The sequence below is a fragment of the Mixophyes fleayi genome, chromosome 6, assembly GCF_038048845.1.
Source record: "Mixophyes fleayi isolate aMixFle1 chromosome 6, aMixFle1.hap1, whole genome shotgun sequence".
NCBI classification, from domain to species: Eukaryota; Metazoa; Chordata; class Amphibia; order Anura; family Limnodynastidae; genus Mixophyes; species Mixophyes fleayi.
The window spans coordinates 185,593,865-185,665,953 of record NC_134407.1 but is presented as its reverse complement, the minus strand read 5'-3'; the positions used below and the strand labels follow the sequence as shown (position 1 = coordinate 185,665,953).

Below are 72,089 nucleotides of genomic sequence, written 5' to 3'. Positions count from 1 at the left end.
AGAGTAGTCAGGGAAGCCGGGTTCAATCTTAATAGCAAACACTGGAGCAACGGAAGAGAGGTCAGGAGTAGCCAAGTCATACACGGGGAATAACATAAATACAGGAACACTGGAGCAGGGTGACCCAATACTCTGGCACTAGGATGGTACCAGAGACTGCTTTAAATAGTGCCTGGAATCAATCAATGATGTTGGCGGCGTGACATCAGTGGGCGCCAGAGTTCCTGAAAGCGTCCTGTTGCCTAGCAAGGAGACACGCATGTACAGGAGAGCCGGTAGAGATGCTGAAAGTATTGCGTCTGCTTGCCAGGCGGCCATCCTGAAACAGCAGAAATCTGATGTTTCGGGACGGCGGCTGACAGCATACTCTCATCTCCTTCCAATCTGTTGTTTGAAAAACTCTTTGAGTAAACGAGGAGCGTGCAAATCTTGTTTGTCCAGCCAGGACCTATCCTCATGCCCGAAACCCTTCCAGTGGACTAAGAATTGTTGATGACCATGAAGAGTGCGAGAATACAGTATCTGGCTAACCTCATACTCCTCAGCCGTAGAAGACTAGATGGGTGCAAAACATGAAGGGGACTGGAAAATTCATTGAGCACCAATGGTCTTAGCAAGGAAATGTGGAAGGTATTGTGGCACCTAAGAGAAGGGGTTAACTCCAATTTGTAGCTAACAGGGTTAACAACCTGTAAAATAGTATAAGGTCCAATAAAATGTGGTGCCAGCTTCATAGAAGGTACCTTAAGCTTTAAATTTCTGGTGGATAACCACACCTGATCTCGGACAAAGAGAACTGGTATAGGTCTTCGTTGGCGATCTGCAAAGGTCTTAAAACGTTGAGAAGCTTCCAGTAACTTAGTTTTCGTACAAGACCAAATGTGAGAAAATGTTTGAAGGAGAGAGTCTGCAGCAGGAACAAAAGATCAGAGATAATTTCCTTAGGACATCTGTGGATTCTAAAGATCGCTTTGATAAAGATAAGAGATAATTGACTCGCAGAGGGCAGATCACATAATGGGACAAAATTAGCCATCTTAGAAAATCTGTCAATGACGACCCAAATGGTGTCGAACCCAGCGTTGGAAGGAAGATCTGTGATGAAATCCATCGAGATGCTCTCCCAAGGAGAGTTAGGAATAGGCAGGGGGTGAAGCAGACAGGCAGGAACTTTTCTAAAACTCTTATGTTGAGCACAGATGGTACGAGCAGATAAAAATTTGCGAATGTCCGAATGAATAGTGGGCCACCAGAAACGACAGAACAACAACATGGAGGTATTCTTTATACCAGAATGACCAGAAATGCAGGAAGAATGAGCCCAGGGTAAAGCTTTAGATCTCAAATATGGTTCCAGGAAAGTTCGTCCAGGAGAAGGAGTACTGACCTTGGCTCTGGTAAGTGTTACAATACTGTAAGGGTCAATGATGGGTTGGGGTTCCAAAGGCATCCAAAGGTCGGAGTTATCAAAGGAACGGAATAATGCATCTGTTCGACTGTTCTTGGATCCAGGACAGAAAGTAAGAACCAGATTAAATCAGGAAAAGAAGGATGCCCAACGAGCTTGTCGAGGATTGAGACAGCAGGATTCATGAATAAATACAAGTGTCCTATGATCGGTGAAGACAGTAACACGATATAGAGCACCTTCCAATAGATGAAGCCATTCCTCAAGCGTGTATTTAATGGGCAAAAGTTGTGACCGGTTCAATAGTTGCTTTCACTTGGAAGAAACCTTCTAGAGAAAAATCCACATTGAGTGTGAATGCCAGTGTAAAATTTCTGAAAAAGTACCACACAGATAACAATGGAAGAGGCATCCACTTCAACTAAAAAGGGTCGTTTCTGATCTGGTTGAGCCAGCACAGAAGTGGAGGAGAAGTCTTTCTTTAATGTAAGAAAAGCCGTCACCACATCCAAAGACCAGACTCTAGGGTTGGCAGACTTCTGGGTTAAAGCTGTGATGGGTACAATGATGGTGGAGAACCCCTGAATAAATTGTTGGTAGTAGTTGGAAAAGCTGATAAATCTTTAGTTGGCCTCAAGGCCCTGGGTCTGAGGCCAATCCATAATAGCAGACACCTTAGCAGGGTCCATCTTTAGCCCTTGACCAGATAAGATAAAACCAAGGAATGGAACTTGAGGCACTTAAAAAATACATTTTTCTAATTTACAATAGAGTCAGTGTTTCTGTAATCTGGAACATATTTGACATGTGAGCGATGAGTGAGGAGATCTTGCGAAAATACCAAAATATCGTCAAGATTGACAACTACTGAGGCGTACAGTAGATCTTTGAAAATTTTATTTACAAATGATTGAAAGACTGCTGAGGTGTTACAGAGGCCAAAAGGCATCACAAGATATTCAAAATGCCCATCCATAGTGTTAAAGGTGATATTCCATTCGTCTCCTTTCCGTACTCGAATAAGGTTGTAAGCTCCACGAAGTTCAAGTTTGGTAAAAATCTGGGAACCACTAAACCGGTCAAACTGGTCGGAGATCAGAGGTAAAGGATAGTGGTTCTTAATGGTTATGTGGTTTAGTGGACGGTTGTTATTGCAGGGAATCAGTGACCCATCTTCCTTGTTTGCAAAGACAAACCCAGCACCGGCCGGGGAGGAGGATTTCTTGATGAACCCACGTTTTAGATTTTCAATAATGTATTGAGACATGGCTTGAGTCTCCAGTAAGGAAAGTGGGTAGACATGTCCCTTAGGAATCTGTTTGTCAGGATCCAAATCGATAGGACAGTCCCAAGGATGATGTGGAGGTAGCCTCAGTTTTACTGAAGACATCCTGGAAAGACAAATATGCAGGAGGAAAAACGGACTCCGGAGAGATAGAATGACAAATAACCTGGGTAGCTGGAGGAGAAGCCAGAAGAAGACATGTCAAAGCACACTCGTGACCCCAAGAGGTAACCTGGGCACAACCCCAGTCGAACTGAGAAGAATGTATCAGGAGCCATGGCAGCCCTAATATAAGAGGACTAATAGATTTGGGTAGCACCAGAAACTGGATCAACTCTCAATGTAATGCTCCTACTGTCAGCCTAACAGGTGAAGTAACATAGGAGATGGAACCATTGCTGACACGATTACCATCTGCCATGAGAGCAAGGGGCCGAGGCAATAATTGCAAGGATATATGGAGCTGTGGGGCGAGAGCAGCCAAAATGAATTTTCCAGAGGAGCCTGAATTCACAAAAGCCGTGGTTGGATGAGGTCCTTTAGGAGAGTCCAGTACAACAGCCATGAGAAACACAGAATTACCCGTGGAATAGAAAGTAGGTACAGAATCTCCTAGGGCGGCCTCCCTTTTACAGTCTAGGAGGAGGAGTTTCCAGTTTCTTGGGACAGACATTCGGTAAATGACCAGAATCACCACAATAGAGACAGAGGGCTAGATTTACTAAGCTGCGGATTTGGAAAAGAGGAGATGTTGCCTATAGCAACCAATCAGATCCTAGCTTTCATTTATTTAATGCATTCTACAAAATGACAGCTAGAATCTGATTGGTTGCTATAGGCAACATCTCCACTTTTTCAAACACGCAGTTTAGTAAATATACCTCAGAGACGGTGCTTGAATCATTTCTCACATTCCTCTGGAGACAATCGAGAACGTCCAATTTGCTTCGGTTTGGAACGGAGGTGCCAAATGAGGAACAAAATGTAGGGACGAAGATCATTCCTGAGTGCATTCTTATTATCGCTAGTCAATCCTGACGCCTTAAAATATGAGAGTGTCCAAATCAGAAGGCAGTTCTCTTGAAACTAGCTCATCCTTGATTTGATCCGTTAGCTCTTGCCAGAAGGTCGCTACCACAGCATCATTGTTCCATTTTAATTCTGATGCCAGTGTACGGAATTGCACTACGTACTGGCCGACCGTGAGATTACCTTTGCGAAGGCTTAGTATACCAGAAGCCGCGGAAGACACTCGACCAGGCTCGTCAAACTTTCATCAGAAGGATTCAATGAAGGATGCGGAGCTTCCAAGAAGAGGATCATTTCATTCCCAAATAAGAGAGGCCCAGGCAAGAGCTTGACCACTAAGGAGAGAAATTATGGATGCCAATTTGGTCCACACAGAGGGAAAAACAGCTGGATTGCACTCAAATTGTATGGTGCATTGATTCAAGAAGCCTCTGCATCTTTTTGGGTCTCCATCAAACTTATCTGGAGGTGGATTATGCAGCAAGAAAAAGGAAGTGGAGACAGTGGATACACTAGAAGGTGTGAAAGTAGTAGTGACCACTACAGAAGTGACTGCCAGAGAGCTTTGTAAAGCATCTAATCGGGCGATGACTCCTTGGACATGTCGTACACTGGGAATAGCAGAAATACAGGAACGCTGAGCAGGGTGAACTAATACTCGGGCATCAGCATGGTGCCAGAGACTGCTACAAACAGTGCCAGGAACCAATCAGCGATGCCGGCGGCAAGACGTCCGCGGACGCTGCTGGAGTTCCTGATAGCGTCTTGTTGCCTAGAAACGGGACACACATACTCGGGAGATGCCTGAACCAGGGTCGGACTGGCCCAGCGGGCTACCGGTAAAATCACCGGTAGGCCCGGATACCTTACGGCCACACCCCCTTTTCAAAGTGGGCGGAGCTGCCCCTGGGGACCCGTTGTCCGCACTAGGCAGCCCGCTGTCCTCCCCGGCGTCACCGCTACTTCAAATGCGATCCCAGCTGCGATCGCATTTGAAAGATGACTGGCTGTCACTGACAGCCAGTCATCTTTCATAAGCGATCCCAGCTGCGATCATGTGACCCGCCCACTCCCCCTGTCAGCTGATTGCCTGAAGCATCAGAAGGAGAGAGGCTGCCTGGAGCATCAAGGAGCAGAGAGGCTGCTAAAATCAACTTATGGTAAGTAGCTTCCAGCCACTTGTATGTTTGTTTGTATGTATGTATGTATGTATGTATGTATGTCTCTGTCTGTCTGTCTATATATGTGTGTGTGTGTGTATATATATATATATATATATATATATATATATATATATATATATATACATATACATACACACATTATTAATGTTTTTACACAATAATTTTGTATTGCTATTTGTTTATAATAACAATAACTGATAGTGATTAAAAGGAAATACTTTGTTAATTAAAGTTGAACTGGTGATTCACAGGCATTATTTGTTGCAACTCTGGCAAAAAAAAAAACACGATTAACCACCCCCTATCGTAGGTAACCAGCACTTTTAAATGTAAAATGTAAAGATTGAGATTTAAACACACTCAGAAACTGTCATATAATAAACCTGTGCCTTGGGCTAACAAATCTGCTGTAATAGAAGGTTCAGCTTTGAAATAAACATCTAGAAATGCAAATAGAGAATATGCAATATGTTTCACTTGTAAATTTACAAAAACCTTACATGAATCTGCACATTGAGATTTTTTATAGTAAATAATATATATATATATATATATATATATATGAATTGGGCGGCACTATTGCAGGAATAATTTGAATTGGGGACACTATAGCGTGGCATTTGTGAATTTTTGGTACTACTGTGTGGCATAACATGGCACTCCTGTGTGGCATAATATTGTTTGGGGGCACTCCTGTGTGGCATAGGGGGGCTGACTATACTAAACTATAGGGAGGAGGGCTGCACAGAAAACACTATAGGGAGGGGGTGATGGGACCTTTAATTTAATGCTGAGGTGTTTTGGGTCTATAATTGAATGTGGGGCTGAGTGTGTGGAGGAGTGCTATCTTTAAATGTGAATATTATTTAATGCTGGGAATGGTTGTGGGAAATGGATGTATTAAATGTAAATGCTATTAATTTATTGCAGGCGCTGTTTGGAGGGAGGGTATCAGGGTTATTTATTAAATGGGAATACTATTTTATGTTGGGGCTGGAGGAAGGCCTATGTATTAATTGTGGGTCCTATTTATTTAATGCCGGGGCTGGTTGCAATTTTCTAAATGTACCCATTATTTTTTCCAAATAGGGCCCTCAACATTCCAGGATCCAGAGAAGCCGCAACTAAAGAAACCAGCAGTCACAGGTGGAAAAAGTCACAAGAACAGGTAGGACAGTCTGTCAAATGATCTGAGTCTAGTGCAGGCTTGGCTAACCTGTGGTACTCCAGGTGTTGTGAAACCCAGCATACCCTTCCAGCAATAAGCTGCTATATATTGGCAAAGCTTGTAGTTTCACAACACCTGGAGTGCCACAGGTTAGCCAATCCTGGTCTAGTGGGACAATCCTGATTTTTGGTGACTGTTCTGCCCAATCTAAGGGGCAGGTCAAGACTGTGTATTCTTTATACACACACTAAATTCTTTATATACTGCACTAAGGTGCTAGCTGTCCTTCGTGGACTGACCACTCCCCCTCTAGTGTCTGGTCCTGCCTCTATGATCACTGACCACACCCCCTTTTGTGGGCCCCTAGTGTTGCATTCCCCGGTGGGCCTTTCATCCCCCAGTCCGACACTGGCCTGAACTATTGCCTCTACTTGCCTGGCAACCAGATGCAGCAGGAGAAATGACAGGCGGCCGTCCCGAAATAGTAGAGGGGCGGCACCTGACAAAATGTTGGGATTTATGAAATTGTAGCTACACAAGTCAGTATGCAGGAGCTACATAGCTATACACCAATCCACATGTTTACATGTGCATGCTGCTATAGTTAATGATTTTCACTCATTGTTGTCTAGCAAGGGCTCGATTCAACTTCCTTTCCACTCAAAGTTCATTTTCACAGTATCACGGAACAGTGTGCAAATTAAGATCACATGGGGCCTTTGTTAATTTATATTTTCACTTAATCTTTGCCATAATGTCTTTCCTTTCTCTCATAGTCACAATGCACTCAACATTAATCGACAAGACAAGTAAATTCACAGTGACTTGTACAGTAGTAGTGTAGGAGTTACAGCATTAAGAACAGTAGGCAAAATATTATGCTGTATAGTGAAGTACATTATGAAATAAAAAAAGGCGTTTTTAAACAGATTCTGTAACCATTATTAACCTTTAGATGTGTTCCAAAGAACATACTTAGAAAAAACAAAAAAATCTTTCCCAAGATTATTTTTGGGGGGATTACAACAATGGATGGGATGAGGGTTGGGCACTGCATAAGGGGCTTAAGTGGGTAAACAATTATATTCACATCAGGGGGCAGCTCAAACCTATAATGCGCGTTTTTGCTTTTTGGTTTTTTTAAACGTAGAAATATGGGGTATAAGCATATTTCTGAAGATACGTCTGTTGATGAATACGGGTCTTGGTCCGCTCTGCTCTAACAGACAAGACACTGCAGGACACGTCCAATGCATAGGAATATAATGTGACAAGAAAATTAAATTAATGGCACCTGTTAATAATATAATTATGGGCAAGTTCTTTATTTAGCGTTGCAGAATTAGTGGTGCTATCTAATATCCACGGGGGGGGGGGGGGGGGTGTGGAATGGGTAGGATATCACTGTACAAGATTTGTGCACCTCACTTAAATCATCCACCACTTGTGGCTGCAGTTGTTTAAAAGGAAGATTAGTGTCTGGGGGGGCGGGGCCTACAGTTGTTTTACGGCTTAGTTATCAGGGGGCTGGAGCGGTGGTCCGTAATGCTTCTGGGTGGGGCAAAGGATTTACAGACTCCCATATTACTAATGGATCAATGTGAATAATGAAGTAAGCATAACAAATGAATTAATATTGAAGTTAAATAAGTACAATTTAAAATTGCTGCATGTATGAAAGTACCATACTGTAAATCATAAGAGTTCTAGAATTCATTTTGTTAGCTTAGCCTTTACAGGTGTTTGCAAACATGTACTGCAGACATATAAGAAATAATCAGTTTCCCGCTAGTTACTGGGAAACCAATACCATGGGGAGCGGGGTGCAGAAAAGCCCCCCCCCCCCTCAAAACTATTAGAACCTTGCAGAAGAGTGCCCGGGGTTTCATGTAGAATATTAGGACTCCTGGTGTGGTAACCCCAGTATAGTTGTTAGGGGTTCACAAAGCCAAAATAGTAATAAATCAAAATGTAGATAAACTTTTATTGAAATAAAATCTCTCCAAACTCTGGTTCACCAATTTATCAATGAAAAACACAAAACTTAATATGAGTTCCAAGGGGATCTAATTTTTTTTTTTTTATCCAATGAGGATAAAAATATAATCCAAGAGAATTCTTCTTCTAAGCCATAGGAATGTTCTTACTTTATAATCCATGAAACAAAACTTCCCATAATCCATGGGGGAAAAAAATAGATGCTGCACACTGTTCTACTCAGAGACCCACTGCAGGATGACAGTGAATTGAGAAGAATGGGACTCCCTGTACTATGTAGCCCCTCAGCCAATCACAAGCAGAATTCTGCACTAGCCGAGATTTGATTGGCTGGCCGGGAGCAGACTCCAAGAGGCTCCCTGCTTTTCAAACACTCCAATAGCGATAAATTAAATCTTTACTGATCTGAAAAAAAACAATACATGCGCAATGCTGGAGAGCTCCATTCATGTCAATGGCCCATCCATTTCAATGGCCTATTGGAATTTCTACATTTGTCCATGGAAAAATCTGAATCAAGTACACTTGCTAAATGAAATATGCCACAACCAAAATAAAAACATACTTGCCTACTTGTTGGACTTTCCCCCAGGATCTCCCAAGGTCCAAGTGGCAAATGTGTCATTCGCATCATCGCCCACCATTGCAATGTGAAGTGGAGGCGGGGCCTGTTGATGCAATTCATGTCATGAAGGCCATGCCCACTTTACAAAAAGAGAAGTGGAATGCGGGATGGTGGTTTACTCTCCCAGGAAATTAGGCAAAAAACATGTCACATGGCTGTTTTTGATCCAAAGATCTTCGTTCCCCTCTTCCTCCTTTGCTCTACATCTGGCTACCTCCAAAATTCACCAGGAAGCAATACTTACACTCTGATTGGTTGCTATAGGCAACATCTACACCTTTTTCAAACTTGCAGTTTAATAAATATAGCCCTTAGTCTTCCTTCAATTTCAGAAATCTTTCTCTTAAAAAAGGAACCTACATACAGGAGGGCACATAAATGTCATCTAGCCACTGTTAAATAAGCATTCTAGCATTACAGCACATCGGTGATTGTGGTTTGTTCAGTCCAGCAGGAGGCCTGAGACATCTGCTGCAAGGAAGTCTCTTTAAACAAACATAACTTCCTGCTGAGTCTGCTTCTGAGGCATAAACCATCATGTTTACCTCAAAGAAAGCAGGTTTTCAGAGATAAACCTGTATATCTTCCCTTGAGTCAGTCGTTAGTCAGTCACTAACAAAAGGACAACACCTGCTACCTTATACCAATATCAACCCCATACATGTCTGCTCTCCTGAAATTTCCAGAAGGCTCCCGAATTTCGGGGAGTCCTCCCGTATTCGCGGAAGACTAGGCAACCTCCCGGACACGTTAACAGTACAGGGCGGGGCATTACACTGGTCACATGACAGGATTTAAAAGTTGCCAAGTATGATCAAACAGGCATTTCCATCACATATTGAAGAAAATCCACCATAGACTATGAAATGCACTTGTGATTTACCAAAGGTGACATTTTTTTTCAGCTTGGCTGATCTGTGTTTGCATTCATCTGTCAATCAGGTTACACCGATTACACTTTCCATACATATAAAATTTAGTTTGCACATCAAGTGCACTTATGAGGCAACATACTTTGTATTTATTTTAATTTTCTAATCTGATTGACTGTTGGTTGAGAACACAGATTCGCCAATCTGGTGTAAAAGATAGCCCTATGGTAAAGTTAGTTATTGGTGGACAATGTCTACCTATAGAGGTTTTTCACTATTAAATCAGATGGTACATCAAGGTTCTGATGCACAGTGACAACCCATGAAAATATTTTTCTCTGACAATTTTATACAACATTTACTTACAGTGAAAATATTTTACTGAAACATTATCATGCTATAAAGAAAGCAAAGAAAGCAATAGTAAAATCATACTTGCCAACTCTCCGGGAATGTCCGGGAGACTCCTGAAATTCGGGCCAGTCTCACGGACTCCCGGGAGAGCTGGCAAATCTCTCGCATCCCGCACCTGGCACCCCAAAATGACGCGATTCGTGGAGAATCGCGTCATTTTGGCCCGACCCTGCGACAAACTGGCATTTCCGTCGTGGGGGGCCGGGCCAATATGATGCTATTGACCCCGCCCCACCCCTCCTCCTCCCGCCCTCCAGACACGCCCCTCGGAAAAAGAAAGTAGAAAGTAGGTAAGTATGAGTAAAATAAACTGTAACTACAGTTTCAGTGTAAGGCCAGAGACATTTTTTACTGACCTTTTTTCTTGCTGTCAGATAAAAATGTAGCTTCTTTTTCTAGCACTAAAACCTTCCAATGTCTAGAACCCCTGCCGCTCCAGAGATACTCAATCTTATTGCAGCTATCTAATGGCTCATTCTTTTGCCACCAATGATAATGGAAAATGTAAACTCTCGTGACTTTCTGCAACCAATTAACCGGCGCTTTGATACAAGATGAAATTTGTTGAAAAAAATAAAACAAAATTCTTCTGCCACTGAATTAGCCAGTAGCCACAGGGAGGATCAGTACCTCCAGAATGGCACAGATATCTGGCACTGGAGTCTGACATCTTGGGGTAAGGGATTTACTAGTTAAACTAATATATGGGTAGACATCTCCGTTAACAACATACAGTAACATATACTGTCTGATCACATATTATGAAATTCCTTGATGACTTGTGTCACCTATAAGTGAAGAGCAACAGGTAAATTACAGAAGTAAAGAACCATTTAAAAGAAATATACCTCTCCAACTACTGCAGACTGTATATACCCCGCTGTAGTGCAATGAACAACCTTTAGGGTAGAAGATTTGTTACCATAGAAACATGTCAGCTTGACCCCATTCGTTCAGCTTGCTGTAGGATAGGCCAGAGGATTTGAAAGCAGAAAACAATTATTTCATTAAATATACATTTAACAACCATCTTTACTGTTTCTGTGTAATTCGTGACACTTTGGCATCTATATCATGAATGTGCTCAAATTTATAGTAGCATATAAAGAACTTTGTTGAGCTTTCAAATACATTTATCTGATTTTATGTCAAAAGTATGATTAGAAGAGACATTTGTTTGCTATATAGCTTGTGTAAGAGTTTCAAGGCATTCCTGGTATTGTGATCCCGAGTGACAGGGAAATATATGGTACAATACTGAGCTCTCTGTGACGGAATGAGGTCACAAGGTCTCAAAGAGAGAAAGAGGGGAGAAAAAGAGAGAAGGAGGAGAGAAAGAGAGAGAGAGAGAGAGGCGGAGAGAGAGGGAGAGAGAGGCGGAGAGAGAGGGAGAGAGAGAGAGAATTGTAAATATTATTGGCAAATAGATAATTGGCAAATGGAGGAAGCTTATCATAGTTACACATTATGAATCATGATGTCACCTGTTACATAACGGTTGCATTATTTAAAAAGGGTAAAAAAAACAACAACAAAAAAGATGTAAATGTTCAGTGACGTCTCATATCGAGCAGCAAAACATATGATTCACTAGTTGCTTTGATCAGCGAGCTGGGTGGTGGTGTTTGGCGTTGGCATTTAGTCTCAACTACTCTTCCTCTATGAGTCATGAACACAGCTTTGGAGCTGGGCTGAATTTCCGGATTCTGTATAGTAATTTATAATGTGTACATATGACAAGTCTACTAATATTGTTAATTGATCACGGTTTGCTTCCTCTCAGAGCTGCGAGCAAAAATCAGCGTTGAAATTACCGTACTGACAGTAATAATGCGCACTATTACCGTAGTAATGGTAATAGTGCCTGGGCCGCGTTACTCGTGGTCAATTGAATTCCCCCCTTAGAATATATTTTCAACTGCAATTTCATTTTGATAAGTTTATTAGGCAGCATACTCTCAGCTTTTGTTGCTTTTGTGATGAAAATACTGTTTGTCCACTTCATCGCTTTCTCAGATTTGGATACCAGGCACTGATCCAATTGTCCTCTTACATGCTTCAGTTGGAGCAGATGTTCCTGTGTAGGTGACTGTTTACTTATTTATTGCTGAAGCCCCACACTGGTCTGTGAGAAGCATCGCAGGAAGATTCACTGAAAAAAATGCTCTACCCAATGTTACTTATAAGGTTTGTCCATTTCTGAACAACCCCTCCTCACAAAGCATGACCCCTTCGTATAGCAAAATGATCTGATACCGAGTGACTAAGTCTGTCCATAGTGTAATAGTCATAGTATAGGGCTATGGACAGTCTGTAATGCATTATTTTCCTAGCAGCATTACACAAAGACTGTACATGACCAGTAACAAGATTCATAACATGTGGCAGATTCAGTCCAAATTCTGCTGGTGAATTGAAATCTGAGTACGACCTATTCCACAACCTCTGGAGCTGTCCAGTAGTAAAATCACCATTGTGGATAGAAGTTTTGCTATCATAGGTTCTATTACCACCTAGCAGTGGTAGGTTCTGTGGTTCATAGTGTTCTTAGGAGGGTATTCAATTGTCAGCGAGGTTTTTTTTTGACCGCGTTAAGTCATTTTAACTCTGTTTTTTATCATTTTCGAGCGGCATAACTTTACCCGCGATTCAATTCCATTTTTAATGCTCAGTTTTTTTCATGAAACTGTCCTCTCGCGGTCCAGTAGAAGGTCTATTGAAAGAATAGGGTATGCGAGAGGCAGCCGCGTTAAAAGCTATTCAATTGTATTTTAACGCGATGCGTTAAACAGGCAAATATGCTGTTTTATCTCGCACCTCTTTGAAGTGTGTTAAAAATAAAAAACCTGTAATAATGTGAATAAAAAGTTAAAACTTATGTTTATCACTAAAGCCTAACATGTAAAAGTTGATTTTCTTGTGGAAAAAATAATGAAATAAAATAAACATAAAAGAATAAAATCACTAATTAATTATATTTATGTATGTTTTTGGTACAAATATGAATGTAGTAATGTGTTTTGACATGGTATAGATGATTCTATGGTAAAAAATAGTTCAATTAAAAAATATGCTAAAAAAAAGTACTGTAATGTAGATATGCAATTATTTAAAAACATTTGTCTTTCTCTCTTGTGCAGGACAGATTCATGTAGACAGATGGCGCCACCTACAGTTCAAAGCTCCTCAAAGTTACATTTTCACCAGTGTAACCTTGTTATAAAAGCAATTGCAAGACCAAATATTTCAAGTGACAAGTACAAATGATAGACATATGTTCAACATGAATCATTTCATGAATGTGCTTTGCACATTTTCTGCACTTATTTTTTTAACTGAAATCGTAAGTAATTAAAAATAAGTGAGTAATTAACTGCCTAATTAAATCTTTGATTTCTCCTGCTCTCTCTTACTATAATTGTGTGACTTACATTTAAAACTACATTCCAATTGCAGCTACCCTAAAAGAGGGATGGACATGCAAAACATCAATTTTTTAGCTTTACAGAGTTCAATTTTGGGTATTAGAAGAAATTAAGTCTATGGGGTATATTTAGTAAACTGCGGATTTGGAAAAGTGAATATGTTGCCTAGAGCAACCAATCAGACTCTAGTTATCAGTTATTTAGTACATGCTACAAATGACAGCTAGAATCTGATTGGTTGCTATATGCAACATATCCACTTTTTCAATCCAGCAGTTTAGTAGTGAATATATTCCTATGTATTAAATGGACAATTTCTACAAAGTGCACAGCTACTGTGGAAAATACATTTTTGGTGTACATGTAGGATTTATATCATTATGACTTTGGGACACATTCATCATTATCATCATCATTTATTTATTGTCTGACCTTCTCTATGAAATTAATAAATTCTATCTGTTTTAGACAACACATTGTCTTGCCCTCAAGACAACTGACTGGGAAAATTGTCTGTCCCAAAAATTTTGTGCCATCTTTGTCTTTCTTACTTTATATATGACTGTATCTGAGACAATTCTTTTGACTCAAGTCATTTGGCACCAGAGCAATGAACACTTCAGGTGTTCTGAGCAGAAAAACTGGAAAACAAATAGAGAATCACAAGGCACAACTGAGGTCCAGGATCGTATAAAGGATCTGAACTGGGCCCATTTAAATAACAGACACATTGTAAATAATAGCTATATAATAATGGTGATTTGGTGGAGATAAAGGATTATATACCTTCTGGACCTCAATTCACCAACAAAAATGCTTGCAAATGACGTAACACATGGGGCTAGATTTACTAAGCTGCGGGTTTGAAAAAGTGGGGATGTTGCCTATAGCAACCAATCAGATTCTAGCTGTCATTTTGTAGAATGTACTAAATAAATGAAAGCTAGAATCTGATTGGTTGCTATAGGCAACATCCCCACTTTTTCAAACCCGCAGCTTAGTAAATCTAGCCCATGGTCTCTTACCCCAGTGTTGTAATAAAGAACATATCTTGATACTAGAAGCAATTCCTATAAACATCGTGACCAATTTTAAACAATTTGCCATTGTAAGTAAGAAATGGGTGGAACCCATGTTTGCATGTTCTTAACTATCCATTCGTGGGCAGCACGGTGACTTAGTGGTTAGCACTGCTGCCTTACAGCACTGGGGTCATGAGTTCGATTCCCAACCATGGCCTTATCTGTGTGGAGGTAATTTAGACTGTAAGCTCAATGGGGCAGGGACTGATGTGAATGAGTTCTCTGTACAGAGCTGCGGAATTAGTGGCGCTATATAAATAAATGATGATGATGATGTGATCAAGCCCTCTCTCAGAATTGGAGGCATTCTGCCCTCCACCACCATCTCATCATACAGCTCTAGTAGGTCCGGGCCAATGAGGCATTTGGTCGATAACACAGATAGAGGATAACAGAGAGGATCTTAACATGGCTTTTCCATCAGATAAACACTCCTGTGATTGTACCTAGCAATGCTATTAAAAAATATTTAGGAAGGACCACCATTCTAAGCACCACCATCATTATGTGAAAATGTGCCAATCTAGCAAACATTCAAAAGTAGTAAATCCTTTTGAAAAGCCATCTCGGGTACCCTTTTATTAATCTGGGGTACAGCAGATTTCCACTATAACGGGAAAAAAATTGTTCCTCTTACTAAAGCCAACATAAACACTGAAATGATCCCACCATCTTTAGGAAACCAGGTTTGTTTATTTCAATGGGAGTCCTATGAACACTGTGGTAGCGGAACAATACTCTAATTTTATGCTTGGGCTCTGACGTGGCCCAATCTAATTAGGTGTGAAGCTAAAAATACCTAATAGCAGAATATTCTTCTTTATCGTATTATTTTCCAAATGCTTTTCAGACCAGGGACACTTATATTTTGGTCTGTCATGGGTTTAATGTTAGAAAACTATGTGTACCCTACATGACTGGTTCTCAAACCCAGTCCTCAACAGCAGTGCATATCTGACATTTGGGATAATCACTGGTTCAGGTGTTTCTGTGAGGTGACCCACAGAACCTGCACTTACAATGAGGCCTGGGTAAAGGAATGAGCAGCACTCCCTTATATATTTATCTATGACAGCCGTTTGACAAATGTGTAACTTTGTCCCACTTCGGTGGCCGTAGTTTACCTGTCAACCCCGGAAGAAAGAACCAGTCTGTCACTTGGCATTCTGGGTATTGTAGTTTATTTTCCACCGCTATCCTGGCTCAGTATCTGCCGCAGAACTACAAGCGCCATGTTTTCCCGTGAGCCTCCGCGCTGCCCGGCCAGCCTGCGCTCGGAACATGGCGGCGCCTTTGGTGCTAGCGGTGTTGGTGGCAGTTACAGTCAGGGCTATCCTGTTCCGCTCCAGTCTTGCTGCCTTCATCTCTGAGCGGGTAGAGGTCGTGTCTCCGCTAAACTCATGGAAGAGAGGTGAGGAGGGCGGCCATGTCTGATTGTAGCCTGGAGACAGGGGGACAGGAGGAGGCTAGGAGTGGTGGGCTCTGGGTATAACATAAGACGTGAGGGTTGTGTCACTGTAGAACGTTCTATTAGCACTTTATATGGAACGTTCATTCTAAATCAGGTGGAGAACTCACCCAGAGCAGCCAATCACACGTTTACTTTCATTTTATATTCTCTTTAAAAATAAAAATGACAAGGTGCATTAAACATGTTCATTTTACTTTGAATTTCCTCTGCATTTTCCTCACTGTCAAGTGGATTTGTCTAGGTGTATATTAAGTTTCTGTACAATAAACTGCACCAGCCTTGATAAATGTACCCTTATGAGTTAATGTCTTTGGTCTGATGGCCTTAGCGGCTAATGTTAAATATGTACCTGGCACCTGTAGGTTTGATTTGCAGGCATATAACAGGCGGTGGGTGTTTAGTCCATGGAGCAGTGTTGAGCAACCTGGTACATTTCAACAGTTGCATATAACTTTCAAAAGGGCTATAAATTACCCTTAATCTCAGTAATAAATTAAACCAATAGATTTAAGCAAAGAAAGAAACACATTATGTCCAACAGAATAGATTGCACATTTTATTCCAAAACACCCTTTGGATTTCCCCAAATGTCCCTCAAACCCTCCATATGCCCTTTGAAGTCTTGTTTTACACAATGTAAAACACCCCTCAGCACCTGCTTCCCCCTTAATTTTTAAATTTTAATTTCCCTGTCACTCAGACTCCATATAAAGCACTCCTCATGCCTCCTATTCACTTCACCCGCTACAAATCTAATGCCTAGTAACTTCCTGCCATAAACTTCCTTACTTTGATTAAATGACGTAAGCAGGAATTGTACACCTCTTATCCGCAATGTAAGGAGAGAGACCACCTGGTCCTCCTCCTTTCATCTCAAATATATTAATGGAGATTTTCCTTGGCAATAATAAAATGGCAAGTTCACACTGCGGGGTTAGCTACACCTACTCGGCTTGTTTCAGCCAAACCCCTCACTTGCGGAGAGTAGAGTGTGGCGTGATACCATTAGACCTATTAGTGGATCCAGTGAATTGATCGTGGGAAGTACATGTTCATTTTTTTTATTTTAGCTCATTGATCTCCATCCAAAACTGGAGTTTGAGTTTTAGGTGATGTTATCCTTTAAGGAAATGTCATTAGAAAATAATCAGTTTAATATTATTTTTATTATTTATTTATTTGTTTTTTTTATATCAGTTTACAACACAGTACAAAATGCCATTTTAGCAAGGCTTTCAATGCAATGCATTTCAAGTCACTTTTGTTAAAGAAATATACTTATTGAGAGGCTAGTGTTGTAACGGAGGAGGGAGGCGGCTCTGTATTTTACAAAAAACATATTACTTTGTTTTTCCAGACTACATTAGAGTCTGTTATGACAAATAATGTCTTATGCAATGGCAGTATCAAGCAATTTTAATTTTATTTGTTTTTCATTGACTGTTTTTTTTTTTTGGACATTTACATCTGTTCATTTTTCTGCTTTTCTTCTCTATTTTCATGTCATTAAACACCACGCAAGTGAATTTGTTCAGATGTATATTCAGTTTCTGTCATGTTTCTCTTGCAGTCGTGGAAGGAATGTCACTTTTGGACCTTGGGGTTTCACCCTACTCAGGAGATGTTTTTCACGAAGTGAGTAACCATGAAATAATCTCTAAAACACACTCCTACAATAATTTTCTACTTTTCTTAATTTTCAACGGATTGCTTTGCTGCTGTGCAGATGAGGTCCAAACCTTACGTTCTCAATATACAACAATGGGTTTTATATGGGGCTTTAACAAACGCTCAATGCACAGAAAAGATTTTTGCCAAGAATATTGATTACATCAATCCAATAGTACCTGCTATTATCGCTTCTAATAGATCCAGTTTGTACTGGATTTATTGGTAATAAAAATAGACCATGTGATGCAGAACAATGAAAATACATCTGGTTGTAGGATGTTTTACTCCTGTTGTCTTGAAGATGTTAAGATGTTTAGCTCCTTCCAGAAATGTGACCAATGTGACGTATCTTGATTATAAATTCCATATATTTTGCGTTTGGTGATACATTTTTATTTGGATTAGCAGTTGTGTTGACTTCAAGCTTTTGAGAGTTGTACTGAGGATAATGATTTATTGAAATAAGAACAGTATCACAAAATACTGTATTGCTAAGCATTGTACATTAATACAAGTAAACTTAGAGGGTTATAACACATTTTCACTATATATTTTGGAAAATTAAAGAACTCCACCCAGTTTCACTAAGTTAAGATACAAAACAGATTTTAACTTACCCGGTTGGCCCTGTGTGACCTATCTAACCAGGTTCCCAATTCCTTCAACAGTATAGTGATGCTCTGTTGCTCACTTGTTTCAAATAGGCAGTAGAGTTGTCATTGCCCCTCCCCTGTGATCCTCCCATTCACATGCATTAGGAAGTTCAAAATGACAGAGAATGGGTATTGACAACACCACTGCCTGGCTGCAACAGGCAAATTGTAGTGGTACTGAAATGTTGAGGATTTTATGAACCCCAGTGTATTTGTTGAGTTGTGAATTCCACCGAAAACTAAATATTTTCGTTTGGGTGATGTTCTCATTTAAATTTTGTGTCGTAAAGACATAACACACATAATTATAATTGTACTTAAATATCTCTTATTTCCTTTCCTGCAGACCCCACTTATTATATACCTCTTCCACTTCCTGGTAGACTACGCAGAGATAGTATTTATGGTAAGTAAATTTTACAATTAAACTCTGTAGAGTTCTATGTAACTGACATAGAGAGGTGTGTCACAAATCAGTCATAGAACGCTGAAAGTCAATATACCTTATGTAATAAAATAGTAAAGTGTGCACAAATGCCCTGTAACCCACAGCAGCCAATCAGATAGTGTTTTTGTTTTTAGTACAGCTTTGAAAATGAAAGAAAACGTTGTTTTGTTTCTTTTTCGATTAAAAGGGAAGGGCGGATGACTCTACAATCGTATTGTACATACTTGTCAATATAAAGCCTCAGGTGGACAAAATTATGTAAAATGATGGAGTAAGTCAAATCTAAAGTCAGCGGGATCATTTAAGGAGCCAGGAAAGGTGTCCTTACATTGATTACAATAGAAAGCAAAATGAAGTGCCAGATGTAAATTTATACTATTGGCTACCTGGCTCCAGTGATTTTTCCTAGTGTTCCTAGTGATTTTTCCTAGTGTTAACATCACATTTTGCCTTTACAAAAAAACTAATTCTAATGTTCTATACTATGGGTGGTATTATAGTGTTACTTAACAAGATATTGCAAGTGTGTGTTTGAGTTTTGTCACTTATTGCTTTAAAATATTTTTCTGCCTTAGATTACAGATGCACTTACAGCTGTGGCACTTTATTTGGCAGTTCAGGAATATAACAAAATGTCGGTAAGAGATTTTATTTTGTACATCTATATTTTTCTTTTGCATGGAACGTATCGGCTGAAGCTATTATGGTATATAGCGTAACATGTTTGTTCTAGTTATGGCAGTGATGACTGCTGTCTTTACTATTTCCCATTTGACCACTTTAGTTAGTTACTTCTTGAATGAAGAATTTGGGCATCTATTCTTTATATTGTAATCCTACTGCTAAAGCAAAGCGTAGAACTAAAATATATGCCATGTTGTGGACATAGTCTTGGCCATAGACCTACTCCTTCACCAAACACACACATCCTCTAAATCAGGGGTGGGCAAACCTGTCCTCAAGGGCCATATCCAGTTCATGTTTTTAGGATTTCTTTAATCATGTACAGCTGAGTTAATCCATTTGGCTGGGTCAGTAATTATCCCACCTGTTTCTACAGACAGAAATCCTAAAAACATGAACTGGATATGGCCCTTGAGGACAGGTTTGCCCACCCCTGCTCTAAATGCTCACATATATCCCTCCACACCTATGGGAATCCTGACCACCTTTCTATCAACGCTACCTCCTTTCACCTCTAACTCCATTCTGTCCGCTTAGCGAGTGCTACCATTGCCTTCTACCCCCTTCCAATCTCCTTATGTCCATAATTACTGTACCACAGATTGACTGTCTTGTTTGAATGCCTCCTTATGAGAAGCTCAGACAGCCACTTCTGGTTTAAGATGTGGATTATTTGCCGAGAACTCCAATCTTAGGCAAGATTCTAAGAAAGACCTTAGCAGTCCTATTAAACATCATCGCTATTTGCAGAATTATGTATTCACATTTTACCATTATTTCACATGTTTATTAGAAGACTGGCTCTGATGCCTGATGTGCAAACCTTCATTCAGGGGGTGCTTCATGTGCAGCCTCTGTATGTTCCTACAGTAACGCCTTGGGATTTATACTTGGTGTTGAATGCTTTGCAACATTCCCTTTTTGAACCCTTGGACATGGTGGATTTGAAATCTCTGACGTGGCAGACTGACTTCTTTTTGGCTATCTTTTCTGCTAGAAGAGTTTCTGAGCTTACAGCATAATCCTGCAAGTCTCCTCTTCTTGTCTTTTATGAGGATAGGGTGGTTCTTCGAATCAAGCCTGATTTCCTCCCTAAAGTGATGTCCTGATTCTACATGAATCAGGACATTGTCATCCCTGCCCTGACCAAATGTCGGTGTTCGGAGGACGAAGTCTCCCTTTGTTCTCTGGATGTGATCTTAGCTTTGCATATGTATGTGCATAGGGACTGAGGATCTTTTGGTCCTCTATCATGCACACAAGAGAGGTTGGCCAGCCTCTAAGGTGACTATTGCTCAGTTGATTACAACTGTAATCTGTGAGTTTTACAGTGAAGCTGAGCAGCCTGTTCCAGATAATCTTAAGGCTCACTCCATGAGATTGGCGAGTGCTTCCTGCATGGTGCCTCGACTGAGCAGCTGTGCCGGACGGCCACCTGGTCCCCCGTTTTCTCGGTTTTACCGTTTTCATGTGATTACATCAGGGGGTGCAAGTTTTGGGAGAAAGGTGCTTTGCGTTGTTTCTTCTGAGCGTTCCCATCCGTGATGGTGGCTTAGGGATGTCCCCCAATTGGACGTGGGAGAAAATAGGATTTTTATACTTACGTAAAATCTGTTTCTCTTAGTCCATTGGGGGACACAGAGCGCCCACATTTAGCGCTCTGGTGTCTCCTTTTGTGTGACGTGCTGTGTTTTTTGTTGTTATATTCCTCTGTTTCTGTTGTTTTCGCTCTATTGTCTCCATTTCTGTGGGGCTTGGTTAAACATAAGCTGAAGCCAAACAGGAAGGGGGTATAGAGGGAAGGAGCTAGGGCTAGTTGGCAAAGTTCTTAAAATTCCCAATGCCTATTCCCCTACTCTATACCCCAATGTCCCCGGTGTCCCCCAAGTTACTAAGAGAAAGAGATGTTGCGTAAGTTTAAAAATCCTATTTTATCTATAATTGTTTTTTGTTGTTTAGGCTTTATTCTGAATGGTTTCAAAATGCTCTATATATATATATATATATATATATATATATATATATATATATATATATATATATATATATATATATATATTAATGTTTCTTTTGGGTGAACACTTAAATTTCATTATTAGATTGTAAGATAATGTGGGCAGGGCCATCTTTACCTCCTGTTTCCTGTTGTTATATGTTGTTATTTGTATGCTAATCCCCTCAATGTACAGCACTGTGTAATATGTTGGTGCTTTATCAATAGCCAATTATAATAACCAAGACATACATTACTTTCTGCACTCAGTTTTTTGCTCTCTGGTATACAATAGCTGAATATACTAATGACATTGGCATGTTTTTAGTTCATATATATTGTTGCAGAGAGTTAATCAGACCAGCCAATCAAATCCTGGTGAGTCAACTCTCTGGGTTTCAATTGGCTGTGTTTAGTGCTACATTTCTGTGTTAAACTATTTCATTTTGTTGCATGCAGTATCATTGATGTGCTATAGATTTATTTGAGCAACAAGCTGATTTTCTTTGTTTTTGTTTTTCAACAGTTTAAGAAGCAGAAACTATATTTGGAACTGAATAAGTATTCACCAGAATCTCAGGAACTTTTGAGAGTACCAACTGAAATGTACTATATCCCTCTGAAGGTTGCACTCTTGTAAGTGTGTTCACGGTATCTAGTACCTCAGTTGTTTTAGAAGTGTGGTTATTACAGCAAATCCCTCCTAAAGAAAAGGTTCTGTTCACTAATATTTCTGTTTATGCTAGAGCCTGTTAACCTGTCAATAATATGAGGTACACAGATTCTACAAAATGATAGCTAGAATCTGATTGGTTGCTATAGGCAACATCTCCACTTTTCAAACCCGCCGGAAAACTCTCAGCTTGATACATTTACCCCTAGGTGTCTAATATTAAAATAAGGGGTATATTGCATAGGTATAATTAATTTTGTGAAAGTAGCTATGGCACCCATAAATGTAAGATATTTACTTGACTATGGCACCAACAAACAAAAAACTTTATCACAAAAAGGAAAAAAAATCTCTAGAATTTGCTCTGGTAGAATAAAATAAAAAAGCTGTTTCTAGCAAAGCCTGTGCAGTGCAAACAATTGTAAACTGTGACAGCTGAACTCTTCTGGGCTACCTAGATAGCTGCTTTCTACAGTTAAAATGCTTTAAAAGAACATTTTCTTCTATGTATAAGGGATGTTAAATCCGTAAGTTTTGTAGCTGTATATATTAGTGTGTTATATGGTAGAATAATGACCGTTTGGTCTCTTGAATACCTGTGATGTGTTTTAGTGCCTTATTGTAAGACACAGCAGAATGCAACAGGGAGTAGTTCATGAAGCTATTAGTGACCAGATACTATGCTCATTAATATTAAAATGAAATGTTCTTTACAGCTACCTGTTGAACCCTTACACCGTCCTATCTTGTGTGGCCAAGTCTACCTGCGCCATCAATAATGCAATCATTGCTTTATTCATCTTGGCTACAGTGAAAGGTGAGTCCCATTTCTATGGATAAGGAATCCCTGCTGCTCACCTCCTCACAGTGGCGGCAGACATCTGGTGGGCGGAGCCAGTAGTTCAGAGAATGTTCATGAGAATGCAGCCTGCTCGTTTATAGGCATTCTGTAACCTCATTGAGCATGAGACACAACATACCTCCTGCCTCAGTGATGTCATTACTTACATTTCAACTTATAGGCTGAATGTTGATTAAGTCCACAATATGGCCACCGCCACTGTGTATGTGGGTGAAGGGTACACTTTAACACGGCTTAGCGGCCCTCAGACTTCGGGATCTGCTGGACATCCATCCATTCGTGCGTGGTCTGCTGCTCCCTCCTTCATGTTTGCAATGTTATAACAGCACCTGCTTATTAACACTATTTACTATTTTTTTTTTCTCTTTAGGTAGTCCAATTCTAAGTGCCGTGTTCTTATCATTAGCCACCTACCAGTCTCTGTACCCAATCACTTTATTCGCTCCAGCACTCCTATATCTGCTACAGGTACCTAATTATAGCAATTAACTCACAGTAACATGCAGACAGTAGCTGGTACTAACGTTTGTCTTCTTTTTCAGAGGGAGTTTATTCCTGTAAAGATGTCAAATACCAGCTTCTGGCTTTTCACCTGTCAGTATTCATCCCTTTACCTGGGCTGCATCACTATCTTGATCTGCCATTCCTTCTTCTTGCTGACCTCGTGGGATTTCATCTACTCCATTTATGGCTTCATGTGAGACCCTTTATTATTTGTCTAAACACCAATGAGAAAAGTCAAAAGTAATTGGTTCGCCCTATAACAGGTGTGGATAACAAAATGGCCAATTTATAATATTCTCTACATTATAAGTATGATAATGGATCTTTCTGGACTGTGAATTTAGTAGACGGTTCTATATGTGGATCCAGCCATTGTATGGACTTGTTTGTGAATGTTCTCTCTTGTTTTCTACATTCTAGATTGTCGGTCCCGGACTTGACCCCAAACATCGGTTTGTTCTGGTACTTCTTTGCAGAGATGTTTGAACACTTCAGCCTGTTCTTTGTCTGCGTCTTTCAGGTCAACGTGTTTTTCTACACTGTGCCACTGACCATCAAGTTAAAGTAATTTATGGATAGGGACATGAAACTTTTTTTTTTTTATGAACTGCTAAATTGTTTATCCAATTGAATGTTTGCTTTCTGCACAAAAAAATGACTGGTTGCTATGAGTTACCACAACTATTGTGCATATGTTTTCATGATATGCACCAACGTTTGTTTTGTCCTATGTTGCATGATTTGCCTAAAATATAAACTTTATGAACTCTTGAATTACGTTTTTCACACATATTTACTTGTACTTTCAGAGACCATCCAATGTTCCTGATCTTCATACAGCTTGCAATTATCTGCATCTTCAAGTCGTACCCCACATTGGGGGATGTTGGTCTCTACATGGCTCTCCTTCCCATGTGGGCCCACCTGTCTAGGTGTAAGTCAGTCTCTAAAAGTGGAGTTGCTTAAAAACTACCCTGAATATTGTGGGTATTTTTTGTTGCTTAAGACATTTTATAAGAAAAGTTGACACAAAACCAACTCATATTTTGTATTGAGCAAAGGTTAGGCTGCTTAAGAAATAAAATATTTATTGTTTTATAAATGGAGTAAGATAATATGTTTAAAAACAAGACAACAAATAAAAAATAAAAAATTGTATTAAGGATCTAATCTTTAGAACAGCTAATCTTCTGCACAAGTGTGTGTATATCTTGTTAAAATGTAATCCAGTCACATTAGATTTGATCTCTAGAGCCTCCTGACTGCTAATGACTGTGTTGGATGAACAATTATGCACCCTCACTGAGATACACTTGTTCAACCTGGCAATCTAACTAGTAAATCATATTATGTGTGGTCAGATTAGTTACAGATCTAGTCATTGGGGGATTAGGCCAATGACTACATCTCCACAAATTTTTAAAATGACTTCAGTTTTATTACAAAAAAGACAGTTGTCAGCGCTTATCATTAACTCTGCATTTCTGTGTGTATCTAGCAAAATGAAAACATGAGGTATTGGTTCATATTTTGATCAAAACATTTAAGCCTGCATTCCAACGTCAAGGGCACCTCATTATATGCAGGTCCTACACTGACCTATATGCTTTAAGCACCATTAACATGTAGTTAAAATCAGATGCACTCACCTCCCAGGTATAGGGGTTTACATCTAGCAAAGGCTGGCTTGTGAGCCACACTCATATGTGCCTTAAATAGGCTTGATGGACAGCTGCTATGACAATAAGGCAATATTTTGAAACAAAACCAGATAAAAAACAAGCCTGCGCTTGGTATATCCCACATTATATATGGGATACACCGATCGCTGGCTTTTTTTTTTTCCTCTGGTTCTGTTTTATTAGACGATTATTTTTGTTGAAACCGTTATTAAGTCTTGTATTAAGTGTTAACATACAGCATTTTCACAGTAACACCCTGTTAGAACTTTGAGCTAATTAATTTTCAAACTTATTGAAAATGTCTACATTACTCAGTTAATAGAATTAACCCCAATGAAGTTCTAGAAGGGTTTTTTTTTCCCTTGGGATGCAGCTTCTGTGCAGAAGAGACCGTAAATATAACTGCATGTTACACTATTACTTGACATCTGATCTATCGTTGCACATTTGACATTTTCGCTCCAGCCACGTACTGATAGGAGGTCCGTGAACTAGTTTTATTTGCCACTGTCTGTGCTGACTTCTGCATAGCAGTTGTAGTGCAACAAAACCACTGGAAGTACAAAGCTCCCTGCTGGTCTTTCACGGAATTGCAGAAGGGGGTCAGTACTACTATATATTGTCTACAGACCTAAGTATTCTAGCTGTTGTAATAAACCAATTTCTATTAGTGATAAAGGCAATAGAACATTCAGTGATGGAAAGGAACATGAATTTAAAACCCATGTGTGTATTGTGGAATCTGAATATAGATCTGCTGGTCACTGGATGTATGTAGGCGTAGAAATTGGATTCATTGAAGCATCGTTAAAGATGGCTTGTTCAATAACAATGCATGTAGCACTAACGTTCTGTGAGCCATAACAGGCAAATAAGTTAATTAGAGACCAAACACAAACCAGCGCTGGGACTTAAAACCAAACCCAGTAAATAATCCACGTTGGCTGATAATCAATTTATTAAAATAAAAACATATAAAATCACATGGATATCAATTGAGATACATACATATATCAGTGCACTGATATCCAATCCCTAACTTGCATGCATGGACTAAGTGAGTGAAAGGCAGTCTATATTGGCTCCAATTAATAAAGGTTGATTCACATGGATAGATCCGATAATGTTGATAGATGGATAGTGTAAAATTATCGGCTATATAGACATCCAAAATAGTGCCATAGATTGTAACAATAGGCTATGCCTAATAGTGTCACTCTAGATTGTATTACCAATGAAATATTTGTGGTTCTCAGATCGGTACACACTTGTATCATTAGCCTGGAAACTAAGCACACATGCTCTTTTAACTGGGCTAGGAAAGCTCTGGATATTAGCCATCAACATGCATCATAATAAAATAATCCGTTACTTTCCTGAGGTCGAAAATGTTATTCCTCAGCAGCCTCCGATAAATGTCATAGTTTCCAGTCACGGTATCCGCAAGTGAAAGACATAAACTCCTGTGTGTATAACCGAACTCCGTGTAAGTGTGCACTGAATTAAACTCAGAACACCTTCGGTCCATTCATAGCTTACAGCTTGCAGCTCCAGGATGTCAAGCTGGAATGGTGTGTGGACGTATCCGCGATCTGCCGTCCATGCAGTGGGATCGGTAAGTGCTGCAGTTTACCCTTACGCGTTTCTTCACCAAAGTGATTTCATCAGAGGGAGAGCGATTTTAGATTCAGGTGGATAATGGTCTCTTTATAGTCTGTCTCATAGATCCGGCATTTATGAGACAGACTATAAAGAGACCATTATCATTGGTAATACAATCTAGAGTGACACTATTAGGCATAGCCTATTGTTACAATCTATGGCACTTTTTTGGATGTCTATATAGCCGATAATTTTACACTATCCATCTATCAACATTATCGGATCTATCCATGTGAATCAACCTTTATTAATTGGAACCAATATAGACTGCCTTTCACTCACTTAGTCCATGCATGCAAGTTAGGGATTGGATATCAGTGCACTGATATATGTATGTATCTCAATTGATATCCATGTGATTTTATATGTTTTTATTTTAATAAATTGATTATCAGCCAACGTGGATTATTTACTGGGTTTGGTTTTAAGTCCCAGCGCTGGTTTGTGTTTGGTCTATATTTAGTATTAAACCCACGGGTTTTTTCCAAGCAGCGGGACTTACTACTATTACCCGTTTTTTTTAAAATATATATTTCAATATTGATTGAGACTAGTGTTTCAGCGCCGAATCTGTTTTGTTTGTCGGTTAAATAAGTTAATTAGCTTCCATTTTTCCAACTTGGACAAGACTTTTGATATCTAATATCACCCTAGTTGCTTTTTTGGCTTATATGTGATTTAGAATATTTTTTTATGTAAATTCTCTTTAAGTTTTTAAAGCAGTTTCAAAAATAAAATACTTAAGCATATAAACGGAGAACAAAACCACCAAAATGGATGCATTATGTCGTAGTAAAACAACCAGACACATATATTAAAAGGAGAGAGAGAGAGGGATGGTGCCATCTGGACACCTAAGGGGGCGATTAGAATATTTGCAGCCTTGGTCTCTTGTGTGTTCAGAAAAAAATAAACATGTAGAATGCTATGAAATAGACTGTATAGACTATGTTGCCTAATGCAATATCTACCAGTATAATTGCTTTGTCTTTTTAAATAATCTCACTGTGTTTTTGTCCTTCCTACAGTCTTGCGTAACATCTTCATAGTCTCCTGCATGCTGGTAGTGTGTTCTCTTCTCTTCCCAGTCCTTTGGCACTTGTGGATATATGCTGGCAGTGCCAACTCAAACTTCTATTATGCCATCACACTCTCATTTAATGTGGGACAGGTGAGTCTCATTTGAACTCTGATCATTACATGAAACCATAGTATACTGTTGTAAGAGATTGTCAGGACAGTGTGTGTTACGAACGCCTTCAGCAAAATTTGTAAATTTCAACCAAAAACAATTGGCCCAAAATAAGGTAAGACCTTTGATATGGCTAGACCACACCCAAACCACCTATTGGGCTAGAAAGGTAAACGAAAAGGATTAATATGTGTGTTGGGTGAATGTGACAAAGTTATTAATAATGCATAACAACCACCTTTCAAATACTACTTTAAGCTCTATATTAGCATCTTGTTAGATAGGCTTATATAGTGGACACTATATGATGAGGATAATGTTTGATAAATTCTCATATTGGTTAGTGGATCATTATTTAGACATGTTTTTGTTTTATTTTTTTTTTCCCCTTCAGATTCTGCTGGTGTCTGATTATTTTTATGCCTACCTGCGGAGGGAGTACCACCTCCACCATGGCCTCTACCTAACCAAGAAGGATGGAACCGAAGCCACTTTGATTTTGAAATAAATCCATGATGGGTACCAGAAGGCTTGTTCATGGTGAAGGGACATGGTATGATGGGGGCAGGCCCTCCTCTGTATCTGAGAGACGATAGGTTCCACCTCAAGCCTGTCCCTTCACACATTCTAAAGAACAGGCAAGAGGATGATGTATTACTATATATATATTTTTTTTTTAAAGTACCATGATTTTAGAAAGTTTAAGCGGCATGGAAGATTTACTGTTTCCTTCAGACAGACATGCTGCAATTTAAATCTCTGCTAAGCATGAAGAATTGATGAAAAAAAAGAGATGTTGTTATAGGAGAAGATCTGGCAGTCAACAGTCAAGGTGACAAACTTGTCCACTGTGTTTAGGCCAAAGCTTTTCCACTTATGCGTAAAGTTAGTCCTGGCAACTAACCGTGTTTGGCGATGGGAAGAGAGGCCGCATGCTTGGATAGAATAAAGGTGAACATCTGTTGCTGTAGCCTGAGAGTCCTCCTTCTGCAGTGATTTATCTCCAGAACCGACGCCAACCTCGCTCTTTAAATTTTATAATCGCAAGGAGAGCTGTGCTGTTTCTTATTTGATAATCACCATAAAGATAAATGACTATTGTGTGTGTAAAACTGGCATTCTGTAACATGACATTAATATCATTCTACTCACCGTGTGTAATATTCTAGAGTAGGCACATTGGAGATATGGATCTCGGCTGTGGTTGAAATGACTGAATTGGCATGTTGGAGATTATTGTTCTTTAATAACTGGAAAAATATGGTTTGCCTATCCTGCTACTAGAACAATATACACTGGAATATTTACACAACAGTATTGGTGAGTGTGCTAACAAAATACATTAACATGCACTGGGTTGTTTATCCACAGAGAACACTGTTATCTGCCCTTGTCTCTGCACTATAAATCTTGATTGGTTAATGGTACTCTTAACCCTGTAGCTTCCACAATGGTCAGCAGCAAGTCATCAATCCTTTTATAACTCCTTCCCATCCTATCACAGTCAGTTGGTTAGTAACAGATTAATCTTTCACTGAGAGTTATTTAATAACAATGCTCAAAGGTGCAAATCTGCACAAATTCTAGCATCCAGTCACCTATTTTCTTTCATTGTCTAGCTTGCACTAGATAATAAAGGCAAACTGGGTTGATATGATTTAGTCCAGTTTTTGCACCTTTGAGCAATATTAGCAAATAATCCTAACAGTGGAATCTGGAAAACATGCTCTGTTCGGGTAGTGTTATAAGAGCATTTGCCTGCCATTGGTTCCTAAACCATGGAAACTTATTTTAATTTACTGGGCCACAAATGCTTAGGCTCATGTAACATTGTTTCTGAACATAACACTGATAACTCTTGTCCAATAAAATAAATTGTTTGTTATGCGTTTTTTTGTTAGAAATATGTTGATTGGTGAGGTCTGCAAACCACTGTTTGGCTCTTTCAGTTGCTATATGGTTAAACGGCAGACTTTGCATTGGAATATATTTGTCTGCCCCTTTTCTTAACAGAATTATACAAATATGCACTGTGTTTTTTTTATTTCACTTTTATTTGACTTCAGTTTGTACATTTTATTTATTTGTGGGAAGTGGGACCTAAATAAATCCGCTGTAAAGCGACATCCAGAGTTTTTCTGTTGGTCTTAATAACCTTTTTCCTTGTTTTTTTTTTTTTTTTTTTGTAGTCGCTGAGAGATCTAAACATTAAGTATTAAGCACGGTTTACAATAGTTTATGAACGTCAAAGTGAAGATGTGAAGTTGGTTTGACTTTTATATAAAAATACTGAGATTAAACAAGACGTCACACAGCCATGTAGTACTTCTTGAATCAATGAGTATTTAAATAATATGATACTTTTAACTTAGAAAATCTTCCTAGATACTTGCAAAGTAAATCATAAGATGGACAAACTTTTATAAAGGTGAGCAAGGAATGAAATGTCCTCTTGTCAGCCCATGTGGAGAGGAAACGTCACAGGCGATAAAGCAGATTAATTGTTCGCCCAAAAATGTAGTTAAAGTGGCCCACAGGAATACCCTCATTGTTAAAAATAATAGAGGAACTCTTACATAATCCAGCAAAGTTTCTAAAGAGATTTGAAAATGTAATGAAAAACTATAATTTTTCTAGTTGCTGACACAAGCAATATATTCTTTCTGTTCGGAATGCCTACTTTCTAAATTAGCTTGGTCCAGGGTTGATTGTACAGGGAGAAAGATTTCAACAGATGAAATTGAGCTGGCAATAAAGACTTAACATCAGAAAAGAAACCCAGGTCCTGATGGTTTATGGCTGCCTATAATAAAACCTTTAAAAAGTCTGTAAGTGACTAAAAATATGTTTAATGACGTTCTTAAAGGAAAGCTATTTTGTGTTGAAATTCGAGATAACTCTAATATGCAATCCAAATTTTTGTACCAGCTGTTGTCAGGAACCCCTCCAACCAATACAACACCACCCGGAGTCTACTCTGATAGTCAGGTGTTCACTGGAGCCCCTAGTGGTGGGGACAGACTTGGCTGCAGACTACAGAGGGTCGTGTGGCGTGTACCAGCTGTGGGGAACCCAGGAGCAGAGGGTAATGGCAGACAGCAATTCCAAAGAACAGTCAGAGGTCACTTGCTAGGAAGAATCGTCAGGAAACACGCCAAGGGTCGAGGTCACGGGCAAATCAGCAGAAGCGGTGGTACAGGCCAAATGGTCAAGGGCACAGGCAAAAGGCAAATCCAGGAAACGCAGGGGTCATACACAGGCAACAATCTAAAGGTTTAACACCAGGAGTACAGCAGCAGGCAGCAACACAGGGATCTGGAAGCTATAACCGGCAGGGAGGCTAAGCCCTCCCTGCCTTAAATACAGGCATAGACTGATGAGAGCCTGGCTCTCTAATTGCACAAGCTGTCCCATGATAAATTAGCCCGCAGGCTAGCACTATACTTGCGCAAGCGCCTGGCTGCCCATAGAGCCAGGACGCGGCGCTGATCAGCAAAAGCGTCCGGCCATTACTACGGCAACAGTCGGCTGGCTCCCAGAAGTGACGTCCCGGTCGTCATGGCGACGGCCGGGACGCAGGTAGGAGAGTCACGACTTCTGGGCACCTCCGCGGCTCATAACAGCTGTAGACCAATTTCTCTAATAACCAATATTTATTAAAACATTACTTATTTCTTTGGCTAAATTAGGTTTTACATGTATTCACACACAATGACCATGTGGGTATTGTTTCAGGCCATAGAGCTAAAAACAATACCCGACGAACATTAGACTTGGTATGTAAAATCAATAAGAAATATACCCCCATCTTTACTCCTTTCATTAGAGGCTGAGAGGCTTTATGTTTGTAATTCTGGATACGTCCTTTGACGAGATTGCTTCCCGTACCAAACTTAAGGACCTATACAACCCCACTGCCAAGGTTCTTGTTAACGACACAACCTCAAGTACTATTCATATTGCAATAATACTTGACAATGGTGTCTGAAGATGGTTTGCTTACTGTCTCCACCCCCACAAATCTCTTCTGAACATTTTTTAAAGACCCTAGCTTTATTTTCTATACAATAGGGCGATAAAGTTAACGAAGCCAAGTCTGAAGCTTTGTCTATACATTTTCAAGAATACGATACATTCATTTGGACTCAAAATAATTATTTTCATTGGAAGAGTAAGAAAATTAAATACTTGGATGTTTATACTGTAGATTATAATTATCTGTAATATAGCGCCTCTTTGCTAGTATAAAGTCAGATCTACATATGTGGAGACAGACAATTATCTTCTGGTTTAGGTGGATAGACCTATATTGTCTTATTACTTATAAGTACCTACAGTTTTAGATTTAACGGTCATTTTTAAGCATGCCTAGAAAACTTCATCTGTTGTTCAGGATGTCTATATAATGTTGTATTATATTTAAGAAAATTCAGGATGTCACTCCTGTCAAGCGCCAGACACTCTTACCTGGGTCTAGCTTTCTCTTCTCTTGTGAAGCAACCTCGCCACCGGGCAGATCCTGCTCTGGCAGCTTTCTCCTCCATTCTCCCAGTCAGGCTCACTGTCAGTTAGTGGACTTAATTCCTTTGGCTTTCATTCAATAGTTGCAGGGAGTCTCCGCCTCTTCCCCTTGCACTACTTAAGGCACCTGTGTCTATGGATAGGTGGCAGATCTTTGTGTCAGAACAAGCGTTTGCTCTTCTGTCCATTTTGGCTCCTCTAGCGTGTTCTTAGTATACACACAAAGTCTGTGCATTCTTACTATCAACATCTTTCCTCTATTCCTCTACCTCTCAAATACCTCACCTGCCATTAATGCCCAAAGCTGCAACCTGGGTGCTGCTTGTAGCTAAGTCCATATTCCCTTGTAGGGGTTTCTGATGAAAACCTTCACCAAGTTAGACTATATGTAGCAGGTCTTAGTTTAGGTATGTTCTTTACTGGAGAGGATGCTGATGACTGCCACGTCATCTGGACCTCGGAAAGATCAGCTTCTGGAGGTCCCACAAACTCGGGAAGGTGTGATTTGGATTTTTCCGAATTGGACAGTTTTGACCCAGCGGTTTCCTCGTAAAGATTCCTGCAGGAAGTGGATGACTTGGTGGGTGCTGGTGGCAGACACTAGAAATCAAGGACACTGAGGAAACGGATATTCCGGACAGTGCCGTTTAAGAGGAAAAAGCAACCAAATGTTTAATTTTCTTAATCTGCTCAGTTGGAGGCCTGTTTAGTGAGGTGTGGGCTAGATCTGAATGTAAATTTAAGGTCTCCTGCAGTTCCTTTATTCCTTCCCTAGTGAAGATATAGGGAAATGGGGAAAACCTGCCCAAGGTGGATGCTCCCATAGCTTATCTATCTAAAACAATTTCTATTTCGAATATTGACATAAAGGAAAGGAAAATTGAAACCACTTTTGAGACCCTTACACAGAATCCGCTTTGGTTTCGGTCAGTAAGGCTGTGGAAAGATAAAAGTTGCTTATCTTGGCCCTGCCCTGTGGCATGGGAGGTAGATGCTGAGTCCAAGAGAACCCTTGACTCTCTACCCAATACTCTGAAGAGGTCCTGTTCTATCCTGAACTGAATATAATCAATGCCCAAGCCCTGTTAATGGTCCTAGGCCTAAGGGTCCTAGGTTTCCTTCATTTCATCCCTACAGGAAGGCAAGGTGTCAGTCCCTGCTCCCCAAGGAGGGATGCAGATGTAGCTGCCAGCATCTAAGCCCTCTAACCAGCAGTCCGCATGATGAATAGGCTGCCCATCCAGGGACTCCTGTGGTGGGAGCTCGTCTGTTTCTCATTCGGGCCCAGTGGTTCCTTCACTTCCACCACAAATACCTGGGTGAGAGGTATTGTTAGCCGGGGATATAGAATATATTGCAAGGCATCGCTGCAATGTCACTTCTTCACCATAGTTCTTGGAGACAGGGCAAAACATGTTGCCATGACATAATCCATTCAGGCCATTATTTCGGCAAGATTGGTTATTCCCATCTCAGATTGGCAAAACTGTTTGGGTTTTAAATCAAATTTTTCCAGTTCCAGAAAGTGGCAGACTCCTTCAGACGTATTCTGAACCTGAAGCTCCTAAACGTACAGTTAAGGGTAGACAGGTTCAAGATGGAGTTATTGAGGTTGGTCATCAATAGCAATAGCAATAAATGTTTCAAGCCCTAACCTTTGGCTTGACAATGAATTGTGGCGCTCATGGCAGGCCTTCTCAGAGCCAGAGGCGTGAGGGTCATGCCCTATCTGGATGATTTGATGATCAAGTCGAACTCCCTGGACTTACGTCAGTCGCATGTTCAGGTTTTGCAGCAGTTCGATAATGAAGTACAGTAAATCCAACCTGATGCCTTCTCAGCAGATGATATTCCTGGGCCTTCTGTTCAACACCCGCCAGCCACAGGTGTTTTTACTAGAGGTCAAGATCCTCGCACTGCAGGGACTGGGGAAGACCCTGTTGGCTCGCAGGAAGGTGTTGGTTCATCTGTGCTTGAAGGTCTCTAACTGTGATGCGGTGTAGTTTGTACAGTTTCATTCAAGGATGATGATCAACATTTATATAGCGCCAGCAGAGTCCGTGGCGCTTTACAATTGGGAACAAACAGTAATAAAACAATACTGGGTAATACATACAGAGAGGTAAGAAGGCCCTGCTCGCAAGTTTACAATTTATGGGATAATTGTTTGATACACAAGGGTAAGTGCCACATCATATTACATATTTGTCCAGTTAGAATGTAAAGGTTAAAACGTATTTAGTGCACTGTATGTTCAGCCACTCAACTATGTTTGTCAGAGGCTTGTTGTCTTGTGTTTGCTCTGTAGAGGGTGGTAATATGGTAACATAGGGAGATTAAGATTGAGGAATATTATAAGCTTGTCTGAAGAGGTGGATTTTCAGAGAATGCTTGAAGGTCTGAAGACTAGAGGAAAGCCTTATTGTGCGAGGAAATTCCACAAAGTAGGCTCAGCCCAAAAAAGTCCTGTATCCAAGAATGGGAGGATGTGATGAGAGTGGAAGAGAAATGCAGATCTTGGGCAGAACGGAGGTGTCAAGTTGGGAGATATTATGAGATAACTGTGTAGATGTAGTTTGGTGCAATTTTGTTGATGGCCTTGTATGTTAGTAGAAGTATTTTATATGAGAGTTGTTGAAAAACAGGCAACCAATGTAGAGACTGACAGAGTGACTCAGCAGAGGAAGAAAGATTTGCAATGAAAATCAATCTAGCCGCTGCTGCATGCAATATAGATTGTAGGGGTTCAAGTCTAATTTCAGGAAGACCAGTAAGAAGGGAATTGCAATAGTTGATGCGGGAGATGGGTACATGAATTAACGTTTTTGCAGTGTCCTGTGTGAGTTATGTGTGTTCTGGAAATGTTTTTTTAATGTATGCAGCATGATGTAAATATAAAGTTGATATGGGGAACAAAGGATAGTTGTGAGTCAAGGATTACACCTAGGCAGTGAGCTTGTGGGATGGGGTTTATGGGCCTGTCAATAGAAGTAGAAATGTCAGGCAGGAAGCTTCTATTGGTAGGTGGGAATATTATTATTCTGTTTTTGAAAGAGTGAGTTAGCGAGAGGACATCCAAGATGAAATGGCAGCAAGACAGTCAGTAACGCGAGACAACATGGATGGTGAAAGATCAGGAGAGGATAGATAGATTTGTGTATCATCTGCATAGAGATGATACTGAAATCCAAAGGAGCTTATTAGTTTTCTAAGAGAATTGGTGTAGATAGAGAATAGCAGAGGACCTAGGACTGAGCCTTGTGGAGCTCCAACTGATGAAGGAAATGGAGTGTAGATTGTTCCAGAGAAATTAGCACTGAAAGAGCGATTAGAAAGGTAAGATGAGAACCAGGATAGGACAGTGTCTTCAAGACCTAGGGATTGTAGCGTTGGTATGAGGAGAGAGTGGTCAACAGTGTCAAATGCAGCAGAGAGATCCAGGAGCATTAGAAGAGAGTAATGGCGGTTAGTTTTATCTGCGATCAAATCATTGACAACCTTTTGTCAGTGCAGGCTGTGTGGAGTGTTGAGAGTGAAAGCCTGACTGAAGAGGATCCAATAGGTTGTTTGTGTAAAGGAATCGTGTGCAGGGCCATCTTTTCCATTGGGCACGATGGGCAGGGCTCTTAATGAGAATAAATAATCCTGCAAAAGAAAAAAACCTGCAAAAAAAAACCTATGAGGGTCACTGAGAAAGTACATCTATCTATCTATCTCTATATATCTATATCTGTATCTGTATACATCTATATATCTATATCTAGGGGCCTCGGTGCACTGCTTTGACCGGGGGCCCATAATGTTGTTAAGATGGCCCGGAGCATGTGAGGCAAATGTAGGCAATTATCTTGAGAAGTTTGGAGGGGCATGGGTGCTGAGAGATGGTGATGTAATTTTGAGCGAGTTTGGGTCAAAATTTCATTTTTGCAGAATAGGAGTAATCACTGCGTGCTTGAATAGTGATGGAAAGATGCCAGTAGAGAGCGATTACAGATTTTAGTTAGAGGTGAAATGAGCTCAGAAGCCAGGGACCCACCAATTTGTGACGGTAAGGGATCGAATGAAGAGAGGGTGTCAGAGGGCGCTGGGAAGGATTTGAGCTGATTGCTAGTCGAGGGAGATGATACCATTTCAAGTCTGATCTTATCAATCTTGAATTTGAAATAGGAAGCAAGATCCTGGGCACTGATGATAGTCAGATGGTTTGGGGTGGGAGGGTTTAGATGAGAGATTGGAAGTATGTTTGTTTAGCAGTATCTATCCAGAGCATTTCGATATGAGTGGTAAATAGCAATATATGCTCAGAAATCATTAGAGGTACAAGATTTATGCCAGTGAAGTTCTGTTTTATGAGAAAGTTTTTGTAGATTTAGTGTTACTTTAGTGTGCCACGGTTGACAACGAAGTCTACGCGGAGTATGAACAGTCGCTGGAGCCACTTTATCAAGGGCAGTTGCTAGGGTATGGTGAAAAAGAGGAACTGCAATATCAGGGGTGGAGAATGTAGAAATTGGGGACAGAAGGTGTTGGAGAGAGGTGAAAAACTGTTTAAAATCAGAGTTATAGTTAATATTCCTGCAGCTATGTGGAGTCTTGGAAGAGTTTGACAGCAGGGAGGTTAAAGAATTGCAGTGAGTGAGCGACTAACTAATAAGGTGATGATCCGAGAGGGGGAAAGGAGTGTTAAGTTAATTAGAAACTGAGCATTGTCTAGTGAAAACAAGATCAAGACCGTGGCCGTCCTGATGAGTAGCCGATTCAATCCTCTATGTTCCAACTCAAGTTGACTTAGAAGTGGAACAAGTCACACTGTCTCTTGACCAAGCAGATCTTCAGCCTACCTCTGGAGGTTTGTCTCGCACCGCTGGTGGCTGAGGATCAACAACCATAACTGAAGTCAGCTGTTCATCATTGGGGGACTGGACACTGGTGACCAAAGATGCCAGCCTCAGAGGATGGGGTGGCAGATGTTTTTCAGCACTGCTTTCAGGGTCCAAGTTCCTGATCAATGTACCAGAACTCAGTACGAGCGGTTTCAGTGCAGTTTGTCTTTGCGAGTAAGGGCCATAAAGGTCTACAGACAACCACACTGCAGTGGCTTACATATATCACCAAGAGGGCGCCAAGATTGCCCTCGTGATGAGACCATCAGAGTTTGCCGTAGGGTGGACCAGTACATTGTGGTGGCCTTCATCTCAGGGGTGGGGAACAGGAAAAGCAGACTATCTCAGCAGGCAGCTTCTTCATCTCAGGGAATGGTCTCTTCATTCATATATATATATATATATAATGTATATAAATAAGTTATGTGTTGATCATCTGTCATCATTCAGTTTAGTATAATATACAGTAAATAATATAGTGGTTTAGGAGTTGCTGTCAGATAAGCCGCACAAGAACATAACAAGTGCTGCAGGATATGGTTAAGTAAGATTGACAAGTTAGCAGTGCTGGAAGGGTAATTACCTCTAGTAACAGGAACATTGCACATATTTAAGTGCAGTGATGGATTCATTCAGTTATGTGACTATAAGGTTGTGAAAATGATGCCTGCACTTGGGAGAATAAAAAGATGCTTCTTATGTATTTCAAAACATTAAGTCCACAGGTAGGATATAAAGAATTCCTTGTGGTGGACCTATTGCCAACGTGCTGTGGTTTAATACAAGAGCGTCTCACTTCCAAGGGGTAATAGAGCTAAAATTAAGCCGTCTTTGTTATTTCTAAATAGCAGCTAAAGTGTAAACAACCGCAATAAAATAAACCACATATTTCCAAGATCTGTCTTAAATGTGCTACTATTCCTGTAGGTGAAAGCAGTGTTTAATATTAATGTGGCGGGTGTCCCTGGCTCAGCACCTGCAATCCAGCCCACCGCCATATTGATTCTCTACCCTTTACATATAGTTGAAGTTCAAGTACCTCCTATTTTATTTGATGGGAGCCCTGGGACAGAGAGAGATGCTGAAGGGGGGGGGGGGGGACAGAGAGAGATGGGGGGGACAGAGAGATGCTGAAAGGGGGGGCAGAGAGCGATGGGGGGGATAGAGAGATGCTGAAAGGGGGGGGACAGAGAGAGATGCTGAAAGGGGGGACAGAGAGAGATGGGGGGGACAGAGAGATGCTGAAAGGGGGGGGGCAGAGAGAAAGGCTGAAGGAGGGGACAGAGTGTGAGCTGATGAAGGAGGGGGACAGAGTAAGATGCTGAAGGGGGGGCAGAGAGAGAGGCTGAAGGGGGGGACAGAGTGAGAGCTGATGAGGAGGGGGACACAGAGTGAGATGGCGAAGTGGGACACAGTGATTTGATAAAGGGAATACAGAGTAATATGGTGAAGGAGCGCAGTGATATGATGAAGGGGCCAAAATACATCTTATGTTATTTTGACCCAACTACTTAAAAAACGGGACTACCCGGTAATTATTTTGGCTTAGGGGTGCCTTGTAAAAATTCTGGTGACCCTAAGGGTGCCTCAAACTGAGAAAGTTTGGGAACCACTGCTGTAAGGCCATCTGGGGAACACTGCTACAATGGAGTTGAGCTGGCAATCACAGGTTAAACATTTAAAAGGATAAAGTGCCTCCCCTCTCCAGCTGGGTATTGTTTTTATGGGCTGGGCCAGGGTGGAGCACATCCCCCTATAAAAGGTACATTCTGGTTGGCAGACTTTTCTCTGAAATGCAAAGCCTGTCAGAATTTCGACTTCTCTGAAGATCATATCAGGCTGCTACATCTACTGCTAAGTGCTGCGGATATTGTTTCTCCAGGTTCTCTGATTTGAGTTGAAGGCTGATAATTCTCATATGCTCAAAAAAGGTTCCTTCTGATTCTATTTGTGACCCTTTTAACCCTGTCCCAGAGGAACAGAAAACTCAAGATTTCTATTTAAAAAAATTTCTTCTTCAAAAACCAGACAAGTAATTTCAGCCCATCTTGAACCTTAAACAGAAAACTTCAGGTTGACAGATTCAAGTTGGAGTCCCACAGATCCGTCACCAATGGAATGGAGTGGAACAAATTCTTGGCCTTGCTAAAAATAAAAGATGCATAGTTTCATGTCCTGATCTGGGAAGGGCATCACTGCCTTCTCAGATTCGCAATTAAAATGTATAATTTTCAGTCTTATTCTAAGTCAATGCATGGTGTTCCAGTTCCTGGGTCTGATATTCATCACCAAGTTGCAGAGGGACAAGATCATATCTATCCAAAAACTGGTCTTGAGATTCAAAAGGCCATCAATCTTCTCTGCATGAAGCTCATTGGAAAGAGGCCACTGCCATCAGGGAATACAGTTCCCATGAAAGGATGTACATGGTTTAATACAATATTTATGTACGTGCAACGTGTCAAAATAACATCCACATGAATGCCAGGACCCAAGGTTTCCTGGAAGAACATAACCCACAGCATCACACTGCCTTCACTGGCTTCCCTTCTACCCATAATGCATCCCGGTGACATCTCTTCTCCAGGTAACCGGCTATCCACATGATGTAAAAGAATTCATCAGACCAGGCCACCTTCTTCCATTGCTCCTCGGCCCAGTTCTGGCGCTCACGTGGCCATTCTAGGCGATGGACAGGGTCAGCATGGGCATTCTGACTGGTCTGTGGCTATCATCATCATCATTTATTTATTTATATAACGCCACTAATTCCGCAGCGCTGTACAGAGAACTCATTCACATCAGTCCCTGCCCCATTGGGGCTTACAGTCTAAATTCCTTAACACACACACACAGAAACACAATATACAGCCTCATACACAGCAAGCTCTTCTATGGGATTGATTCAGGAGAATACAGCCTGTCAATTCACTAGCAACCAGTGACATCACAGGCTGAATTCCCCAAAATATTGAGTCAGTCCACCAAATGGCAATGGATTGTAATGAATTGACAGGTTGTATTTTCAGCACCCAAAATAGCTTACTCTACTCTGTGTAGGTGACAGGTTTAAAAGCACTGACTCTCCATCTCACATTTTAACCTAAACTGATATACCCAATAAGTTACCACTGTGACCAACGCCGGTCTTTTGACCAAACGGCAAGAACCAGTCTGCCACATATACGTTTTTTTATTTATCTTTATACACATGGAATATCCATCTTTATATACACATCAGCATTTATACATAGATTATTATTTTTTTTTACATTTTAAAAGTTTTCAGAAGGGTAGTTGGGTATATTTTCACTCAGGACATTTGTTTTCTAAACATAATAGAACTAAAGGGTGGTGGAACAAAGAAACAAAAACAGATAAAAGCATTAATAAAATGAAGCATGGAATCAATACGTTTTAATAGGGCAGACAGAAGGTTTGAACCTGTACAAAACTATTAGCAATTTGCCCCTAAAAAGGTTTGTCTTCAATTTTTAACCACATACATTTATAGTAGATTTGGCCAACAAGTTGGCTAGTTAAAATAATATACAAAGAGATGTCAACCTGAATTGCTACTGGCATTTCCTTGTCATATTAACTACTGTATTTAAAAAACAAAACAAAAAAGAAAATGAAAAACAAATCACAGCGACGTCCCACCTGCTAGTAAAGTGTTTACAACTAGGAATAATCCTTTGTTGCTGAATAACTTTACTAAGTTCACTCAGAACCGAGGTGAGTCCCAGTTTATAAACAATTCATTAGTGGATTCTAAAGCGTATGATAAAACGGCAGGAAAAGAGCATTTACAAGGTTGTCACGTCAAATCCACGAGACATATGGTGTAAGTAGAGAAATACAAGCTGAAAACTCTTGTTAAAACAAAACAGGTTGCGAATTTGATGATTGTGTCTGTTATTATTGTGGTGAGTCCCTGCAGCCTTGTGATTATGGGCAAGAAATGGTTTGTGTGTAACAGCAGTGAGTTGTGTGACCGTGTAGACTCACCCATGTGTAGGCTAAAGGCTAATTAGGAGTGCATGTGTATATATGCAAGCATCAGGGCAAGAGCATATGAGTGGATAACAGACCACACACACGTGGGTGTGCAAAGACCAGTGGAATGTACGCGCAACAAATGGTTTAAGTGTGTTCGTGTCAAGCTAGAAAGTGTGCACAGGTGTTTTCATACACATATTTGTTTCTCAGTATATGCGAGTGCACACCGAGCAACGGGGTATCTTCATTAGCCAAAAGTTTCCTGGGAGGCATATACCATATACAGGAAGCCGTCTTCATCTTTCTCTTGCTCGTATATATCCAAGATGGCAGATGACACGCTAACCATGCTCCTTTGATTCACCAACAAGAAAAAAGCTTGTGTCGGGTTCAGCTGCAGTCGACGTCTAGGATAGAGATAGAGAATAAGTACTGAATAAAGAAAAACAAAAAAAAAAATAACTAGCATGAACAAACCAACACAGAATGTAAATATTCTCCTGATATACACTTTGCCTCACTATGATGGTAGAATATAGGGTGTCATCAGGTTGGGACATCAATATAGGGGGCCCACTGTTCCTAAGGTCCCTTGCTGTGCCTTGCTCATTGCTAGGGGAAGAGCCACCACTCTCATTAACATTTGGAAAACAGCTCCCAGCATGCTAAGTGTTGGGATACAGAAGCTGCTTAATAGCATGGTCTTTGTCAGCCAATCAAATTCCACTGTACAAAGAGTTTCCTATCAAATCAGAGCGCCTAGAGCAGGCCTGTTCATCCTTTGACTGGCCAGCTGTCTTGAAACTACAAGTCCCAGCATGCGTTGCCAGTAAATAGCCAGATGATTGCTGGCAGGCCATGCTGGGAATGGTAGTTTCACTACACCTGGAGCGCCACAGGTTGACCAGGCCTGACCTACAGCTAGATGTTAATGACAGACTGGTGATTTTGTCTAAATTGGTGTTACCCCACACTTAGTCATTTCGGTCCAAATATTGTTCCTGGCAAAGAACACAATCATTCTGTTCTTGCTATCGCTTTATGTGTACATTTTTCAGCCAACTGCACAAATTGTGCCTCTCAGACTGACCCCCAAGCCATCGGATCTTTCATAGGTCACCACCCACAATGTGAATACAATATATTTATTTTGCTCTGCCCCCTAGTACCCTGCATTTCTGCATTATGTGCCTATATTTCCACTGGTCCCAGACAAGATTTAAGTTGGTATACAAAACAAGCTTAAAGCAGCACCCCATGGAAAAATGAGGTGTGTTTTTTTTAACTTCAATCACTGTGTCATGCTATAAGAATAATGTTCGTATTACCATTTGTCCTTGTTTTGTTTCATCAGGCTGCTATTAATGACCAATTCTACAAAGTGTCATGGACTACCATGTTAACCAGTCACATGATCTAGTGAGCAGAGAGGCTTTGGCCAGCCCCTTTGAGCTCTATCTGCTCTTTGTACTGCAAAAGCCTTTCCTGCCTTCACATGACATACTGAGCGATGTCATCTGTGTCTGTGTAACTGGCAGCCATATATGTTGTAACCTAACCTGTTCAAAAGGAGATAATGATTTGTAGAAGGTGAGAAAGAAAAAAGTATGTGGGAGTGCTGCACTGAATACCCATCGAATGCAATAGTTGCGTAGTAGTGTGTGTGTGTGTGTGTGTTAGGGAATTTAGACTGTAAGCTCCAATGGGGCAGGGACTGACGTGAATGAGTTCTCTGTACAGCGCTGCGAAATTAGTGGCGCTATATAAATAACTGATGATGATGATGGTACAATACTTTTTGCAGCCCATTTACTTCCTCTTTAGGTATGCATTGTGTACAAAGTTTTCCGTATGGCTGCATTGATGCATGCGCCTTGGACGTAATGCAATGAGGAAATTAGAATAGGCAAAAGTAATAATAAATTGGGATAAGTGGGGAAGAGGTTTTTTTTTCTGCTTATTTCAATAAAATATTGAACAGTCTGGTTTCCCATCATTGCTGCCACTAATTCCTGATGCATCAATATCATTTCTCAAGATCAGGCAAATGACAAGAATTGCTTTGGCTGTGACAAAGCAAAAAAGATTTAAATGGAGCAATAAATGAAAGACTAATGCAATGCAAGTAATATTAAAGTGCACACATTATCCCACTAATCTTAAACAAATCAATCTTTAAAGCAGATTGAAACCCTAAGACAACTCACAATATTTACCACAACTGGCCAGGTGGCTCAGCATCAGCAGACTTTACCTGGGCAAAGAGGTTGTCCCCAGGGTAGGGTTGTAAGCCAATTACTTGAGTCTTATATCCAGTACCAAGACTCCCTCTTGGGCCAGGAATACCTTGCTGCTACTGAGTCTCTGGCCAATCACAATAAATATAGTTATGTGCCCTGGCGTTTTTATAAGTTGTAGGTGAAATTCAACCCTGATGAAAATCACCCCTCCTGCAGCTTTGCTGGATTCAGTCACCATGTTGTCTCCAACCCAACATTGATGCAAGGTCAGCCTCAAGATTTTTACCACAAAGGATGGCATGCATTGGAAACCTCGCATTGGAAACCTCGAATTGGAAACCTCGCATTGGAAACCTCGCATTGGAAACCTCGCATTGGAAACCTCGCATTGGAAACCTCGCATTGGAAACCTCGCATTGGAAACCTCGCATTGGAAACCTCGCATTGGAAACCTCGCATTGGAAACCTCACATTGGAAACCTCACATTGGAAACCTCACATTGGAAACCTCACATTGGAAACCTCACATTGGAAACCTCACATTGGAAACCTCACATTGGAAACCTCACATTGGAAACCTCACATTGGAAACTTCACCCTCCACCCAGTCTGCAAGGACCTCATTGGTTGTTTTAGTCCACATCACTGAAACAGTTAAGGTGGCCACTACAGACCATCCAGAAGAAAGGCAAAAGAGGTTAAAATTACATTCTTCTAATAAAAAACATACACTCAGTGGATACTTTATAAGTACACTTTGCTAGTACTGGGTAGGACCCTCCTTAACCCCCGAACAGCCTGAACTCTTCGTGGTATGGATTCAACAAAGTGCTCAAAACATTCCTAAGAGATTCTGGTCCATGATGACATGACAGCATCACGCAGTTGCTGCAGCAGAAATAGAGATGCGTCAGACCAGGCAACGTTTTTTCCAATCTTCAACTGTCCAGTTTTGGTGAGCTTGCGCCCACTGTAGCCTCAGTCTTAGCTGACCCGGAGTGGAACCTGGTGTGGTCTTCTGCTCCCGTGGTCCATCCGCTTAAGGTTCCATGTGCTGCACATTCAGAGATGCTCTTCTGTACACCACTGCTGTAACGCATGGTTATTTGAGTTCCTGTCAGCTTGAACCAGTCTGGCCATTCCCCTCACCAACAATCATTCCATAGACACTTAGGTCAGTTTTCTTCCCCATTCTGGTGTTTGGTCTAAACAACACAACTGAACCTCCTATCCATGTCTACATGCTTTTAGGCAAGGAGTTGCTGCCCCCTGATTGGTTGATTAGATATTTGCATTAACAAGCAGCTGTACAGGTTTACCTAATAAAGTGTCCACTGAGTGTATAGAATAGAAAGAACAATATTTTTAGACTTCAGTTACCCTTTAACAGGGGTATCCAGAAAACATGTCAGAATGTGAAGGCACAATGTCGCTCAATCACATATTAAGCTGCTGGTTATTGAGAGACTGGATTATAAGAATGGAAAAGATATTTCATTTATAGTCTGGGCATCTTTAATGTGACATATGAAGATGATTGTCATTACCTGATGATCTTCACAAGCTCACTCATGTTAACATGATCTGGCACCAAGAATTTGGTTTTATCCAACACTGGAAGTTGTTTTTCTCCCTTGTACCTCTCAATAATGACCTAAATACAGAGAAGGAACAGGTCAGTACTTTTACACTGTAATATACAACTTACAGAACATTATCAATATTGGCAAACTAGCGTAAATAATATGGAATGACTGTGCAGTCTCAGTGTAGGAGTGCTTGGTTAAAACCATTCTGTTATACAGCTTCCTGTAGAGCACTTTAAAACCAATGTATGTTGTTCTCGAGACCATTTCCTTTGCCATAGTGTTGAACATTGCAGCACTAAATTGGTGGCATATAAAACAAATGTAAAAATATTATCAAAATCCACAAGTCATGTAAACTTGCCAGACCTCCACCATTGTATTATACCCTTCTAACTTGTACTAATTCCCAGTAGTCTGCTCCCAACATGAAAATTCAGCATTCGGCTAAAAGGGCCACGACACCCTCACAACCTGGTGACCGGGACATTGGTCTCTGGGACCTCATAATACAACATACCATATTTGATATTCAACTAGCTGGGGCACCAGGTGACAAGGTCTTTATCAGCTATTTCTATGGCAAAGTATAATGAGAAAGCATCCAAACCAAATATATTGGTCAGCCCTAGTATGAGAAACACCTCTGCCAAGTGGTCTTCGGCTCTATCAGGAAGAACCAAGAGGTCAATGGTTTTCTTTTCTCCAGATCATCAGCTTTGTCTGGGACAACAGAGATTGTTGCTTAAGAGCAGTTATGGTTCTCACCATAGTTGAACACGTGTACACGAGCCTTCTACTGGGCCTATGTGCCTCCCTGTCTCAAGCTCATAAAGTCAAAACCATTTGACCATAATTTATCACCTTTAGTAGATCATTTACTTGGGACTCTGTGGAGGATGCTGTGGTCACCGCTACGGTCTCGGACCACGATTTCAATATGGCCGCATCAGCTTCCTACGCAGTCCTATGAGAATACTGCATAAGTCTGTGGACCCCTGTCGTGTCCACATTTTGGAGGGACTTTATGCATTTCAAAAGTGTCAGGAAACACATATACAAAATGAGGCACTTAGATCAGGATAACATCAACAATCCCAGTTCAATTGTGCCAATTCACCGGAAGCTCCTGCTACTATAGAAACACTTCCAGGTAGTTGGTAGCCTGTATTGTACTGCATACAAAAAACAATAGTTTATGCTTTTATGCAATTTAACAGAAAAAAAAAAAGTATGGTGAAATCTGAGAGTAAAACTAAGAGTATCTAAGACAACAGTCATTTAGTTACACAAACAATAGGAATGGTTTTGGTTAACGCAGTGTGATTGTCCTAAATTGGTCAAAGTTGTGTTCATGTTAATAATAATAATGTAGCTTACTCACTGGGATTTTACTGGGATGTTGCTCACGGATCTGACGAACCTCTGCACATCTTTCAGCTGAAAATAAAAGAGAGAGAGAGCTGAACTGGATGACGTGGCAGTAGACAACCAAGGAACAAGTAGGCATTCAAGAGAAAAAGTAACAGCTTGAGCCTACAGGTGCAAGATGCAGTCCTAGGCTCTCCCTAATCACCATCCGACTGTGGGTTCCTGCTGCCTACAGTGCTGACGGTAACAGGAAACCACAATTAGCCTCAGTCACGACTGCTACGGCTACCCTTCTAGTTTAACCTCTGAACCATGTACCGGGATGCTGTATTGGTCCCATTGCTTCTGCATAAGTCAGCTGCAAGTTAGTTTGACTTGAGCGTTTACGGAAAATATTATACTTACAGGAGACTGCAAGTGTTTTAGCAATTTAAATGGGGATGATCAGACTGAGGCAGCTAAAAGTGCAATGGAGTCATTTTTTCCTTCATCAGTTTTCTGGTGCCAAGGTGTCACCACAATGTATGAAAGGCACACAAGGCCCACTTCTCACTTATTCACCAGAACATTTCTAAAGTGGTGTTATGATAAAATCATATATCTTATAATGTTCCTACTACATAGTATATCATACCTGTTGTAAATATAGCAAAACAAGGGAGCTGAAAACACTTCCACATGTCTATGTTAGATTAGGTAACTGTGACTCTTTCCTACGTTTATTCAAAGCCAACTCCTTTCCTCACAAGGTGCCCACACACGCTGTAATTCTGCTGGTCAGTACGGTCATTTTAAACAGAATTGGAGAAAAATCTCATTCAAGATCCAATCAGGATCTACCAGATATCAATCAGATGTCTGGAAAATGGGATCAGATGACGATTACAACTATGTGCGTGGTCACCATCCACAGTCACGTTATTTGTTCCCTGTAAGACCAGGTTGTTGGATCTAATTAATATGACCACGACAGCAGCCTGATCTGATCTCATAAAAGCACCAGTATTGCAGGTCTGTGCAACAGAAGGGGAGATAATCTAGTCTCAGAGCCTTTACAACCTAAAATATGATTGTTGACAGCATATAGGGAAGGTAAAGTTTGTTTCACCACTAATTGGATAGGCAACAAGCAAAAAGAAAACAGATATGGTTTTCACGCATACTACTAGGTATAAAGGGAAGCTTAGAAGTTAGAGTTCTTTTATGTTGCAGAATAATTTGTCATTAATATATTTGTGATTTTTCCCTCCTTAGGGACTAGCATGACCCAGACAATAATGGCTTCAGCTCTCTGAACACATCTCACTGGTACTTGAGAGCATTTGTGACAATTTTTGATTGTATGCAAATTGTCCACTTGATAAGCCAAGGGCCACAGCCAGAGGCCTGAAACACTTGAGGGGGTATATTTACTAAATTGTGTGTTTGAAAAAGTGGAGATGTTGCTCATAGCAACCAATCAGATTCTAGATATCATTTATTTAGTACCTACTACAAAATGACAGCTAGAATCCGATTGGTTGCTATAAGCAACATCTCCACTTTTTCAAACACACAGTTTAGTAAATTTACTCCATGGTCAGCATCACAGCGGATGATCAACCTGATATTGTCTCTATTCCTAAAACATTTCTGGATTGTTATTTCAAGTGCGAGATATATGTACTACAAAAATATAACAGTTTAGAATCAGCCCTAATACCGAGACTCTTCTACCACCTATCACTTAGATTTAATGCAGCCTTAGGCATTGTAATATGCACCCCATATGCTCATATCTATCTATTTGATATGTCTATAGGTGATTTGTAAAGAAAGAAAAAATACATCAAAGAAACAAGAAAATGAATTCAACTGAACAGCATTACTATACTGCCCCCCTGTGGCTAGTTTGCCTACATCAGTGATGGCTAACCTGTGACACGCCAGGTATTGTGAAACTACAAGCCCCAGCATGCTTTGCCAGTAGATAACTAGCTGTTAGCTGGCAGAGCATGCTGGGACTTGTAGTTTCAGAACACCTGGAGTGTCACAGGTTAGCAATCACTGGCCTACATAGTAAATGTGTCTGTACCATGACTAAACCTGTCCAGTATTCAGTAATAAAGAGCTGTGATATCATAAAACACAGAGTTTATAATGGGTTAAGATGCAGAACAGCTCAGTTTAAAAACAAGCCAGGGAAGCCATAGATTAAAATAGCCATGTGTGGAGGAAGGGAGCAGGCGTCCTGTTTTGCTCCAGGAAGGATATGCTCTGGATAGGAGCCACGCTGTTCTGTGTTTAATTCAGGTATAAACACTGGAATAATGCACAACACCATATACAGAGACTCCAGCTTTAGGGAGATGTTACCGTTACATAATAAGCTGTTGTTATTGCACATTAGAGATTACAAGTGCCATGTACAGAGCGACTCGGGAGTAAACAGAGACTGGAAACAGAAATGTGATATGGCAGCATAAGCCCATGTAGGCTTGATACAGGAGGTATGCAACCTGCGGCTCTCGTGTTGTTGTGTAACTACAAGTCCCAGCATGCATGTTGTAGACTGAAGCTCCACAACTTGTTTATATCCAGGGGTTTCATACTCAATTGCAGCATTGCAGAGCCAGGTCCCACAGCAGTGTGTTGGCTGTTTTGGTCGTACATCCGACACTATTTATATTATTTCCAACACGTGCAGAAGTCAAATAATATTCTGGGATCCAAAATATGTGGCCTGGTGTCATATGAGATTCCCATGTTCTGATAAACACACCACGAGATAGATTAGTCAGCTAGTTATGTACATTCTGTTATGAAGTATGACTGGGGCTCCAATATCCTTGTTTTACCATTTTGAGTCTCCGGAAATCTTTCTAGAAATTCTGACTGTTGAATCTAGATTAACCCTATTAGTATGAACCTCACCCAATTGTTTATCCAAAAATACACACTGTCCTGATTGAGGAAATCATAAGGACAGATAGAATTTAAATTTTAGCACTATGACAGGTGGTTTGTAGTGTATCAGATTCCCAGGACAGAATATATACAAATAGGTTCAATTTAAAGGGATTGCTGAAGATTCCATAAAGTGATGAATCACAGGAAATACAAGAGAGGAGAGAACTGTGAGTGACAAGTGGATAAACATCATGTGACACCAGCAGCACCTGTTATTAGCCATCACTTGCTGGGTGAAAACATTCTGACCTTCAGTATATTTATTGTACCAGTGATAATAAACATGAATTTCTTCACTGCAAATGTGCCACAAAGTTCTTGTAAAAAGAAAACAAAACACACAGGTCTCTGTGTCATTATCTGCAGATTAGCCCGGGAGGGCCAGGCAGTGCTGTTTTTCTATCCAACTACTAGTGATCCCATAAAGACTATCAGGCCAGGATCTAGCAGTGCTGTTTTTCTATCCAACTACTAGTGATCCCATAAAGACTATCAGTCCAGGACCTGGCAGTGCTGTTTTTCTATCCAACTACTAGTGATCCCATAAAGACTATCAGGGCAGGATCTGGCAATGCTGTTTTTCTATCCAACTACTAGTGATCCCATAAAGACTATCGGGGCAGGATCTGGCAGTGATGTTTTTCCTAACCAATTACCAGTGATCTCATAAAGACTATCACACCAGGATCTGGCAGTGCTGTTTTTCTATCCAATTACTGGTGATCTCATAAAGACTATCAGGACAGGATCTGGCAGTGCTGTTTTTCCTATCCAATTACTATTGATCTCATAAAGACTATCAGGCCAGGATCTGGCAGTGCTGTTTTTCCTATCCAATTACTAATGATCTCATAAAGACTAATGTTTTTCTATCCAATTACTAGTGATCTCATGAAGACTATCAGACCAGGATCTGGCAGTGCTGTTTTTCCTATCCAATTACTAGTGATCTCATAAAGACTATCAGACCAGGATTTGGCAGTGCTGTTTTTCCTATCCAATTACTAGTGATCTCATAAAGACTATCAGGACAGGATCTGGCAGTGCTGTTTTTCCTATCCAATTACTATTGATCTCATAAAGACTATCAGGCCAGGATCTGGCAGTGCTGTTTTTCCTATCCAATTACTAGTGATCTCATAAAGACTATCAGACCAGGATTTGGCAGTGCTGTTTTTCCTATCCAATTACTAGTGATCTCTCATCAAGACTATCAGGCCAGGATCTGGCAGTGCTGTTTTTCCTATCCAATTACTAGTGATCTCTCATCAAGACTATCAGGCCAGGATCTGGCAGTGCTGTTTTTCCTATCCAATTACTAGTGATCTCTCATCAAAACTATCAGGCCAGGATCTGGCAGTGCTGTTTTTCCTATCCAATTACTAGTGATCTTATTAAGACTATAATGACTGGATTACACAGTGCAGTTTTCTATCAAATTAGTAATGATCTCATGCAGACTATCAGGACAGGATCAGCTATGTCATTACTAGCAATCTACTGCCTGCGGATTATCAGGACAGGGTCAGCCAGTGCCGTTTTTCAATCCAGTTACTAGTCATTTTATGCAGCCCATCAATAAAACAAGTGCTTATCCATGTCATTTATAGTGATCTACTGACTGTAGGTTATCAGGCAGGGTCAGACAGGTTTGGAGTTATATATAATGACCAGTGATCTCCTGACTGCAGATTACCAGAGCATAATAGGACACTACCAGGTTTCTATCTAAGATCCTGTGATCTCACCACAAATTATCAGAGAGTGCTCTGTTTACTTAGTAGCCATCTGCTGCCCCTACATCAACGATATAGAACAAAACAGTATAAAAAAAAACATAATCCACCCACTGGGGGATCAGGCACTCACCAAAGCTCCTCCTGTGTTTAAAGGGCCGCTCTGACGGCATCTTGGGTTCTGCCAGTCCCGATTTTACTCACGAACGAGCGGGTCCTTCGGATCTGCTTTCCCAGCTTCTCCTTCTCTTTCTCCCCAATCTTCCCCTCCCTATGGTACGGCTGTCACCCTGCAATCCAATATCTTCTATGCCCGTCTCTCCGTGACTCTGCTCACACTCTGTGTGGACACAATGTAACAAACTGCGTGACGTCATTAAAGGGGAGGCTGATAAACACTCCGCGCAACGGGGGCCATCTAGCGGTCATTCTTATACATTACATATCTTCTGCACATTCCTACTGAGTACGGTTTATGATTTCTATAGATATGCAGTATTTTACCACTAATATACATGGGTATTTTTATATGCAACAGCAAATGTTCAGATGCATGCATGTTTACGTGGATCGTTTTGTTAGGCATTAAGGTATATTTTATATTTATTGTGATCATTAATCTATCTCTTCACATTATATATGCAAAACATAAAGACTTCATGTTCTGAGTTTGAAAACATAGTATTGAGTACTGCATTGTATTCAGCAAAACATAACACTAAGCTCACCCGTGTTTGCACAGTGATGTAATAATAATGCAATGCCGCATGTATAGCCTCGTTAGCGCAGTAGGTAGCGCGTCAGTCTCATAATCTGAAGGTCGTGAGTTCGATCCTCACACGGGGCAAATAATTTTGTGTTCTCGGTAAAGTTGTTTAATATATGAACTAGCTTAAAATGTTTGTTACACGTTAATATAAAATCGCCTTTCAATGGTTCTTCCAGCGCATATATCTCTGTTGTTCAGGCCCCTTAGACCCTGAGTAAAATGCTGACCATTCCATTCCAAAAGTGTCTGGAGAAGGCTCAATAAACTTCCAAAACTATTGATATAGTCCAGGGAAATGTTAGGTTCAATGATATGTCAATTTTTTTTATTGAGTTCTATTTTTTAACGGCATGTTAAATTTACTGATATGCCAGTATTTCTCCTGTCTTTACATATAGCTTACATGCAGAATAAACTTAAAATGTTAGCCTAATTGCAGCAAAAATCTAATTTATATCTATTTTTTACCCTCGCCTTTAAAGCCCTAATCCTCTCCCCTTTGCATCTCCATCCTCATCTCCCTTCACACCCTCCTATCCTCTTCGTTCTGACAATGACCGCTGCCGCTTCCCTCCTCGCACTGCTGCCTCCAAGACCCGTGTTGCTCCCATCCTCTGGAACTCACTTCCTCTTCCAATCAGGCTCTCTACCTCTCTCCAAGTGGCCTCTTAAAACCCATTTCTTCATCAAATCCTATCAGCGCACCTCCAAGTCATCCCTACTGGCTCTGTCTCACCCTCTCTGTATCACCCCCATTCATATACCCGTCCCTTTAGTTTGTAAGCTCTCATGAGTAGGTCCCTCTTCCCTTGTGTCCTCCTTTCTCCACAATTGTTACCGCCAGCATGCCCTTGTCTTCCCTCCTTTCCTCAATTGGGGACTCTGATCCTGTTTGCTGCGCCCACTCTACTGGGTACAGGTTCAGCATGTGCTGTTTTACGCCATTTTATTTCTCTCTCTACTCATGCCTCACGTTTTAGTGGGAGGTTATCCCCCTCCTAGCTCCTATGTGCTGGTTACCCTATTCCTTTCCAGAATATTGCTCTGCCTATATTGTAGTGCATTGCTTATATTATTATTGTACTGTTTTCTCTTTATTTTATTTTATTTTATTGTTTTGTCATGTTTCTTCCGTGTAATGTTTTATAATATACTCTCTGTTCGGCACTGCGGACCCCTTGTGGTGCCTTAGAAATAAAAGATAATAATAATATCCAAATGTTGTCCGACTTTAATTTTTATTTTCTGGTGTATTATTCAGAATGCCCTGTCACATACAGCAGTTGGCGTCCGGTAGGGAATGGTGGTATGTGTAGCTCTATAGTAGCTGGAGGGTTACAGGCTAACGTCCTCTTACTTACAGTATAATAGATCTCCTCCTTAGTCCAGTTCTGTGGAACTAAAGCTAGGTACACTATTGGCTGTGAGTCTGCAGGTGTTGTATCATGGCACTAGGGCTGTATCTACCCCACAGGCCTAGGGAGGCTCAGGCCTAGGACAGTAGATAGATGTGAATTATACTTACTGATAATTTCTTCTCCAGGACAGTCATTACAATGGGTTGGTCCCCTTCTAGCCTCAGCTAGAGACAGCGATATACAAATGTCTCCAGGTGTATATAGTATATAGTGCAGCTCCTACTCCTCCCTGGTGTCTTTGAGTGACTTCCCAAGTTCTTCTTACAATATATAAGCTTAAACATATAAAACAACATGGGTGGGAATATTGGGCTGCCATGGAGTATCTCAAGAGAAAAGAATGATCTAAGTATAATTCGCCGCTCCCCTCTTCCATCCTCCAAGGCATCCATTACAGTGCAATGTACCTAAGCAATAATAGTAGTATGTTGCATAATTAAAGTTCATTTTATTAATTAGCTGTGTGGAGAATGGGTCTACCAAGCTGTGCATTAGTATATGACATTACTTCCAGTAGATAATGTCTGGTGAAGGTATAGATGGCCATCTGGCTGCTTTGCAGAGATCCACAGCCCTACATGCCCAAGAAGTTGCCACTGCTCTTGTTGGGTGAGCTTTCAGGATATCTGGCACCTTATGTCTGCACCTCTTGTAAGTCTATGCAATGACTTCTCTGATCCATCGCAAGATGGTCTGTTTGGATGGGGCACACCTTTTCCTGGGTCCTGTTGGGATCACTAAGAGTTCCTAAATCCCTCTGTTCTAGATAAGTAAACATAGATAGCTCTGACTAAAGCTAGGTACACACTACAGAAATTGCAACCAACTTTTTATGCCGAGCGATTTTACATGCGATCGATGGTCCGATCGCTCGGTCCATGTTTTGTTTAGGACGATAAAGGGAAGAGCGAATGTCCCTTTAGCGACTTTTCACAGCCATGTTGTCGTGAGCAATGATTGCAATTTCGTACATATCGGTCGGAAGTTTATACACACTACACAACGGAAATGAGATTGGAACGAAAATATTAAACGGTACGACCAACCAAATGAGGCGACAATCGTCCATTTGAGCAGACTTTCGACCATCGTGTCACTACACACACTGACCCGACTTTTGAACGAGCGGTCGTATGTCGGCTGATTCAGCCGATTATTGGATGAAAACCGTGTAGTGTGTACCCAGCTTAAGTCAAATGTCTCTGGCTTTCATTATCATCAGCTGGTGGTGAACAAAAGGGTGGCAATATGATAGGTGAGTAGGAAAGTTAGATTAGTCCTCAGTACTATCTACTTTGTGTAGACATTCAGAAAGGGTTCTTTGTACAACAAAGCTTGTAGCTCTCCAATTCCAACTTTAGTGTATTCCACCTTAGGGAAATCTCTTGTAAAAGACTCAAAGGGATCAGACATCAGAGTTCTGAAAACTAAATTCAGATCTTATGGTGGAACAAAGCACTTAATACGAGGACGAAATTCTCTTCAGTGCTTGAAAAAAATGGATAATAATAAAGAATCTTGAAGCTAACTTGGTATTTAGCAAGACACTGGGTGCACATATCTGCACCTGTAGAGTTGAGAGGTCAAGGCTTAGGCCGTCCTGAAGAAAATAAAGAATATGTACCATAGTAGCCAAAGGAGGATCCACTTAAGGCTCAGACCATAGGATGAAATTCTTACAAATGTTATAATTGGCCACTGAAGAATTATTTTATTTGCCCGTAGAAGTTTATCAATCACCTTCTCTGAGATTCCTTTACTTCTGAGTAATGAACACTCAATCTCCGTACCATAAAATACAGTTCTTATAGATTTAGATGAAAGAGTGGGCTTTGGTGTAGAAGGTCTGGCCAACGAACTAAAAACCACAGTTAATTCTAAAGTGTCTCCCAACTACTGCAAACCACAGGCATCGTGGAAGGATTGCTAGGACCTATACTCTTTGTTTTTTGATTGTTTTTTAGGGTGCGAGCAATGAAAAGAAACGGAGGAAGACATAGTCCAATTTTTAGAATGAGTCTCTGCTGCCCATGGACATAGCCAGAGAGCTTTTCTAGGCACCACCATCAAAGCCATAATTCTGTCTAAAAAGCTTATGGCATTTAGCAATGCCTCACAAAGGACATCTATTCCTCTCCGCATGCTTTTCAGCAATTATTTTCTACTAATATCTTCATGCACATCTGTATGAAAAATCTCACCCCATAGTTAGAGTGCTCTGGCCACTGAAGCCACAGGTACTCCTGATTTCAAGTTAGGTCCAGAAGAAATATAAAGTTATTTAAAACAACTTTCCATCCATAGGACCTCTTAGAGGACCCCTGTCTTCTAAAGGAATGGATGGATTATTTATTATTATATCTGTCCTGGCTATTGCTTTACCCATTTTTGGAACTGAACTTTCTGTGTGTCTTCATCACTGAAGGGATAGATGTGCCTAATCTTTTCCACTTCATCATCAACAGCTATTTATATAGTGCTGCTAATTCTGCAGCGCTGTACAGAGAACTCATTTACATCAGTCCCTGCCCCATTGTAGCTTACAATCTAAATTCCGTAACATACACACACAGATAGACAGAGAGACTTGGGTCAATTTGATAGCAGCCAATTAACCTACTTGTATGTTTTGGAGTCTGGGAGGAAACCCACGCAAACACGGGGAGAACATACAAACTCCACACAGATAAGGCCATGGTTGGGAATTGAACTCATGACCCCAGTGCTGTGAGGCAGAAGTGCTAACCACTAAGCCACCGTGTTGCCCACTTGATCCCATTCTTTGTGAATGGAATCCTTTACTACCTGGTGCACAAGAAAAACTATTTATTTTTCCTCAAGATCCTCAAAGAGGGACTTAAGAGCTGCAGTAGAGATTGATGCTTCATTCATTCTGAACAGAATAAAATGAAATAGTCCGGGCTCTTCTTTAAATTTCCCATATTCACTACTAGAAGAACCATCCACATCTACCAAAGAATCCAATTCTGACTGAGAGTCCTCTAAATCCATACTTGTCTGGGGCCTTGGTTTCTTCAGTCCCTGTGTAGTATATAAATCATCCTTAGTCACACCTGGTTTTGTTATACTTTACTCTCTTTCTTCCCCTCCACAGGCTCTACCACAGTACTGAGATGGAAGAGTGGTACTAAATAACTAACTGAAACCCAAGCACCCTGTTACGCACGTTTTGTCGCTATCCAATAACGATTGTCGAATCTCGATTTGTGTTTCCAATGCACAAATATTTATTCTCAAAAAGTAGTAGAATAATTCAAGCGAAATAATAATAAGTACAGCCGTTACTTATCGCAGGCACTCTGGATCCAGTGAACAGTCATTCAGGTCTGAAGTCTGTGGTCAAGATAACTGAACACTAGATGAAAAGCTCCTGCTTATATGTAAACAGAAATACAGTAAAACAATGCAGATGGTGTGGCTTGCTTCCAGGCTTCAGGAAGGTCCAGGGGGTTGCAGATCATAGGCTAGTTCAAAGTAAAGAATCCAAAGGTGGGGGTCATCTCTCCAGGGGATGTGCTCCGTTCTTCCCGCCAAGACTCCAGTTTCAACTAGTCCATTAGCATTTTATAGTCAGCATCATATTAAAGGTTTATTCCCTAACATCAATAACTAGAGCATGCAATGTGCGATCTCTTCGCCGAATGAACCGGACAGCTGCTGATGAATAGGGGATTAAAATTATATCAGACATGACACATTTTTTTTAACCTGAACCATAGGTTTTATTAATATGCATATAACTTATAATATTAAACATGAATACTACTATATTTCGACATAAATGACTATGTGTTGCAACTACAATTAATGTGTACTATTTACAACTGTATATGTTTGTGCGAATGTGTGTAAAAGTGTAGAAACTGTTTATTGCCATGTGTTGCGGCTGGATACGCCCTTTCACGCGCATATTTTCGGACAAAGACAACCAAGTTTGCTCGATATTAATTGAAATGACTTTATCTAATTTGCTGACTTCGACAACCCCTAACTTAGGGGCTTACCTCGGGTGAGTACGCTTAGGCTGTTTGGGGTTGGACTCAGGCTCCATCCTGTTATCAATGCCCGGTATTCCTGTGCTCCATTCGCGGTGGCCAGCAGTGCTTTCAAGGGAAGAGGGAATGCTTATACTAGCAGTTCCAAGGTCTTCTCTTTAACCATTGACGTGATGCAAGCACATGCATTGGTTTTTGCTGGATGGCCCATGAGAGTAACCCATTATGCAGTTAAAACTATGAATATTAAGGGTTGAGTGTTTACATGCTAGTTTCAGCATATTTATTCATAGTGGCCCAGCACAGCACAAATTACCAGCATAGCCCTGTACATATAACACCACCGGACATATACCAAAGCACAGTGTACACTGGCATATACTGTATATGTTTATACACTGGTGGTCCCGTTATATGTCATGTATATCTATTTTGTACTTTACGAAAACAAATTTGTTGATGCCTAATTTATTTATGGGGGTGTTATTATCATTTGTAAGCACATATAAGAACAAATAGGTTTCTTATACCCACCAGGAGACTTCCCTCAAAGGACCAGTAAAAGGCATTTGCCAACGCAGCGAGGATATCTTTTCTGCATTTAAGTATTGGTCCTAGAGCAGAAATCATTCTGTGTCCAGTGCAAACAGCAGGAAATTATATTGACTCTGTGTTCAAAGTACATGAAGTGACTGAAAATTGCCTCCATAAATAGACACAGTAGATACAAACAAAGGAACGATCTGGGCCATTCCAATAATAGTCAAACAATATTATTATGGAAAAAGTATCCTTTATTTAGTCGTTTCCTCTGCTGGGGTTTGCAGTCTGACATGGATAAATCCTTATCAGCCACATTTCTATGTAGAAGTGATTATCGAATTGATCTGAAAAGAGTTGGTAATGTTTTTGAGAGCAGATGGCTTATTGGGAAGGATACTGATAAGAATATAATCTGTTCTACAAAGGGAAATATTGCAGCCAATGTTGGGCAATTGGAAGCTTTTGTGACACAAAATGACAGCGATGCACAATAATAGAGCATTTAAAATTGATTGGATCATTATCAGAAATATTGGTAAATGAGAGGGGAAGATGACTGCTTTCTGTCTGTGTGAGCTATCCCACTAACAGGCCTCAGTCCTGCCAGACGTGAGCTAGCTGTGTATCTTGAACAGCGGACGCCTGGATCTCAACCGCTTTGTGTGGCCAAGTCGGTCATTGCTCAGTGCTTGGACGGAGCTGCGGGATCAGCCTGTATCTAGATGGCCTATTAGGAACACCAGGGACATATACATTGGTACTTGGGCAGAGCAGGACACGTCTTCTACTATTTTTCTTTGTCTATGTTTTGTCCTGAAATCCTCCTGTTACTCTGCTCTAGACCAGGAGGAACTCAATGCATGGGGCTTTGCTTGTGTTTCCGTACCCTTAGAAGCATACTGAGGGAATTTAAGCAATTGCATTTTACCAAAGCCACAGAGAAACAGTATGGTGGGGTTTAACCAGGGCAGTGGGACTGTCTCCGAAGGTTAACAATTGAAAGGGTAATTACCATCCTGACCTCTGGATGCCTGATAAATAAACACCTCAGCAGTTGCATGTTATTATTTGTAGGATCCCTTGGAATAAAAGACCACAGGGCAGTTCTCATGGGCAGGATATTTCTTGCACATGTATTAAAGCAGAAATTTGATCAGTGTTAACATATTGCAGTATACAGTGAGTGGCCAGGTTACAATGTACTTTGTACTTCCCATGTTATCAGTGACAGTGTTTGAAGTAGCTTGACAGATACCAAGTACAGACTGTGGGTTATTTTATTGGGAGATAAAAGACAAGAGATATGAGCGTGGCATGGTTGTGGACAATAGGTGATTTCGCATAAGAGCATCAGGAAGAACAACACTGCCCAGGACTACAACTTTAATCCACTGCCCTCACAAAGGTCACTGGCTGAAATATTTGCACACACTGCTTTACACTTCTGAATAAAGACCAGTGAGTGCACTTCTTTACTATATATCTTTCCCCTCTCCTACACCTTTTTCTCTTGTCTCAGAGAGAACAGACACCAAAAGTAAATCCACAACTGCAATAGGCACCAGAGAGTGCACCTGTAACAGCTGTGCAGACAATAAGCTCTAGGTTAAATGCTCTAATTTGTCCTACAGTGTAGGGTCCCGGCCTCCACCTTCACAGGATCAGCCCATCCCAGGAATGGTTATAAGGCCCAGTCTGTATGTGTGACTGAGAGCCAGGAAGAATGTTCACACATCAGCATTCCGTAGTTATACCGTCCAGCCATCCGATTTGATGGAGGGTAATGTGGCAGCCAATGAGCTATGACTCCCTACTGACAATGAAATAGTACTTCATGGTAACAACTTCTGATCAGCTTTATTAGCACTTATTTTTAAAGCAAGTGTCATTACATCATGCAGTGACTGCGACCATGCCAAAAAAAGGCTCTACATATTCCAGTGGTAATAAAAAAACATACACTCATACAATTACAATGGTATTACCATATCACTGGTAAATTACCCATTCCTATGCCACAAGTAAATGATGCCGGTTACACAAAGTTATAGACAGAATACAATCAGTCAACTAACCGCTAACTAGGACAGGTGCAACAAGGATGGCAAAATATGTATAGTGAACAGCACCACCGACTTCTACTCCTGCTGGCGACAAACAACAAGGTGCAGGTGAATCAGTCTGTGAAGGAGCTTTATTAATCAATATAATGGTTCATGGCACAAGGTAAGAGCGGCAATGGCTACAGAAGTACGGCAGTGACGTGGCCACTGCTGTTATCAGATCTTAATCCACAGAGAATCTATGGAATAACGGAGCAAGCTAGTAGAGATCCAACACCAGCTAAATTGTAAACTATGACACACATTGGAGTCAGCGTCCCAGGGATGTACTTTTGACAACTTGTGTCCATGGCCTGACAAAGTCAGGAAGTTCTAAGAGGAGACAGGAGAGCAAGTACTAGGTAGCTGTGTATGATACAACCAATGTCATCTGTAATTTGACCAGTCCTACACTATTAGAATTTCAACAGAATATACAGACACATGCTTTTTACAGGTTGAACCTTACCAGCTTCTCATGGAAAGCATCAGCACCGATGATCAGACAACAAAATGCCAACAAAAGGTTAGGGATGGTATATGGAAAGAGGACTGTGTTATTGCCACATATACAGATGATCGTCTATGTGTAACATACACATATAAATACAGTAAAAACATGCTTGCACACCTGCCCTAAGATATTTAATGTTGCATCCGCCTACATCCGGGGTGGGCAAACCAGTCCTCAAGGGCCATATAACAGTTCATGTTTTTAGGATTTCTGTCTGTAGAAACAGCTGGGATAATTACTGACCCAGCCAAATAGATTAACTCAGCTGTGCATGATTAAAGAAATCCTAAAAACATGAACTGTTATATGGCCCTTGAGGACTGGTTTGCCCACCCCTGGCCTACATTTAAGGAGAGCGGCTGAAGCAGACATCATTTGGTAACTAAATATTAATTCATCTTGGGGCAAAAAAAGCTGAATTCCTGGAAAATCATTTCCATTCACTACAGATTATGATGTCTGAGATACAGGGTTTAAAAAAATATTAAGAGAAATACAAGTGAGTCAAGCTCAGTCAGTCTTGCCTGGTCGATTGTTTGTATGGCTGCCATATTGAACCATGACTGGTCAGCCTGGCATAATGCAGTAAACAGATTTCTCCTGGGCCACCAACCCTTTATTATGCTGTATTTACTATATGCATGTTTGGCTGGCGCTGCATTGAAAGCAAAGCCAGACAGGTAGGATCTAGGCAGTGGCTGCTGCAGACAACCACCCATTCTCCATTATTCTCTTCCAGACAGAGCATTAGTTGTCAGCAATGTCTTCTTGTGTTGGATTACTTAACAATACAAAGTAAGCCTCCTATACTAATTGGTGTTTATATGTAAAGCACCAGCATGTTCAATGGCGTGGTAAAATCAGACAAACTGATCAGGGGGGGGGCTGGTAATTTTTAGCCTGGAGAACAAGACTCAACTTTTAAAGAAAAAAAATACAGGTGGTCCAGTGACCCAGCACAAGGTAGCCCACCATGAGACCAGCCCGTAGGGCAGATGCCCCCCTGCCCTGCCTGTCGAGAAACTGATCATACCATGAAAATACAATGAAAAGTTTATCTTGATTATTTGACAGTAGAACGACAATATTCTGTTGAAGTCTATAACTAGGATTTTATTTAAGATAAGCAAATAAGGTATTATGACACAGTCCACTCAGATGTGAGTCTATAATGAAGCAGGCAGCGGCTAGGGATATAGCTGGATAAGTGTAGGCCATTGAAAACCTGTAACACACAAATTTAGCTGTTCAGAATTAATAAGTAGATCTAGAAATGATACTTCTCTCTTCCACTTTCATCACATCCTCCCATTCTCGGTTACAGGACTTTTTTCCGGGCTGCACCCACTTTATGGCATTCCCTCCCTCGCACAGTAAGACTTTCCTCTAGTCTTCAAACCTTCAAGCGTTCTCTGAAAATCCACCTCTTCAGACAAGCTTATAATATTCCTCAACCACCATCTTAATCTCCCTAGGTTACCCTATTACCACCCTCTACACAGCTAACATAAGACAACAACCCTCTGACCAACATAGTTGTGTGACTGAGCATACAGCCCACTAAATACTTTGCAACATTTGCTTTCTAGCTGGACAAATATTCAATGTGATGTAGTACTTACCCTTGTGTATAAAACCATTGTCCCATAGATTGTAAGCTTGCGAGCATGGCCCTCTTACCTCTCTATATGTATTACCCAGTATTGTTTTATTACTGTTTGCTTCCAATTGTAAAGCGCTATGGAATCTGCTGGTGCTATATGAATAAATGATTATACTTGTATTTTATAACATGTATCTTACAAATATTTATGCTAGCTCGAGTAAGGCTAGGTAGACACTGAAGAATTTTCCGACCGTCATGTTATCTCAAACAATTGAACCTACGACAAAGTCCGATCAGTCTGACGATTCGTGCATACACACTGACACGATTTACCTTCGGATCTGTGCTCTTCATCTGGTCCTCTAGTCTTCAGAGAATGACAGTACAACATTCATTCATTGTCACACTGCTTAAAACCACCTTGTAATAGCTATTCACATGTCCGAACGAATTTCGTTAGCTTCTGTGATTCTGAAACGAAACATTCTGTCTCGGAACGAACAAATGAATTATTCCTTCTACAGCACTCTCTACATTTATTCACCGGGACATTCACTGCTAGCATCGGCTGAAAAGAACACAACTCTGTAAAATCTATGGAGATCGTGAGCATGAGTGTATACACACTACATGATCGGTCAGTCGGTGATTGGTTGGAAAATATTAAACAACTGACCAACCAAATGAGCCGACAATCGACACTTCGGAACGACTTCCGACCGAACGGTCGTTTGTTGGCCGGTTTGCAGATTATTTGGCAAAAACGCTGCAGTGTGTTCCTAGCCTTAGGCTGTGTGATGCTGCGTTTAGGATGTGTAGCCTACAACTGCTTGCAAACCATGGTCACACATGTAGCCATCCTACTGCTCAGCCCGAATGACAGGGTCACAGTCCAATGCGGTCACTCAAGTTGGCCAAGTTGAACTAGAACCGGACATTTGGCACTCGGTCAGTTGGATGAAGACGACACACATTTGGGGGTCACAAAGAATAAGATGCCATGTGAATTGCTGCAGCAGAATGGCTAAGCAGTCCTTGCGTTATCTGCAGCATTCACATACGTAAGTCACCGTCCATTGTAGAAGAGGCTTAAATGAAGAGAAACACATGGATATAATGTCTCAAGTTTTAATTCGGTCTTTTAATACTACATGTAACTGTTTTGCTCCAAATGGTGAAACAGCAAAGCCAGGCAGTAGCAAAAATGTTAAAAACAAAAAAAACAGTTTACTAAGGGCTGTTACAAGCACTAAAGAGACAGAAGCGCTTTATTACAACATTGTATATTAATTGGGTTACAGTCCGTTTGAGGGAGACATAAACCTGATACCACAGTGCTCAGTGTATTGTTCCTCTTGCAGTGATGACACTGGAGGGCATGTCATAGATATGTGAATAATGCTGGAAAACAGTCATGATCTGTGGGACCCGAGCGTTCATTCGGCAGCTCCAGGGCCAAAACAAAATGGCAAGTAAGAATATAGAACATAAAAATATGGAACGCCAATATCCATGGGATCACTCTGATGGCTGTTGGATGACAACTAACATGTAGTCTTTATCTGAAAATAAATGGAGGCAAATGTAAACATTATTGTAAAACAGGTAAACCCAACATTAATATATAGAAAAGGTAGTGTATAACTAAACTGAATAATGTACATGAAAGAACTGGAGCCTTGCTCTGCAGAAATGCTCTGTGTGGCTTGGTAGATTCATAGAGACAGTGATGTCACAGCAACTCAAATGACTGCATTCTCAGCTTAATGGACAGCATCAGATCCCGTTAAAACACTATCCTAAAGCTGTGCATGCATATGTGTTTTTATTAATCAAGTCTTTTTATTGTTATTTCAATGCAAAACAAAACCAAAGTAGTAAATTAACAAAACATACAGTAGACATCGCAAAACAGTATGCATATGTATTTTTACTTCATTTTTAGGATCCCATAAATGTTTTTAGGAGCTTCTGTGGATCTCCAGTGACAATTTGTTGGCTTTGTATCTTTTCAAAATGTAGTCTTGGTAGGTGGGTGGTTAGTCAGCAACCAGGTGTGTCAGCCCAACATTGTGTGGAATGATTGTGACCTTAAACTACACTTCCCATGATCCACTGTATGAATCACACCAGCACTAAACAGTATGTGTCTCTCCCTGCTGACATCACCAAGCAGCCTGTAACCTGGCTGAAGCAGCCAGTGCTTGCATCCTGTCTGCACAGAAAAGGTTACACAGGGTGAAACGTGTTATGCAGTACAAAGTAAACGTTACTCCACATGGCAGCAATAGTGCCGTATCTTCTAAACTAAACAGGCACCATGATGTACGGAAAATATTTGCATTTAGGCCCAATAGCTTTAATCATACCTCCCAATACTGGACAGTTCTAAGATAGGACACATTCGTGCCTGCTCTGAAAGAGATATGCGACCGTGTCACATTAGGATCGTGTCCACATAACATTGGTTTCTGAAGTGCTGGGCCGCTCTCAAACTACCTCTCACCCAACACACCCTTGAATTTCTGCGGTCACCAGAGGCACCCCCTTCTCTGGTGCATGCGGCACCCGAACGCCAAGGTGAGCAGGGACATGCCTCCCAACTTCCCCTGGACACACTCCTCCACTAGTTCCTAAAGAGAATAATTAAGTTCTGCTTTCTTTATGGAGCTTATATTACTCTATCCTACCTCTACTAAATATACCCATCTATTTCAGATTTATACACTTGCTGCCGGGTCCAATCAGGTAGCTTCACCCATGATTTGGGCATGTCCTAAATTCCAGGTAGTTTGGAAGAATGTTGCCTCCGTGAGCTCACAAATAATAGAGGTACCTGCTCTCTCCTTCTGGCCTACTATTGTGGTTGGCAATGGTTTTGTACTGAATAGAATAAGACATACCTTATCATTGTAAATAACTTTTTATGCCAAGAATAAGATTGGCGTAAACCAGAAGCAATCCTGTGTCTCCTACAAAATCCTCTGTGACGTCATTGCTTAATGTCAGCCCTTCTGCCAGGAAACCTGTATAACAGGGGCTATCTAGAAAAGTTTCTACCGTGTGGATGGACAAACTGATTACTGCTTCACCTAGTAACACTTATACTGTTCCTATGTCAATGTTTTCCTTTTTACTTCCATCATTGGGACATGATATTTGTTAGTCTGAGAAATAAGTCTTTGTAATTGGTAGCCCAATCTGTGGTAGTTGAATACTATAATGTGATCTGGGAGTGGTGTTGGTGAATATGGTGTGAGAAGTGGGATTCGCATTGCAGGCCCAATTGTTAAGTGTGTGTGTTGCATTTATTGGCATCACCAAGTTTGCAACAGTTTAATAGACTTCAACAAAGATATCTAAAAAGATAAAAAAAGGAAAGCATAAAATTATGACTCAAACTAAGTCAGGATTTGCAACCTTCGGACACCCTTGTCCTGCAGGCACATGTATTTTTTGTCTAATCTAAACCAGAACACATCTTTAATTAATCCCATTTACTGGCTCTGTCTGACACAGGGCATCCTGAGATTCTCAAGCAAAACATGTAGAGCCACAAGTCGCCTACCAAGCAGCGATACATTACCTGGAGCAATCATAATCTCGTTTTTCTTGGATCGGACCCTGAGGAACGTCAGATCGTTCTGAGGGTCAATGTCCCGTACTGAGCTTCTGGCTTTTATTGCTAATTGATGCATGAGTCCTGCGTACTGTGCAGTAGTCGCGTTATCCATTGTGCTCTTAATGGGAATTCCTGTAAGAGGACCAGACATTCCATACATAAATATCCAGGCTAATGTCGTTATGTCACAAAACGCATTTTTACATGTAATAGCCATTTATCTTAGGGACCCATCAAGTAGAGGATATCTGTGGCCCCAGCAAGGCCATAAGCCAATTAATGAAAAAACTGAATCTATCTACTATTATTATCCTCAGGTTGGAAGTGAAGACAATCAAGGCAACCTGTGTTATTTGAGGGATGGGAATCAACGTACGTTGTTGGTTGTCTTGAAGGCCAAATTTGACTAGAAGGGAAAAGTCAACACTCTTTCCTTAAGTACTGGAATTCCTGGTACTGTTATATTGTAAGTAGTGTACCCTACAGAATCAAATTTAAACTCCTCACCCTCTCTTAGTCAATGTTCCCCTCCCTACATCTCCAATCTCATCTCTACCTACACTCCTACACGCCCCCTCACTACTTCACTGATCACCTTTTCTCACTCCCGTTTTCAGGACTTTGCCCGGGCTGCTCCTCTGCTGTGGAACAATCTTCCATGTTCCATCAGGTTAGAATCTACTCTCAAAGGCTTGAAGCGTGCCCTTAAGACTCATTTCTTTATTCAAGTCTATCAGTTCTCCTCCTAACTCCCTTGTCCTGGCTCTCTCCCCCAGTTAGTACCACCCTATTTGTGTCTCCCCCTTACCTTTAGGATGTAAGCTCTCATGAGCAGGGCCCTCTTTCCTTTTGTGCTCCTTCTACTGTTCCTTCACCCTCTGTACCTCTTGGCCTGCTTCGCTAGCCCTGTTTTCCCTGTCCTCTTAAGCTTTGGCCTTCTTCTTGTTGATTTCTACCATCCTTTTCACTATCTGTCCCAGATATAATCTGATTTGCTTTACCCTGTCCCCTGTGTTTATATATATTTGTGTATCATGTTGTGTCTTGGTTCTGTTTTCTGTATATGTAATGTACGGCGCTGCGGACCCTTTGTGGCGCCTTATAAGTCAAAGATAATAATAATAATACGTAAGCTTATAATATATGTTTTAATCTGAAGGTGGCAGGTACACGATAAAAGCATTGTTAATCAGGCAATTAAGTGATTGTCAGTGATTCAAACAAAACAATTGCAGCTCATAGTGAGGAAAATTAATAATTATTTATTTCAAGACAGCATTTCACTATACATTGTACATATGGCACAGTGGATGCAGGAGTAATTTTGCCAATTTGTGCCTTAAGCCTGAGTGATGTCCCTGGTTCCTAGTGCGTAAATAGGCTGCTAATTCAGCCAACAAAATGGCTATCTCCATTGTGAGGAGACAACAGCATTACAACTAACATGACTAGCGGGTATACTTTCATTTTAGCTAGCTGCATTCATTATAAGTGCTAAATGTGACCTTGAGGTTATTGATGGTAAGTGTGAAAATAATTCTGCTACTGCAAAACTGGGTAGATTTTCTTACTTTGTGTTTGTCCAATTAAAATATTATTCACATCATAAACATTTCTCCATTCCCACCGAATAGGTGTCCACTCACCTTCTGTATTTACAATAATAATTCCCTGTACTCCTTTCTGACACTGGATCCTCTTTAATGTTTCTTCAACGTCTGCCTGCAAAACAGAGAAAAAGGAAACCTATTGTGTGTCTTGCTTTACAGCGGAACTGCCTGTAATCTACATACTACGGCAGTGCTGGCTAACCTGTGACACTCCAGGTGTTGTGAAACTACAAGTCCCAGCATGCTTTGCCAATATATAGCAGCTTATTGCTGGAAGGGTATGCTGGGACTTGCAGTTTCACAACACCTGGAGTGTCACAGGTTAGCCAACACTGGACTGCGGTCTTCTCCTGCTGATGTTACAGACATGGAGATAGGACATCTTTCAGGAGTGGAATGTAAAATTTCTTTATGGCTTTGCAGAAAGGAATACTGATCATAGTGCTTCATCAGGAAACATTTCAGGTGAATTTAAAAAGTGCTATGTTGCTGTTATACTGCCAAGTACAGATTACCGGGACCTCTGTTTGGAAATCTGATACAACAGCAGACAATATGCTATATAAATCAATACCATACAAGTTTTTCATAGGGAAGCGAAAGTATGTGTTATATATGCATATATGTGGGTTGAAACCATTCATAACATTAAGGGGGGAATTCAATCAGCTGTGAAGTGTCTCCGGAATGTCCGTGAAACACTCTACATCGCAAATTTGACAGAAATCTCTGCTCATTTTTTCTTGCACCTCTAAAATGAGCGGAGATTTCTACTGTAATTGCTGTCAATGTGCACGGCACAATGCCATCGCACCACATCACCGGCAACTTAATTACCCCCTAAGAGATATTTATTAAAAAATTCAAAATGGCATTAAATCACAGAAAATAGAAATTTGTTTTGCCTAATGTGCAAAAGAGCAATCAAAGCTATCTGCTGATTTGTTGCTATTAATTATTAGAAATTTTTACTAGCATTACATCATATAATGGTACAGTGAAGACTCTTAATATAAAATAAACAAATGCAGGCTTGCTTCTGGCCCACAGGCCACCAACTCTCCAGCCCTAGAACCATTTCTAATGGCAATAAAACAATCATTTAATTCCTTTTTTGGCATCAGAAAGAGAACGCATTTTTAGCTATACTACCCTTCACAGACGGTAAATTTAACTAAAATCACCATACTGTCATACCAAATAAGTCATAATTGGAGCGTCTTTGGGGTAAATGTTATACCTACACTTATCAACAAAGAATTATATATTTGATAAATATGGTGTCTCTTCCTTTCAGAAATATGACATTTCTGCTTTTTCTATTTAGTTTGCAGATCTGAGCCTAGCTTACAGTGCCAACATGATTTTATTTAGTGGATCTTAACTAGTATTTGAACTCACAATCATATCAAACACATACATGACCTGCAATCCAATGTGCTGACTACATACAGTAGTAGGATTTGCAAAATTGGAGATGTTGCCTATGGCAACCAATCAGATTCTAGCTGTCATTTTGTAGAATGTACTAAATAATAATTAGAATCTGATTGGTTGCTTTAGGCAACATCTGCACTTTTACAAACCCGCAGCTTGATAAATTTACCCCCTGGACTAAATCCTTCAGAAATGTGATAAATGTAGCACTGTGCCTGGACCTATGCAGGGCTAGCCTAGTGTATAAAATAATGCTGTGTGATATAACTACGACTTCAGATATCCACAATTCTTTCAGAGAACATTGGGCAGATGACAGGAGTATTTTATTAGTAGATCCCCTGCCCAGATGCCAGTCTAGGATTCTTGCTATTTAGCAGTTACCCACCATCCAGATAGGTGTCCAACAGCTGATTCATGGCAGGATAATGTTGAAATTCTGCTCCTATAACACATTTTGGCGGGCACTATGGCCAGGGCACTGATTGGTCAGTGCTCAAAACATAAACATCAGCAATGTGCCAAAATAGCAGAATTTCAACATTTTTCTACCAGGAGAAAAATCCTCTGAGGGAAGCCGATATACAGCAAGGCTCCTCAATATATGATCCCTGTCATTCTGAGAGGGCAGCGGACTTTATCCGTAAAATTAGATATTCTGCACTTAAATAAATGTTTGGAAAGCACACAATGGTATTTGAGAAAGTCAATGTGAAAATATAAAATAAAGCAATGGCCAGCCATCAGCAGGCAAGCTGGGCAGGATTCCTCATTTAAGGATATTCCACTTGAGAATTTAAAAAACTTGGTTACTTGTTAATTATACGGATTTCACACTAGCAGCACTGTCACAGATGTTTCCACAACTCTGACAGTTCTGTGCAACCTTTTCTCAAATACTTAATCACATCTGGTAATTACATGGGAGTCACTCTAGTAGCGCTGCCAGGAGAGCTAAATATGAAACCAGCTTGTGATAAAGATGTGTGGAAACAGTTCTTTATATAGGTGCCACTCTAGCACCACAGCATGATAAACAATTACCTATTATTGTTTCACTGACCAACAATTCAACAAACTAGAGAAAGTGGAGGTTGTACAACAAAAACCGAAGCATAGGTTGGATATAAAATAGCAACTTGACATAAAGCCTTCCAATAAAATTCTGGCTGAAAGTCCCATAGGCCATAAATTGCAATTTAGCTGGAATTGTCTATCAGAACAATGCCAATGTTATAACAGTGACAGAGCGAGTTTACAGGATCTGCTGCCTATTTAAACTACATAATGTTCATTACAATTAAAGTCCAAGAAAGTGGCTTTGCAGGTCCCCTTATTTGATAATAAACACAATAACAGCACATAACCAATTGTTATGTACAGAAGAGCACAACTATAGCTACCCACCTTAAGGCCATAGACATCCCTCTAAGGGCCCCCTCGGTCTGTCTGTATTTCAATGGGTTTGTGTAACTTTATAGAGATTGAAGGGCCAAGCATGCCATCACAATTTTGCAGGCCATCTTTACAACAGCATCAAATGTACAAGAATATGAGGGCATTAGTGAGATATTTGAAATTAAAGGAGACCTGGAGCAGGTTTACATTCTATGTGTTTAAGATTTTGTAACATCTTTTAAGCCATCAATGCAGTTTTAAGTGTTGGAGTTTGCTATAACAGCATATGTGAATTGACCCTACAAGTCATATGGCCCTACCCATATCATCATCATCATCAAGAGTACTGAGTTTCCAGATCTTCTGTCAGGACCACAGTTTAATGATCTCACCGTTAGAGCATTATTAGGAAGCACTGCTCTTATCTTTAAATTCACAGTATTAGAATGTTATGAAATGAATGACAGGTATAAGGTTCCATCTCAGGTGGAGAGCCAATGACAGCTGAGGCCGGTGACGTCACCTCTGGCCTGATCCTTGCTCTGTCCATCTAATAACCGCAGCCCAGGATGTGTGATACAGAAAGCTCACTGAGCCGATATTGTGCTGGTTTTACCATACCTCTGTACATCACTTACCATGTCTGCAGCCTTCCGTCCGTTCCGGTGTCACCAGATTACATAGAGCATGCGCAGACAAGCGTCACCAAACGACCAAACCCGCAATTGTTCCACCCAGATGCTAAAGGTTCTCAGATGGATAGGAAACGCCCAATAGAGAGACGGTATACGAAACAAGTTGCATGTCTTCATCGCTAGGAGTCATTTTGTTGAAGCCGCAGTGTACGCCTCAATACGTTTTTGACCATGGTAAAATGGCCTCCCTCAGAACTATTATTAAGTAGCCTTGTCACAGGGATTGAACGATTTGTTTATTATAATTATAGGGTGGCTAGTATGCTTAACTGTAAATCAGATAATCGTTCATACGTGTCCAGCATTCTCATATAATTGTTGCTTGTGCATACTTGCCAACTTTTGAAAAATAATTTCACCCAAGTAGTGATCATAAAGGAAACGGTAACTGTTAGTGTTAATATGTTTAGTAACTACTTTTTCCTAGGGTGCTATGAGTAAACCAGAACAGAGAGATACATAACTGTACAAACGATGAATTACATTTTATAAGGCCAACATCAAATTAATCAAGGGGAGGGGTTTCAAGTAGAAATTGTATATCCTTTCATTATTTCAATACAAAATCATGTATGTCCTGTTCCTTGGGGGGTTAAAGTGTCTTGTTTTGTCCCTCCAAGTGCTGATGTACTATTGCATTTTCTATACACTACAATGCAAGTGTGGGAGTTTCCAGGGCCAGGGTACAGTTGTGTAATAAGAGTGACCAATTCTCCCTTATGGAAAACTTGTACACCTAATTTTGCTACAATATAAACTGTTCTCCTATGAGACACTTTGCTATTTAACTATGAAACATCCAGAGCAATGCAAACTGACCTCCAGGGATCTTTGTACAGCCAACTTGTATAATAATGCAGGTTCAAGGAGACACGATGCCATTGGTGACTTTCGGGTTTGTGAGGTCTTTCTATCGATAGTCAGTGTGGGGTATTGAATTAGGTTTCCGGTCCGCGGTAACACGCGTTACCGTGAAAACTGCGCCGTATTGACAATAATACGGTACCGTATAATGCAAATTTTGCTTCACAACCCTATGGGTTGCGCACAAAAATCTACATTAATGCGGTACTGTGGATTGTATGG

General features: G+C 40.6%; 3 protein-coding genes and 1 non-coding gene across 4 annotated transcripts; 2 read left to right on the top strand and 2 right to left on the bottom strand.

Annotated features, from left to right (window-relative positions):
- The first annotated feature begins 15,730 nt into the window (after window positions 1-15,730).
- Window positions 15,731-30,120, top strand: PIGU (phosphatidylinositol glycan anchor biosynthesis class U). The gene is made up of 12 exons (XM_075177562.1): window positions 15,731-15,901; window positions 17,532-17,596; window positions 18,632-18,691; window positions 19,309-19,371; window positions 21,937-22,046; window positions 22,800-22,900; window positions 23,316-23,413; window positions 23,488-23,642; window positions 23,870-24,013; window positions 24,259-24,383; window positions 27,822-27,964; window positions 28,380-30,120. The coding sequence occupies exons 1-12, from the start codon at window positions 15,772-15,774 to the stop codon at window positions 28,491-28,493; spliced, it is 1,308 nt and encodes a 435-aa protein (XP_075033663.1). The 5' UTR covers window positions 15,731-15,771; the 3' UTR covers window positions 28,494-30,120.
- Window positions 30,121-40,533: 10,413 nt separating this feature from the next.
- Window positions 40,534-51,649, bottom strand: MAP1LC3A (microtubule associated protein 1 light chain 3 alpha). The gene is made up of 4 exons (XM_075177561.1): window positions 51,407-51,649; window positions 46,602-46,657; window positions 45,179-45,285; window positions 40,534-41,798 (listed from the first exon to the last, which is right to left on the bottom strand). Exons 1-4 carry the CDS (start codon window positions 51,444-51,446, stop codon window positions 41,639-41,641), a joined length of 363 nt encoding a protein of 120 aa, XP_075033662.1. The 5' UTR covers window positions 51,447-51,649; the 3' UTR covers window positions 40,534-41,638.
- A 398-nt stretch (window positions 51,650-52,047) lies between these two features.
- On the top strand, window positions 52,048-52,120 carry TRNAM-CAU (transfer RNA methionine (anticodon CAU)). The gene has a single exon. It is a non-coding gene; the product is annotated as a tRNA-Met (tRNA).
- An 11,235-nt stretch (window positions 52,121-63,355) lies between these two features.
- On the bottom strand, window positions 63,356-71,064 carry DYNLRB1 (dynein light chain roadblock-type 1). The gene is made up of 4 exons (XM_075177560.1): window positions 70,947-71,064; window positions 67,510-67,585; window positions 65,828-65,995; window positions 63,356-63,803 (listed from the first exon to the last, which is right to left on the bottom strand). Exons 1-4 carry the CDS (start codon window positions 70,947-70,949, stop codon window positions 63,760-63,762), a joined length of 291 nt encoding a protein of 96 aa, XP_075033661.1. The 5' UTR covers window positions 70,950-71,064; the 3' UTR covers window positions 63,356-63,759.
- Between the last annotated feature and the right edge of the window lie 1,025 nt (window positions 71,065-72,089).

What these genes read in the sequence shown, in the direction of transcription:
- DYNLRB1 (XM_075177560.1), bottom strand. An exon ending in TATTATTGTAAATACAGAAG is followed by an intron (nt 65,996 to 67,509) that starts GTGAGTGGACAC and finishes GTCCTCTTACAG; the next exon opens with GAATTCCCATTAAGAGCACA. An exon ending in CGAGATTATGATTGCTCCAG is followed by an intron (nt 63,804 to 65,827) that starts GTAATGTATCGC and finishes ATTTATTTTCAG; the next exon opens with ATAAAGACTACATGTTAGTT.
- PIGU (XM_075177562.1), top strand. Translation starts at nt 15,772, where the DNA reads ATGGCGGCGCCTTTGGTGCTAGCGGTGTTGGTGGCAGTTACAGTCAGG. An exon ending in GTGGGCCCACCTGTCTAGGT is followed by an intron (nt 24,384 to 27,821) that starts GTAAGTCAGTCT and finishes TCCTTCCTACAG; the next exon opens with TCTTGCGTAACATCTTCATA. An exon ending in TCTCATTTAATGTGGGACAG is followed by an intron (nt 27,965 to 28,379) that starts GTGAGTCTCATT and finishes TTTCCCCTTCAG; the next exon opens with ATTCTGCTGGTGTCTGATTA.
- MAP1LC3A (XM_075177561.1), bottom strand. Translation starts at nt 51,446, where the DNA reads ATGCCGTCAGAGCGGCCCTTTAAACACAGGAGGAGCTTTG. An exon ending in TAAACACAGGAGGAGCTTTG is followed by an intron (nt 46,658 to 51,406) that starts GTGAGTGCCTGA and finishes TTTTATTTTCAG; the next exon opens with CTGAAAGATGTGCAGAGGTT. An exon ending in AACATCCCAGTAAAATCCCA is followed by an intron (nt 45,286 to 46,601) that starts GTGAGTAAGCTA and finishes CTCTGTATTTAG; the next exon opens with GTCATTATTGAGAGGTACAA.